This window comes from Haliotis cracherodii, unplaced genomic scaffold, assembly GCF_022045235.1.
Source record: "Haliotis cracherodii isolate W230 unplaced genomic scaffold, xgHalCrac1.p SCAF_7, whole genome shotgun sequence".
Lineage (NCBI taxonomy): Eukaryota > Metazoa > Mollusca > Gastropoda > Lepetellida > Haliotidae > Haliotis > Haliotis cracherodii.
The window spans coordinates 55,434,655-55,495,602 of NW_027266330.1; the positions used below are offsets into that span (position 1 = coordinate 55,434,655).

Below are 60,948 nucleotides of genomic sequence, written 5' to 3' on the forward strand. Positions count from 1 at the left end.
TCGAATAAATTGGATAACTAAGATTGTCAGTGGCTGTACTTCGAAGGGGGTTGAAGCAGTGTAAAATGATTGTCCCCCGGAGATGGTACGTAAGTCCACGGCATTCACAGTGTATTTATTACTACCATGGTTTTAATTGCAGGATATATGTTCTTTTAATTCGGCTAAATTGACAATAATCCACAACCACTGAAGGGATGGTGTAAATCCTGCTGGGGTCCATGCAGGTAGCAATAGTACTGTAAGTCCCCATGGACCCTAGCGTGGTGATCTACCTTCAGATGTTGGAGATCTATGGCCTGTTTTTAAAATGTAATGTATATGTATAGTGCTATTGATTTTATTATTACATACTAGTTTTAAATTTTATTGATGTGATACGTCTAGTTGTTTTACTGTCCCTCGTTGGCAGGTTTTTACATTCGTTTCATTATATGTATTATATTTAAATTTTGATAGTCACGATATGGCTGAAATATTGCCGATGTGACTTAAAATTTTAACTCACTCACTCACTAATATCTTCTAGGTAGGACTTAGTATCTTGTATAATAAGATACTATGTCCTACGTAGGAGATACAAAGTCCTACGTAGAAGATAGTAAGTCCTACGTAGGATATACTAAGTCCTACGTAGGAGATACTAAGTCCTACGTAGGAGATACTAAGTCCTACTTAGGAGACAAAAAGAATCGCCGTTGCCCTACTACGCTTCTGTATGTTTCAGATTAGTGTGTGGGGTAAGCAGATGCAATGATGGCTAGATAGTTTACTCATTGCTTTTCAAGTCGCCATTCACAGACATTTCACCGTTACCTTTGCCTAATACGCCCGATGGAATCAGTTTCGGCGGATAATGAAGATTTGGATTCTCTGGCGTTGACATTTATATATAAAATATATACCCATAAACGTTTTCCCACACTTTCCAAAATGAACACTTCTTCCTCTATTCTCACTCTTGTTAATGTGATGGACATTGTCGCCATGTTGCTGTAATTTCTGAGAATGGACATGATTTCGAATCCCTGGTTCCGCCCGATTGTGTTTCTTAGCACTATACCCACGTTCGTGTGCTTCACGAAAATCCTAAACGGCTAGGACCGACATCAATTGGTATTATCTCCCTTGAGAGAGAGAGAGCACAATTGACTGTGGCTCGCAATTCTTCATAAATCATCAATGAAAACATCTACAGATCCAAACTTACATAAAAACGTAAGTTAAGGGACTCTGGAAGGCCGCGACGCACAAATCATGAGTATTTCTCTGAATCTCTGGCGATCCCGGATAGGAATATTCAACCTGTCAGGCCGACCCCGCTCACAACATGGCGACCATTGTGACACCTACACGCCTGACACACACTGGACTTCGGGAGTCGATCTCAGCTACCGCATATTCTGTGTGACATTTGTGATCTTTTGTGTGACTATGGTTGGATGTACATTAGTACAATTACATCGGGATGTGTTTTGTGCGACCCAGCTTTGGATATCTCGGACACCAAGCTATCAGTGGACTTTGACCCATCCCAAGGTAAACAATGACTTCTGTCAGTTCTGCCAATTTACGAGTAGCGTCCTTCTATTATTAAGTGGTGATGTTGAGACTAATCCTGGTCCTACATCTGGTGCGGATTCTGATTCATCTAAACTACATCATGAACTTTTGTCACAGTTGAAATCCCTCGCCGAGGATGTGAAAGTGATTAGATCGGAATCAACAAAAATAAATGCTACACTACTTAATATTCAAACTGATATCAGTGACATTAAATCCAGACAAGAAATATTACGTATAGATGTCGATGATATTGCAGATAGACTTGAGGCTCTGGAATACACTGCTGCCTCGGTGAAGGAGAATATTGAGACTGTCTCTGTGATCGATGAAAAAATTGGTGTAATAGAAGATACAATTGATAAACAGGAACAATACAGCAGACGCAATAATGTTATCTTGTATGGTCTGTCTGAAAAACCCCGCGAAACTACCAACGCATGTAAGAATTATGTGTGTGATGTGTTAAATGCCTGTGCGAGTGAAGATGAAAACTCTAATCCTATCGGCGCCGATAGTATTATTGCTGCACACAGATTGGGTAACAAGAGTGGAAAATCGCCCAAACCGATGATAGTTAAGTTCTTATATCCAGAAGACAAAGTATGGGCGCTTGGTCTCCGTTAAAAACTTAAGTCAAGGAAATTTGGCATATCCAGTGACTTGACGAAACGCCAGCGGGGGAAGCTGCAGGAGCTGAAGGACGCCAACAAATTCGGCTACTACAAGTATGGCAAGCTATTCGTTACAGACCGACGTCCCCCTCGTGACGACAGCAACCAGGGAAACGTGGGCTCTGATAATACAGGTAGCAGCATCGACATTGGCAACGACAGAGTGGCTAATCAGGGACGTACTCTCCGTTCACGAGGCAACAAGGGTAAAAAAACATAGGGGTGCGACGACAGCCCAAGCAACAACCGTGTTATTGATCTCAACTTACTATTTTGGAATGTCAACGGATTGCTATCTAAACTCAATGACAATGAATTTCTTAATTACATACGTACATTTACAATTATAGGATTGTGTGAAACCTGGCTAAAAGCTTACGACTTTTCAAAGGAGTTCCCTGAATATGTTTACTTTAATGTTGATGCTTGTCAAATCTCCAAACAAGGTAGGCTATCCGGTGGTATAACATTGTTAATAAAAAACACACTTTCAAAATCCATTTTGTGGTCAAAAATATGTGACAACTGTGTTTTCATTTTGCTAAAGAAATCTGTATTTAATAATGCTAAGGACAATCTTATAGGTTGTGTATACATCAATCCAGAGAATTCAAATTGGTATGTCAATAAAGCCAACAAGTGCGGCGTATCTATACTCCAGGATGCGTTAATAGATGTACTACAACAAGTGGGGGACGTCTCTATCCTCCTCGGGGGCGACTTCAACGCCCGCACTGGGACAGATTTTGATTTTGTTGAGGACGATATAATGAGAGCTCTGCACATTGACAAGTGTCATTTTCTCTGTGAGGGTATTTGCACACAGCGATTTTCATCCGATAAGACACTGAACAAATTTGGGCGAATTTTGCTTAATATGTGTGCTTCTCTTAACTTGTCTATACTTAATGGTCGATGTGGATCTGATGCCAGTGTGGGAAATTTTACGTTTGTGTCCCCTACAGGCGCAAGCGTTATTGACTATGCTATCACAACGAGGGATTTGTTTACATTGTGTAAGAATTTTAACATGGGATCTCGGATCGAGTCTCCGCACGCGCCAATCAATTGTACCTTTCAGTCACGTAACACTGAAATTGACAATGCTATGTCGGGTGAGAATGTGAAGCCCGAAGTTTGTAATAAGTATACTTGGCGTGATAACTTTGGTGATCGGTTAAGAGAAAATGTCTCATGTGATGAAAGTAAGCAATTGTTTGATGATTGTATTACGTTAGCATTAACAGACATAAATGCAGCAATTAGTAAATTTACAGAAGCTTTGTTGAAGGCAGCAGATTTTACAAAGCGTATGATTGTTCAGCGTCATGGACGCGACAAGCCGTGGTTTGATAAAGAATGTGGTTATCACAGAAGAGAAGCCTTCCGACTACTAGATGTTTTTAATAGGAAAAAGGATAATGTTTCGTTACAAGCCTATTCACTGCAGCGTAAAACATATATGGATATCGTAAGGTGTAAGAAAAGAGCTTTTAATGATGTGATTCGTGACAGACTTTCATCCAATATCAATAATTGCAAAACATTCTGGGAAATGTTAAGAAAATACACTGGTGTTGAAAAAAGGGAATTGTCTATCCCCATTAGTGACTGGTTTTCGCATTTTAAAAATTTATTCCAAGATATGCATACCGATTTCTCTCGTGATATTACGAAAGATGGTGTAGATTATCCTTTTGATGATGTCACATGTTCTATCCTTGACAGCCGTATAACTGAAGACGAGGTGTTGCAAGCTATCAATCAATTAAAAAGCTGCAAGTCGCCAGGAAATGACTCTCTTATTTCTGAATTTTTCAAAGCATCAAGTGATTTAATAGTACCATACCTAACAACCTTGTTTAACATTTTATTTGAAAATGGTTCGTTTCCCGAGTCGTGGTGTACTGGTGTTATTATACCTCTGCATAAGAAGGGCGATTACTCAAACCCCAATAACTACCGTGGTATCTCCTTGCTCAGCACTTTTTGTAAACTTTATGTATCTGTACTTAATTCAAGACTTACGTTCTGGTCTGATGCGTATGATAAAATTTGTGACTCTCAAGCTGGTTTTAGGAAAGGTTATAGTACTATTGATAATGTATTTATTCTGCAGTCTGTAATCCAGCATTATCTGTCTAAGAAGCGTGGTAAATTATATGTTCTTTTCGTTGACTTTAAAAAGGCTTTCGATTTTGTAAATAGATCTAAACTTTGGCTAGTTCTTAAATCCAGAGGTGTGTCCCCAAAAATGTTAATTGCATTAGAATCTATCTATTCCTGTGTTAAAAGCTGTGTTAAGATCAGAAATTGTTTTACAGAATGTTTTGATTGCCCTCTAGGACTTCGGCAAGGCTGCGTAATGAGCCCATTCTTATTTTCTATTTTTATAAACGACTTAGCTTTGTATATAGAATCAACATGCACTCCAGGTGTGCAGCTACACCCTGACACTGTACAGATGTTTCTATTGTTGTTTGCTGATGATGTTGCATTTATTGCTGATACTGTGTATGGCCTTCAAAAACGCCTAAAAGCTCTGGAAAGTTTTTGTAGTAACTATCATCTAACAGTCAACTTGGATAAAACTAAGGTAGTGGTATTTAAAAACGGGGGTATTTTATCAAAATATGAAATGTGGTATTTCAAAGGTCAAAAACTTCAGTGTGTAAGTTCTTATAAATATCTCGGTACCATTCTTTCAAAAACTCTCTCCTGGTCTTTGCATGTTAACAGTGCTGCTTTACAAGCTAAAAAGGTCCTATTTGGTGTCATTAAATCTCTAAAAATGCTTCAACCTCTTCCTTATGACTTGTTTTTCAAAATTTTTGATTCTAAAATATCTCCAATTCTTTTATACGGTGCCGAGATTTGGGGTGTAGATACCTACAAAGAATTAGAGCAAATCCAGATACTAGCATGTAAACGCTTTCTTGGGGTTAAACAATCTTCATCAAATCATGTGGTTCGGGGGGAATGCGGAAGGTACCCTATGTACATATGTGCTTATAAGCGTGTAGTTACTTATTGGTACAGAATTTTACATTTGCCTGAAAATAGATTAGTTAAGAAATGTTATAGATTATTATTACTTGATGTTAATAATGGTAAGATCAACTGGGTCTCTAAAATCAAACACATTCTCTGTTCGTTTGGTTTTGGCTACATATGGGAGATGCAATTTAGTAATAATAGTAGAAGCTTTATCTTGGAATTTGTAAACCGTTTAAAAGCCTCGTCTGAGCAAGATTGGCATGCAGCTGTTTCATCTAGCACTAAATCCAAGAGTTGCTCTCTTTACAAAATTTCATTTGGCTTAGAAAGCTATATCAAGGTAGTAAATGTTTCAAAATTCAGAGCGGCTCTTGCTCAGTTGAGATGCTCCTCCCATCGGCTGCGAATTGAGACCGGTCGATATATTAAGGAAATTAGAGAACAGAGACTGTGTTTGATGTGTAACCAGAATTTTATTGAGGACGAATATCATTTTGTGCTTGTATGCAATGCTTATAATAATTTAAGAGCTGAATACATTCCTCCTAAATATTTTACAACCCCTTCTAAAAATAAATTTAATGCTCTTATGTCATCCACTAACTCTATAATCATACGAAATCTAGCAGTCTACGTTTACAAAGCTTTTCGACTTCGTTCATTACATACAGTCTAAATATTTATTTGTGTATATGCATGTGTATGAATGTGTATGGATATGGATGTATATGTAAACTAGTGGTAATTCTTTTTTCTCCCTCTCTCTGTAAATACTTCTGTGTAATAGGCCTACGGCCTAACACTTTTTGTGAATAAACAATAATAATACTCGACATCAAGTCGGACTTTACCTACTACGAACACACAGATTTTGGTTGGTTTGTTGTTTAACGCCGCACTCAGCAATATTCCAGCTATATGACGGCGGTCTGTAAATAATCTAGTCTGGACCAGACAATCCAGTGATTAATATCATGAGCATCGATCCAAGCAATTGGGATCAATGACATGCATTAACAAAGTCAGCGAGCCTGACCTACCGATCCCGTTACTCGCCTTTTACGACAAGCATAGTCATCTTTTACGGCAAGCATGGGTTGCTGAAGACCTATTCTACCCCGGAATCTTCACGTGTCCGAACAGATACCCAGTGGTGCACACAACATTTGTTACAGCCATTTACTGGTATCATGAATCATTTCGATCTGATTTTTTTGTTTGTTTGTTGTTTAACGCCGCACTCAGCAATATTCCAGCTATATGACGGCTGTCAGTAAATATACGAGTCTGGACCAGACAGTCCAGTGATTAATATTGTGAGCCTCGATCCACGCAATTGGGGTCGATGACATGCTTTAACCAAGTCAGCGAGCCTGACCACCCAATCCCATTAGTCGCATCTTACGACAAACATTGTTATGGTGGCCGAGAGGAGACATCGCTTTCTAGCTTTCTGTCTCCATCGCTTTCTCGCGGTAGAGCAATATTCCCTCTTGGCCACTATATGGGTCGCATGTGTTATGTGTATCTAAACGATAAAAAGTATATACGTAAAACAACAGTAATGCATTGTTAAACCTGACCTCAGCGGGCGAAGGCTGAAGTGGATTTCAATCATAAAAGAGACCTGAGATTTTTCCAGTCACATTCCAAATTTTACATATGGAGGGAATGTTGAAATTTTCTCACTCTCTACTTTAACATAATTTAACAGTACAGACGTAGGTGCTTTTATAACAATCCAGGGATTTCGGCGTAAAATAATTGATTGATTTATGGCCCCATTTAGGAGTTTTATTAGATCCTCCGCCCCAAGGCCAAGTTAACAAAAATAACAGCAAATAACACCGGTCATTAGCACTAAGTTGTACATACTTCCTTAAAAGCAATAGCGTTTTCCTTTAAACAACACTCAGGTTATATCAATGTTTATTCTGTTTGCGGAGTAGATGTCATCAAAGTGGAAGTCCTCACCCAAGCAATGGTAATACTACCGGATGTCCATTATGTAATTTCTATTTTTTGGATGACATATTGTTCTCGGAAACCGTAATGTGGAAATAGAAGTTTATTGGTTTTATATTCAAGCTGGCATTTACGCTATTCAAAGTGTGCAGTGAGGCCATCTTATCAACAGTCATTTCTGAGACATATATGCAAATTTTAATTAATTAAGTCTACTCTCATTTTTTGCATTTATGATTAACTCTAACGTTAATTTCAAGATTTACAGTACATACTTTTCAAAAGAAGTTAAAGAAAATTGTTTCATATGACTATGGTTCGTCATTAGAGAAAACGATACTTGAGCGAGAAAGTGAGAGAGCGAGAATGCGATAGAGAGAAAGCGATAGAGCAAGGAAGCGATATTTCCCATAACGCCGTACATTAACGGTTTTTTGCTGATATTTAGTTATCAATTCCTGTAACTCTCACCGCTATTTGGCCTCTTATAATTATATTCTTTTAACATCTTGTAGTAGATAAATATGTTACAAATACATAGATATATTTTCTCGTTTAGCTTGTATAAACACACGTGTTTATTTTCCTGTAGTGTAGTAAATAAGCAAGATTCACAGACTACAACAGAATAGTCACTGTTCATATTTTCATTTTGTTCATAATAAAGGATTACTGTTAAAAGCGACGTGAAACCATTCTCACTCATAGCAGTGTTTATCAAATTACTATATGCAAGAACATATACTAGTAGATTTGCACAAGACAAGAACTACAATTCAAGTTAAACATACATCAAATGTCAAACAGAACATTTACGGACAACCTTATGACACACTGTAACATCATATACTACCGAAACAAGTTATAGAACGCCCACAATTATAAGATTGTATTTTTGCTAAACAATCAGCCATGACTAATTAACCATAGTCTTCTTAACTTCTTTTGAAAAGTCTATATTTAGATTTTAACCTGATTTATTTAGAGCGTATTGCCATGATCTGCCACGCGCTTTCGGCGTGATGGTCACATACAACTGAATATATATAGGGCCGTAAATCAATCAATTACATTTTACGCAAAAGTCTGTGGATTGTTTTAAAATCACCTACGTCTGTACAATTAAATTATGTTTGAAGTAAATAGTGAGAAAAGTTCAACATTGCCTCCCTATTGCAGCAGATATCAAATGCGGACCCTGTAGTGGTCAAGAGGGGATATTGCTCAACCGCGAGAACGCGATAAAGCGATGTCCCCTCTCGGTCACCATACATAATCGCCTTTTGAAGACCTATTCTACCCCGGATCTCCACGGGTCTCAGCGTACTTTTAACATCGTGAGACCTGTCAGTATAATGTCAGGCTGTATCCTCCACAAAGTATTCTAAGCCTGGCCCGGTTTGTGCACTTTCAGCGTGTATACATTCACATGTCTCGCAGGTCGGACGTTATCCTTTACATGCATCAAGTAGAGTAAACATTTCGTTTGAGTAAACATAGACTCTGGTGTTTACTGTGATTATGGAAAGGGTTTTGCTCTATTTTTATATAACCCCATTGAGTAAACCAGGGCCCCACTCGTGTTGATGCAAAGGTTTATGGAAATGTGGTTTATATTGTTTTCTTAAAGCATATGTATCCACAGGTGAAGATGCAGCCAACTCAGGTGACATGTTATGATCAGCTGTGTCAGAAACACCTGTCTTTCTGTAAGCCAATATGTTGTTCAGGGCAACGAAACATTCAGCGAGTTGGAATGTTCCTTTCGAGTAAGTGTCACTGGACGTTTTAATATCCAGTTATGTCATAGCTGCCTGAAAGTTGGTTGGATGGTTGGTTTGTTGTTTAACGCCGCACTCAGCAATATCCAAGCTATATGACGGCGATCTGTAAATAATCGAGTCTGGACCAGACATCCAGTGATTGATATGAGCATCATGCATCAACCAATACAGCGAGCCTGAGTCAGTTGCCTGAGTGAGTATGGTTTTACGCCACTTTTAGCAATATTCCAGCAATATCCTGCGGAGGACACCAGACGTGAGCCTCACACTGCTCGGCATCGAGGGGCTAAAACAAGGACTGGTCGTCGGCTTGGAGTCCGGACTACGCTGAGTTGGGTCATGTTAAAATGCGTCATGCTATCTCAGTGGGCTAGCACCATAAAATCGGCATTCGTCCGGACTAATACAAACAGCCACACATACACACCCTTGCACGTCGCTTATAAGTTCAATGATTTTGGACGCGACGTTAGACCCCATTTCATCTCACAACTCGGTCTCCACCGCCCACTCACAATGATGATGTTGATGAAGCAGGTAGTAACTGCCATGGCATTACGAAATCAATGATTTTGTTAGGTGAGATTAATTCAGGAAACTATCAAATATACTAAGTTCTTTTGTCCAAAATCATAAATATTTCATGATATTAAACGTCATTTTGTTGAGCCTGAGAGGAAGACTTGTGCTTCCTTAGTTCAAATGTTGGGGGAGGGGTGGCCCGGTTGCTAAGGCGCCGCAATTCGCAGTGCAGAGTTGCGTCCAATGTTCACGCCAGAAACCTATGGTTGTGGGTTCAAATGCCGGTTCACCCGATAATGTTTTTAGGTTTGTCAACACGTGCTCGTGGGTTTCAACGAAGGGGTAAACGTCTGAGACCTGCATCACTTCGGGCTTTCCTCCCACTTTAAGCTGAAACGCTATGATATAACTGGAATACTGTTAAAACCAACTCACTCACTCACTCATATGTTCGTTACAGGTTTGAATCTCCAATTCAAGCCAACTCTTCATCTTTGGAGAAAAACAGTAACTGTACTTTATAGATGTTGGGATATTCATGATGTTTGGAGATCGACTTGAATGAAGTTAATTATGAAACAAATCATTTGAATGAATTTGTTTTGCATAACCCGAGCAAACCTTGCAAATAAGACAATGCACATCTCTATCAGAAGTAGGATTTCCTTGTATTTTCGGGTTATTGGTACACGATTCAAATAGGCCTGTTCCAAACAAGATGTCTGTTACATGCTGTTTAAGAAGAGAATCAGTATATTTTGTATTTGTTTGTTTATTTGTTGTTTAACGCCGTACTCGGCAATATTCCAGCTATATGACGGCAGTCTGTAAATAATGGATTCTGGACCAGACAATCCACTGATTGACAGCATGAGCATCGATCCACGCGATTGGGATACGATGACATGCATCGACCAAGTCAGCGGGCCTGACCACCGGATCCCGTCAGTAGCCCCTTACAAGCATAGTCGCCTTTCACGGCAAGCATGGCTTGCTAAAGACCTTTTCTACCCAAGTGCTTCACGGGTAGTATATATTTTGGGATATTTGTGATGTGAAACGTTAAACTTAGTAACCAAAAACTTAACAATTTCTTCATCATTTTCGGATTGAACTGAAAAAAATCTTCTCGATGATAATTATGCAACGTCAATGTCGTATTATTGTGTTACATTTACCGACGATGTTGTGTCATGCTACTGTTCATCCGTAAATGATACCAGAAGACATATTGAGTACGAATGCATCGAATATGTCACATGTTCACAAGCACTGTGCTGTATTATTCATGGCACAACTCTAAATGGCTTCTTTGAGAGGCATTGATGTTGGAGTACTAAGTAAGGATAAGATTTGTGGATGAACAACTTCTTTATTACAATCAGGAGCGACGTTTCGCTTTCAAGCAGGTGATGTACAGAGTACTTACTTATATTGGAGATTTAACGTGCGATTTCCGACTGCAAGCGTATGTCGCACATGGGCCCGGCCACTCATTTAAAGTGAGTTTGTGCAACCCAGGAGGGGGGCTTTAGGGGTTGCTTATATAGTAATTTTGAAATTGGAATGAATGCCAAGAGTGGGTGGAGGACGAACTGTGTGTGTTGGGTGGTTGTTAGATAAGGTAGTTTTGGTTTTAATATTTTATTTGGGGTTTAAATGCGACTAATGAGTCCTGTTTTAATTAGATACGAGTATATGCCTAAGGCTTTGAATTTTTCTAATTCATTTTGTGGATTTAGGATTGATTCTAGTGTAAGTGCGGTTTTAAGATTTAGGATGGTCTGTAGTGTTGTTCGGTGTGTTTGGTAGTGTGTGCAGTGAATGAGTACGTGTTCTGGGGTTTCTTGTTGTTTGCAATGTGGGCAGTTTCCTGTTGTGTGTAGATTAGCTCTTTTACGGTGATTATTTAGTTTGGTGTGGCCTGTTTGTAGTTTAGTAATTATTCTGTCGATTTTTTTGGATGGGTGTAGTATTTTTGGTTTAGTTAGGGTTTTTTGAGTACTTTCCTGATTTGTTTATATGGGTTTTGGTATATATTTTGCCATTTTTTGTTGTCTTTTTGTTAAGTGACACTTTTGATTTCTGATTTTGAGCTGGGTAAGTTTAAGCTAATTTCTGGGAGTTCAAGGGATGATAAAGCTGCATTTTCATTTCCTACGCGGGGGGGGGGGGGGGGGGGGGGTGTTCCAAATGAACTAGGGCTTTGAATTTTTCTATTTTGTTTTGTGGGTTTAGGATTGCTTCTAGAGTAAGAGCCTTATTTAGATTTAGAGTGGTTTGTAGTGTAGTTCGGTGTGTTAGGTAGTGGGTGCAGTGTATGAGTGCGTGTTCTGGGGTTTCTTGTTGTTTGCAATGTTGATTTGGAGATGGGTAGGTTTAAGCTTTTTCCTGTGGTTTTAAGGGATAGTTTAGCTGCTTTATAGGCGTTTTCATTGTCGTATATTCCTACGTGGGCGGGGATCCAAATGAATACTTTATGTTTGCCTGCCTTTGTGAAGTATGGTCTTACTTACTTATATTGGAGATTTTACGTGCGCTTTCTGACTGCAGCGTATTTCGCACACGGGTATATATACAGGTAGGCGACAATGTTTATACAGTAGAGTAGATATTACTGACTTTGCATAACAGGCTTCTCCACGCCTGTGTAACTACATCTGATATCTACTTTACAGTATAAACATGGTGTCCTACCTGTATTCAAGGCATCCGCACACGTCGAGTCTTATGTCCGGAATATTCTGAACAGACAACAGCGTAGTGTTCTTGCAAAGTTGAGTTGTGCGACTTTACCTTTAGAAATTGAGCTCGGTAGATTCCGGCGACCGATTACCCCAATTAATGACCGTATATGTCAGTTCTGTGATGAACATCAAGTTGAAGACGAGACCCATTTCCTGATCAACTGTACCCTCTACTCGGATATCCGCTACGACCTATGGAGGAAAGCCTGCATTGCCAATTCATAGTTTCTGAGTTTCCACCCTTGTGATCAACTTCGCTTCCTTATGCAGTGTGTCAGCTTGTGTAAACCTCTGGCCGCAACAGTGACGTCAATGTTTCTCCGGCGACAACGTGCCGGGCAGTGATGTATATAATGTGGCTGTTTTTGTGAGTGATAGATGAGTATGAGTGATAGTGTTTGTATGTGATGTATGCGCACGTGATATTGAGTGGATGTGGTGAACTGCATGTGTGATTGAAAATGAAATGTGTGTAATATTTATTTAAGTGTGTGTGTGTGTGCGTGCGTGTGTGCGTGCGTGCGTGCGTGTGTGTGTACTTTCGATTATGTTCGTGTATTATTCTTGCCAATTTATATAATGGATAATTTAATGATTTTAAGTGCCTCATAGATCCTTCATGGGTCGGCTGATGTTTTTATAAATCATACGTATGTATACGTGTAATGTTTTTTACTGTTTTTAAACACCAGGTGGCACTATAATGAAATAATATTCTTCTTCTTCTTCTCTTCTTCTATATATACTGTAAATCTTGAAAATAATGCGAGCGTGAATTAAATGCGAAAAATACGAATGGTCATTGTCCGCATTAATGAAATTTCGCATTTATGTCTCCCAAAATCACTATCAACAATGAGACGGACTAACTGCGGAAATACCAACTTGAATAGGTGTCGTGCCTGGTTAGCGAAAATCCAATTTTCCCTAGTATCAGTAAAGCGAAAACCCAAGTTGGGGTATTTGTCCTACGAAAGCGAGAAATGAGTAATTGCTATAAAAACACCGGTTTACAGTAGTTTAGATAAGAATAACGTCGAGGGGTGGAATCACAAACTCAACAAACTTGCCAGGAAGAGCCATCCGAACATTTTTGAAGTTGTTACGCTATTTCAGAGAGAACAATCCAACGTAGAAGTCCAAACCACATAATAAAAATAGCAAACTTCCATACTCAGGTCCCTTAGTTCGCCCCCCAAACCCTCTTGGCATTTTTTCCAAATTTCAAAATTTCCAAAATTCTATATAAGCAACCACTCAACTAAAACACCCCTAACTTTTTTCTCCTTTTCGGAAACACATTAAATGGCCTGGCCGGGCCCGTGTGCGAAATACGCTGCAGTCGGAAAGCGCACTTAAAATCGCCAATACAAGTAAGTAAGTAACGTAGAAGTCGCCATTCAACGAATTGGAGCCCACTGGTCAGCACCACCCAGAAAGAGAAGATACCGGCTGATTGACAACCGTCTTCAGGCTCTGAAAGACAATCTCGTCAACAACGTCATCGGCGACATTGAGTGCACAGATTACGTTGGTGACCTGATCCACTTGGAGTGAATGACTTGAACACAACGTGTATGCCAGTGCAACCGCAAATTTATTATAGAATGTATTTATGTATTTACCATTATATCATACGATATAAGTTATTGTTGTTTTTGTAGAAATTATAATGTACATCTATGAAATATTAAAGTATTAGAGTTATTATATTTGTTAAATGTAAAGTACTTTTGTGCAACTATACTATACTTCAGCATCTAATAAATTACTACTGTGATTACGGTATACGCATTTCTGTGTTTTTCTTGTAATTTGAGAGTCCCGGCATAGCAATATCCCGTGTTTACTGTAGCGTGACCAGTCTTACTGTAGCTTCACGAAAGCGAAGAGATTTTAGAGTTGATTTTGGCTAGGTTTCGCTCTTCCGGCCCAGAACCCTTGAATCTGTACACAAACACGGTTTATTGAGCAGCAGTTGTAACAAGTACAAAACAATGTCATTTACAGAAAAGGACTTACACAATAGGCACCCGGTGAGTTATCACAGCTGTGGTCAACTTCTACCTACTCGCGTCAATCTAGGCATCATTCAGACTCCAATCAGTGAACTGTTGTTGGTTCAAATTTTCTTTGCCTTTGAACTGTCTTAATGCCAGTCAACAGAATAGACATATAAACTGTGATTTTAGGAAAACACTGTATATTGTTATTACGGAAGTTCTTTACTCAGTGCTAATAAGCGATGTTATTTGTGTTTTGATTGGATTAAGTTAGAATATGTATCATTCCACAGGGAATGTAGTGGGGGGAGTCGCATTGATTTTGAGGTGATTTTTTTATTTTTTCAAGGTTTACAGTACTTGTCAAGCATACTCTTTGGTTACAATTTGTGACTCGACTGATTGTGTGTAAAAGTGTCGAATGTCATAGATCACTGCTCATGCTATGGGTCACTGCTGCTCGAGTGGTCATACACATATATGTGTGTTCAAGCGATAGCTATAATTGTGCGAGTGGGTGCATTTTGTTTTACAACAAAGTAAAATCCCAGCTGTGTCACAGAGGTCTGGGGAGGTCGGGTAGTCTAGTGGTTAAAGCGTTCGCTCGTCAGACCAAAGAACCGGGTTCGATTCTCGACAGGGGTACAGTGTTTGAAGCCGTGATATTGTTGGAACATTGCTGAAATATTGCAGCGTAAAACAATATTCACTCACTCACAGAGGTCTGTACATCACTGTCTCTGAGCCAAGAGACCAGTGGTAGCATGAACAATGTATTACCCTACAGGTATACTACTACATGAATTAGTCAGGTCACACATTGTCACTATATAATTCATTTTTATGAACTCTTACTAAAAGCATGGAAACCTGAGGACCAATTCTACCCGGGTATCTCCATCGGGTGTAGTGAGGTAACATAGGGCTTTAAAATGTCGCGTTCAAGAGTAATGCACGTATGTAGCAACACCCCCATATGGGCATGCACGTGTGTGTGTGGCTGCTTGTATTAGTCCGGACAAATGCCGGTTGTATAATGTTAGCCCCGTGAGATACCATGAGATGCATGGATGCCCTCTCAGAGTGAGTGAGTTGGGTTTAACGCCGTTTTCAAAAAGTATTCCAGTTATATCACGGCGTGTCAGCTTAATGTGGGAGGAAAGCCCGAAGTGATGCAGGTCTCAGACGTTTACCACTTCGATGAAACCCACGAGCACGGGTATGGTGCTGACAAACCTAGAAACACAATCGGGGCGAACCGGGATTCGAACCCACAATCATCGGTTTCTGGCGTGCCCAAGGGCCGCCACTCTGCACAGCGAATCACGGCGCCTCAGACGACTGGGGCCCCCGTGCCCCCCTCAGACACAGTGTACTGATTCCGAGCCGACCCATCTCCGGGGAGATGCTCTATCTTAAAGACCACGGAGGTGGTCTATATCTCCACGGGATGATATTTTAAAATAATTAAAACAATATTTCTGTCAAATGCTTTATTATGCAAATGGAAATGATCATTTCTGAAGGAGTAAATGAAATATTTTTGTTTCAACAAGTTCAATGGTTCAATGGGTAATTCATTATTCTTCCAGCTTTAACAAAAGTTAACAAAGCAAATGCTTACATTTATCACAATTATTCATATGTATACAATGAAACGTTGTTTATATATATCATCATGACATTATGACATAACATGTATAACCTAGCGGGAAATAAATTTTAATGTCACAGTCATCAATATCTTGGCTATGAGGTCAACATTGACCAAGCTAATACCAACAATGTGTGCAGTTTGACTTTGAACATTGAGCGTGGATAAGTTGTGTTTACTCTTATGTAAGATTGTGACCTAGGAGCATGGGTATGGGGCTGACAAATCAAGGATCTTGATCAGGATAAATCTGGTACACCCCTGAACATCAGGAAACCATGCAGGTAGCAGTGGTACCGTAAGTCCCCTTGGTCCCCAGTATGGTGACCTTAACCTTGTTGCTGGTGATCTATAGCCCCATTTTTATATTATGTCGTACAACTAGTTTTAAGTCAACCTGTGATATATTGCTAGTTATTATACTGCCCCTCGTCGACAGTTTTATAACTATTGTATAACTTGTTCAAGTCACATTACGGCTGATATATTGGCGACGTGACTTTAATTAAACTCACTCACTCACTCAGTCACGCTGAACATCAGGTTGCAGCATCGCTCTCAGATGCCACTCAAGGAATTTGGATGTCTGAGAACACCTGAACATTCCATGCATCCTCATCTAATGCATCCTGGGCCAACCAATGGTCAATACAGTGAGCATCACTCACATACGGATAATAATCAAGCTGTTTTCATACAATAGACAGCAGAACCTGGTACTGCTCAGAGGCGCAACTCTGCAGGGTTATTTAGGGGACCTAGGAATAAGACCATTGGGCCATCAATACATTCTGTAGGATTGTATCAATATTATGCTGCATTATGGCAATTACATTTTCCCCATGATACTAAAAACTCTCTGATAAAATAAGTAGCATATATTCTGAAGACTCCGTAGATTAATGAGCATGTCATCTCGAAAATCTACAAACATTCATGTCACCTGACCTCAAATGGTGAATGTCTCTCGCGTCATCCTTCTTTATGAGACCCGTGAAGATCCGGGGTAGAATAGGTCTTCAGCAACCCATGCTTGCCGTAAAAGGCGACTATGCTTGCCGTGAAAGGCGACTAACGGGATCGGGTGGTCAGGCTCGCTGACTTGGTTGATGCATGTCATCGATCCCAATTACTGGATTATTTACAGGCCGCCGTCATATAGCTGGAATATTGCTGAGTGCGGCGTAAAACAACAAACAAACAAACCTTCTTTATGAGTTACACACCGCCTTAGAGCAAGTGCATGATACTGCTACTTGTGCTGATAATATTCGTTATCTGTCACTCAAACATTTACCCGAGACATGCTTAGAAACATTGTTACATATATGCACACAATTGAAAGACAGTTGCAGCTTTGTCTAATTCAATCAATGGTTGGTGACAGTGTAACCGGCCTCAAGTTCTATTCTGTCGACAATATATACCCCAGAGTGACCCAGACTTAAATCTAGCAGGCACTCCCATTAAAGTTGTCAAGGAATCCACATTTTTGAGAATAATTCTTCATCAGCCCCTACCTTTTTTGCCACATGTCAAACATCTGAAAGCTAAATGTCTGAGGGCACTTGATTTTAAATTAAAATTTCCGAATGGGGAGGTGATCAGTCGACCCTTCACATCACTTATCCTTTCTAAACTCGACTTTAGTTCAATCAACAATGGCGGAACCCTTAAAAGCAACCTTAGGATATTAAATACTATCCACCATCAAGTTCTAAGACTTTGTCTTGTATCTTTCCGAACTTCTTTTGACAGTCTGTACGCTGAGGCCGATGAGATATCTCTTAAACCCCGCATTAAACTATCTTTACAGCATATCACAAAGTTATATTATAATAAGTCTAACCTGCGTAAAACATTGTGTTTAACCCTCTGAATAATGAAATGTCATCATTTAGTTTTTTGGAATAAAAATTAACCCCTTTAGTTCTACTGCTAATATTAAACTTGATAATATATACATATATATATATATATATATATATATATATATATATATATATATATATATATATATATATATATATATATATATATATATATATATATATACTTTCCGCTTGGTGACTTCTCCGTCTTGGCTAAACTAACCAAATCAGAAACAGTATAAACTAAAATGTAATCAGTTTGAAGTACATTTAATACTTACAAATCGAAATTTACCGATGGGTCCAAGGATGGTGACGCTGTTGCCAACACCACCATCTTTGGATCCAGACGTTTTTCAACCAGATTACCACATAGTTCTTCCCCTTTCACAGTCAAATCAAAAGTCATTTACACAGCTCAAGAATACATCAATAAACAGTCTAAACATAACCAATTCATTATTTCTTCAGACTGTCATGTCTTCAGGCTTTAAGACATAATTTGCGTCAGCATACAGTTTTACTTGACATCATTGAATTACATGACAACCTGGCTACCAGCCAATGCGACATCGTCCTTTGTTGGTTACCTAGCCATGTTGGAATCATTGGTAACTAAATCAGCACTCAACAGATCTAGGACACCACTTCTGATACCATACAGTGATTATAAACCTGTGACTAAAAGTTGTATCATATATCTAATGCAAAAGAAGTGGGACACTCAAGTAGGTATGGATAAATTACTTTAAATTAAATCAACAATCTGCCAAAAGTACTTAGGTTGTCAGTCCAGTCGTCTCAGGCGCCACTATTCGCTGTGCAGTTACGTCCCTTGGGCACGCCAGAAACCTGTTTGTGGGTTCGAATCCAGTTCAGCTCGATTATGTTTCTAGGTTTGTCAGCACCATACCCGTGCTCGTGGGTTTCACCGAAGTGGTAAACTTCTGAGACCTGCATTTACCTGGGGCTTTCCTCCCACATTAAGCTGACACGCCGTGATATAACTGGAATACTGTTAAAAGGGGCGTTAAACCCTCTCACTATAATGATAAGCAGTAAAATAAATCCAGAAACAGTGTAATGAGGCATTCATTAAGTGTCTTCACGTTTCTTTGTGTGAGACATTGCATTATTGCCTGGAAATACAAACAAGACACATACACATTAAAATATGAAAAACAGAACTTCTTTAAAGACATCTGAAATCATGATACAATAAAAGCCAGAACAAAAGAGAATGAATTTACCCTTATTTATAAACAGTTAGATTACATTTTGTAGTATTACATCCACACCTAATCTCCCTCTTATTCTATTCAACCAATTGTAATTCCATAGAGGACCAAGGCTGAACAACTAAAAAATACTAACATACAGTGACATTGAAATATATAACTAATGAATATTCCGTTTTTGATGACCTTGACAATAATGTCCTTGACCTATACATTTGGATTGACCTGTAACAGCTAACATTATCATATACAAGCAATACGCGACATTACGCCTCAGGAATGTTATAATATTGTACCAGGGTAGTGAGCGTAAAGACTGAATGAAGAATACATATATATACTTTAAATTCAGTCTCTTTTAAAGCCATTTCTGGTGTCCCCCGCCTTGATATTGCTGGAATATTGCTAAAAGCAGCGTAAAACCAAACTCACTCACTCACTCTTTTAAAGCACATGCACATTTTTCCTTATATTTTGCACCGACGAAAACGTGTACATGTAATACAATACTACTCAACTTTATGAAGATTTATTTGTATTATTCATGTATTCACAATTGAAATATCAAACCCCTGTACGTGTAAATGAGTGACTTTCAAGAAACACATGATGTCATCAAAAGTTATAACAACATTGTGTCCATAAAACAATTATGCCTCATGACAGCTCTTCAGTGTAACTGACAATGACATATAAATGACGCCACTCTGATGACGCAGCAAAGATGTGGTGTATGTTAGATGTTTGGAATGAAAAGTTGGAGTCACTGTACACAAACAGCAGATTAGAGACCCCAATGTTCGATGCTTAAGTGTCAGCAAACACATTGATGATTGCGGAAACGGGAAATATAGTATTTTTCCGTTTTATAAATTGTATACAAATAACAAGCAGCAGAGACTGGAAAAAGAACTAGTGTTTATTCAATCGATGAAACCCAAATTGAACTCTAGAATGTATTAAAAGATTTGTCATTTCAAACGTAAATGTAACACTGCTAGTTACACTGAAAAGCTGTACCTCATTTACCTCATTTTTGTATATACCAAATTCTAAGTCAAAAGACTTCTAACTGTTTCAAAAATTAGTGGACCAAAACTATCATACTTCATGCAAATAAACACATAATGTCTTCACTTGATACCAAGTTTGAATGAACTACAATGAATCTCTGAAAGGAGTTGAAATGACAAGGTCCATTAATTATATATATATATATATATATATATATATATATATATGTACTCCTCCCTGAGTGTCCACATTCTGAATCATGCGATTCGCATATAAATAACCGCTTAGACCTTTCCTCATTTCCCCGACAATATTCATATACGTAAGTTAGGGAATATGAACCAATCTGCAGTACTTGCAGGCCACGAGGTTGGAGAACGCAACGCCCCTTCGTCATTCCGTCTCTGTTTGCGTATCTTCCGAGTTTTATATTGCTAAAAAGAGGATGGCCAAAGCATCGTTTACAAAACGGTGGATAACTCTTACTCGGCATTACGTCATCCGGAAATTGCCGATTTCGGAAGCATCGGCAAATGTCGTAGTTTTTACCGTAACTCTCCCATTATACAAGGAATACCTAAATGGATTTAACAATGAACGCAGGGGACGCTGTTGTTATACTATCGCTGTCTTGATCTGACTAAAGGTATAATCATGTAAACTATTATCACTGCTATCCAGTGTGTCAGGTCAGCATTTTTAGATACTAGGAGATCAAACACACTTTGATGTCCTTTGAAGGCTGCCATCATCACAGGAGTCCACCCCTCCTGTCCTCGAGTATTGACATTTGAAGGGGACACAAGATTTTGTACTATGGCGGTGTTTCCGCCATTGCAGGCAAGATGAAGTAAACTATTGCTGTCGTTGTCCACCAGTGTCAGGTCAGCATTTTTAGACACAAGGAGTTCAAACACACTTTGATGTCCATTGACGGCTGCCATCATTACAGGAGTCCACCCGTTCTGTCCTCTAGTATTGATATTTGAAGGGGACACAAGATATTGTACTATGGCGGTGTTACCACCACAGCAGGCAAGATGAAGTAAACTATCCCCTTTCTTGCTCACCAGTGTCAGGTCAGCATGTTTAGATACTAGGAGGTCAAACACACTTTGATGTCCTTCCATGACTGCCATCATTACAGGAGTCCACCCGTTCTCTCCTCGAGTATTGACATTTGAAGGGGACACAAGATATTGTACTGTAGCGGTGTTACCACCATAACAGGCAAGATGAAGTAAGCTATTACCTTTCTTGCCCACCAGTGTCAGGTCAGCATGTTTAGATACTAGGAGGTCAAACGCACTTTGATGTCCTTTGAAGGCTGCCATCATTACAGGAGTCCACCCGTTCTGTCCTCTAGTATTGACATTTGAAGGGGACACAAGATATTGTACTGTAGCGGTGTTACCACCATAACATGCAAGATGAAGTAAACTATTGCTGTCCTTGTCCACCAGTGTCAGGTCAGCATCTTTAGATACAAGGAGGTCAAACACACTTTGATGTCCTTCCATGACTGCCATCATTACAGGAGTCCACCCGTTCTGTCCTCTAGTATTGATATTTGAAGGAGACACAAGATATTGTACTATGGCGGTGTTACCGCATTTGCAGGCAATACAAAATAAACTATCACGATTGTTGTCCACCAGTGTCAGGTCAGCATGTTTAGATACCAGGAGGTCAAACACACTTTGATGTCCTTTGAAGGCTGCCACCATTACAGGAGTCCACCCGTTCTGTCCTCTAGTATTGACATTTGAAGGGGACACAAGATATTGTACTATAGCGGTGTTACCACCATAACAGGCAAGATGAAGTAAGCTATTACCATTCTTGTCCACCAGAGTCAGGTCAGCATTTTTAGATACCAGGAGGTCAAACACACTTTGATGTCCTTCCATGACTGCCATCATTACAGGAGTCCACCCGTTCTGTCCTCGAGTATTGATATTTGAAGGGGACATAAGATATTGTACTATGGCGGTGTTACCGCATTTGCAGGCAATACAAAATAAACTATCACGATTGTTGTCCACCAGTGTCAGGTCAGCATCTTTAGATACCAGGAGGTCAAACACACTTTGATGTCCTTTGAAGGCTGCCACCATTACAGGAGTCCACCCGTTCTGTCCTCTAGTATTGACATTTGAAGGGGACACAAGACATTGTACTATAGCGGTGTTACCACCATAACAGGCAAGATGAAGTAAGCTATTACCATTCTTGTCCACCAGAGTCAGGTCAGCATTTTTAGATACCAGGAGGTCAAACACACTTTGATGTCCTTCCATGACTGCCATCATTACAGGAGTCCACCCGTTCTGTCCTCGAGTATTGACATTTGACGGGGACACAAGATATTGTACAATGGCGGTGTTACCACCATAACAGGCAAGATGAAGTAAACTATTGCCGTCCTTGTCCACCAGTGTCAGGTCAGCATGTTTAGATACTAGGAGGTCAAACGCACTTTGATGTCCTTTGAAAGCTGCCATCATTACAGGAGTCCACCCGTTCTGTCCTCTAGTATTGATATTTGAAGGGGACACAAAATATTGTACTGTAGCGGTGTTACCACCATAACAGGCAAGATGAAGTAAGCTATTACTATTCTTGTCCACCAGTGTCAGGTCAGCATCTTTAGATACCAGGAGGTCTAACACACTTTGGTGTCCTTCCATGACTGCCATCATTAAAGGCGTCCTACCCTTCTGTCCTCGAGTATTGACATTTGACGGGGACACAAGATATTGTACAATGGCGGTGTTACCACCATAACAGGCAAGATGAAGTAAACTATTGCCGTCCTTGTCCACCAGGGTCGGGACAGCATTTTTAGATACTAGGAGGTCAAACACACTTTGATGTCCTTTGAAGGCTGCCATCATTACAGGAGTCCACCCGTTCTGTCCTCGAGAATTGACATTTGAAGGAGACACAGCATATTGTACTATGGCGGTGTTACCACCATAACAGGCAAGATGAAGTAAACTATCACCGTTGTTGTCCACCAGTGTCAGGTCAGCATTTTTAGATACAAGGAGGTCAAACACTCTTTGATGTCCTTCCATGACTGCCATCATTACAGGAGTCCACCCGTTCTGTCCTCGAGAATTGACATTTGAAGGAGACACAGCATATTGTACTATGGCGGTGTTACCACCATAACAGGCAAGATGAAGTAAACTATCACCGTTGTTGTCCACCAGTGTCAGGTCAGCATTTTTAGATACAAGGAGGTCAAACACACTTTGATGTCCTTTGAAGGCTGCCATCATTACAGGAGTCCACCCGTTCTGTCCTCGAGTATTGATATTTGAAGGGGACATAAGATATTGTACTATGGCGGTGTTACCGCCTTTGCAGGCAAAAAGAAGTAAACTATCACCTTTCTTGTTCACCAGTGTCAGGTCAGCATTTTTAGATACAAGGAGATCAAACACACTTTGATGTCCAGTGAAGGCTGCCATCATTACAGGAGTCAACCCGTTCTGTCCTCGAGTATTGATATTTGAAGGGGACACAACATATTGTACTATGGCGGTGTTACCGCCTGTGCAGGCAATATGAAGTAAACTATCACCGTTGTTGTCCACCAGTGTCAGGTCAGCATTTTTATATACAAGGAGGTCAAACACACTTTGATATCCTTTGAAGGCTGCAATCATTACAGGAGTCCACCCGGACTGTCCTCTAGTATTGACATTTGAAGGGGACACAAGATATAGTACTATGGCGGTGTTACCACCATAACAGGCAAGATGAAGTAAACTAACACCTCCCTTGTCCACCAGTGTCAGGTCAGCATCTTTAGATACCAGGAGGTCAAACACACTTTGATGTCCTTTGAAGGCTGCAATCATTACAGGAGTCCACCCGGACTGTCCTCGAGTATTGACATTTGAAGGGGACACACGATGTTGTACTATAGCAGTGTTACCGCCATAACAGGCAAGATGAAGTAAACTATCACGATTGTTGTCCACCAGTGTCAGGTCAGAATTTTTAGATACAAGGAGGTCAAACACACTTTGATGTCCTTTGAAGGCTGCCATCATTACAGGAGTCCACCCGTTCTGTCCTCTAGTATTGATATTTGAAGGGGACACAAGATGTTGTACTATAGCAGTGTTACCGCCATTACAGGCAAGATGAAGTAAACTATCACCGTTGTTGTCCACCAGTGTCAGGTCAGCATCTTTAGAAACCAGGAGGTCAAACGCACTTTGATGTCCTTTCAAGGCTGCTATCATTACAGGAGTCCACCCGTTCTGTCCTCTAGTATTGACATTTGAAGGGGACACAAGATGTTGTACTATAGCGAGGTTACCGCCTTTGTAGGCAAGATGAAGTAAGCTATCACCATTGTTGTCCACCAGTGTCAGGTCAGCATTTTTAGATACTAGGAGGTCAAACACACTTTGATGCCCATTAAAGGCTGCCATCATTACAGGAGTCCACCCGTTCTGTCCTCTAGTATTGATATTTGAAGGGGACACAAGATGTTGTACTATAGCCTCGTTACCACCCTTACAGGCTAGGTGAACTATGTCATCTCCATTGTAGTCTTTGGTTTTCTTGTTTGATATTGATTGCAATACCCGATAACACACATTAGATCCTGTGAGTGCTGCAACCATGAGAGGAGTCCTTCCTTCATTATCTGTAGAGTTCATTACTTTATCCTTCAACTCATCAGTAAACAGTTTGATGTCGTGTTCCTTTAGTACCGTTAGTGTCTTCTCATGTCCTGCCATGCATGCTAGGTGTATGATGGTTTTCTTGTCTGCATCAGTACTTAATACATTGGCACCATTTTCTATGAGATAAACAAGTATTTCCGAACTCCCAGTTAAAGCTGCCAGCAAAAGTAAACTGTTAATACCAATGTCTGGACTTTCACTTCTGGAGAAAAGCCACTTTAATGCGGTCAGGTTATTTTTGAACACACAACCAAACATTGCTTCACTGATCTCTGTTTGAGTAAATTCTTCTCGGGTTATGTTTTCTATTTTAAAGACAAAATTGTTATTATGTCCAAGAACTGCCCAAAACAAAAAGCAATTCTCATTTTCTCTCTTGTGGACCCAGCATTCGTCCATGGATCCATCATGTTTTAGTTTCTCAAGTAATTGAAGAGCTACTTGTTCTTGTTGGAGAATGGGGTGTGTCACTGATTTTGAAAACTGACCATTCTTTATTGACTCAGCAAATCGTGTAGTTAGGATATCATGATATGCTTCTGAGACATAGATCAGGTGGAGATGATCATCAATTATGGTTTCTGGCACTGGCTGTGATTGCACACGCTCATATATAAAATTGTCACTGCAATGAGTCAGCACAAATTCTGGACTAATGTCAAACAGCGAACAAGCGCAGGCGTCAGATATCGAGGAATGGGCAAATCCAACAACATCACCACGGGTAAAGAATGTTCCTCTAAAGGTTGTTGCCGCTTCGTGCATTCCTAAACGTGAAGCTTTTGGCCGTAACTCTAAAACAGTTCTGACCATGATGTCCAGTTTCTGGTCCTTGCCGTCTGCTTGCAACTTGGCCAAATCTAACTTATCCTCACACAGTAGCATTAGAATTAATATGGCAGATCGATCAGTCTTGGACTGCAGTAAATTTTCAAGTTCTAGCTTGAGATAAAATAGAGGTTCCTTGAAAAAGTTCCTTGCATTTCGGGTAAAAGATGAAAATTCAAAAAAAAGTTTACAAGTAAGAGGAATTCCAAAAATATTTGAATCTGTGTCCAAGTCTTCATAATCAGGTAGATCTTCACAATCTTCATCAGAAGATTTTCTGTGTCGATTCCTATGGTGTTCATATATAGCCTTTTTCTCTGCTTGAGTATACCGGTGTTGCTTCTGAGTTGTTAAATCCATTACTGTTTGACTCTTGAACAGTGAGAATCTCTCATACTGCAGCTGGGCAAGTCCAGCATGGAAGTTATATGTCTTGGAAGTGAAGATAATACGAATATCCTTTGTGGGATGTTCTTTTGGGTCAGAAACTCCACTCGTTTTACTTTCATCTTTACCTTCTTTCTTAGTTTGCTGCTTTCGTTTCTCAGATTCTCTTTTGCAGTGTTGTAAGTGTTGATAAAGTGTATTGAGAATTGTTGTAAGCTGTGAAACATCTGCAGATAATCCAACAGTACCAAACATATCATCTACGATCAGAAATACTCTAGGTGATGAGCTCAAGAAGCTATCCAAGTCAAACTGTTCAATTCTGTTCACAAATGCAAGTTTGTACCCCTTTTGTCTGTACTGTGAACCCAGCACGAGAGCTGCTGTAGTTTTACCTTCCCCTGAAGCACCACAGATGGTGACATGACCAAAAGCCTTCAGTTTCCTTTTTACATTCCTGAAGCTCTCCGTTTCAACAAATATTTCTTTGGCATCATCTATACGGAGATCAAGGGTAGCTACAAACAAAAACAATCTTGTTCATGTCATTTATAATGAAATAAAATTATTATTAAGAATGCTTATGCTGTGGTTTTCTAATCCCTGTTTTGAATAGCTGACAGTTGTCTCGACTCATGATTCCCAAATTCTAGTCCCTCTCTCTACCCAGGAAATCACAGTCTAGTTAGTTTTAAAAAAATAGTTGTGAAATTGTTCAATTTGTTAACAGTATTTGAAAACAAAATAACTTACTTGCAAGCAACAGAAACAATCTTTTTTCCAGAATAGAGTTAATTGTTTTAAATATTGAACATGAGTAGTTTATATGTGATGCCGTGAAATGCATGTATCCGCAACATTGTTGGCGGTAGCATCAAACATCATTCACTCACTCGCTCTGATTTGTGAGAGATATCAATATGTGAAACATCTTCTACTTTTGTAGGCAACCCTATTGGGCCATATGCAATCTCCAGCAGTGTCCTAACTTTTTAGTTTCCTTCAAACCTGTCAAGGTGGTTGGACCTACCTTCACCAACTGTCCCTGTCGGCCCAATAAATATGTTCTGTGTCCCGACGAAAGTGGTGATGGTATGAGGGACATCGCCTGTCAACACCAATCAATGACACAAGAGTATAACGCTGAATAACATTTTAGAAACACACATGACCTGTCTAGCTCACCTTCTACGGGAGCACATGTGCATTACGTTTTGAATACTGATACTATCCTTCAGTTTTTTGTAAAGGCATCAAATCAAATTTTATGGTAACCATTTTACTATCATACCATATTAAACAAGAAGACAGTGCCATCCACATACCCCACAATCCTTGCAAGCTTACAATTATAGAGAAATAATCTTAGAGTTCTTTGAAAATGATAAGCACCCATCCTATTAACCAGCCTAATACATTTTCTAAGTTTCATTTGAACATGTTGCCTAGGAATGCAAACACAAACACAGAACATCAAAACGCACCAGTTCAAGTTGCCGGATGTGTGCATGTCTATCAAATTTCTTTTGATCTATGCTATTGAAATGCACTATACCCTTATTTGAGCAAACGCAAAATACATTTATAACAAGGGCCATAACTTTGTCAAAAAAAGAACATTAATAACAAGGGACTGTTCGAAGCCAGAATACCCACATGATGAAAACTGTACATTCAGAGTTTCACCAAGAGTTACTGAATGGTTTATGAGCCATACTCTGCTTTGCCATGGAAACCCAAAATATAGAGTTTTCAATCATTCCTAATTAACTAAAGGCACCATGTATACAATGTTCCACAAATAAAATTTGAACTTAAGTGTGAGGTGAGGGGAAGTGGGGTGTAACGTCGCATTCAAGACTATTGCACTAAGACACCGTGTGTGTGTGTGTGTGTGTGTGTGTGTGTGTGTGTGTGTGTGTGTGTGTGTGTGTGTGTGTGTGTGTGTGTGCATGTGCGTGCGTGCGTGCGTGCGTGTGTGTGGGCGTGCGTGCATGACTGCTTGTACTAGTTCTAACTAATGCCGATTTTATAGTGCTATCACACTGAGGTATCATGCCGCGGTTTAACACGACTACCCTACTCATACTGACGACAAGCCGACCAGTCCTTATATGAGCCCCTTAATGCCGGGCGCCAGGCAGGGAAACAACAAGTACCATGTTTTAATGTCTTTTGGTATGACGCGGCCTGGGATCGAACCCCGGACGCTCTACCATTAGACCATGGAGGCGGTCTTTGAACGTGAGTGTTGAAAGTGTGTACTATGTAAATAAACATGTCACGAATCTGCAAAAGAAACGACACCCAATGCCTCATATTGGAGACGAAGTGCAAACTGGTATCCATGGAAACAGAACAAATACATTTACTGATGAAACCATGATAGTAAAAGGCACAACTACAGTTGATGGTGAATGTGTTTACCAGGTGTTGTACAGGTCACCCTTTTAGTGTTCGAGTTCTGTTACGGAAACACGCGGTAGGAACTCGTCGTTTCAATATTACAGAAGGAAATATTACATCCTATTAATCATATTATACAATTATCACATCAAAGACGACTGTCATATATGTTTCCTTATAGTGTGGATACCTTTTGAATGGGTAAATATAAATCAAATTTAATTACTGGACTGGTGTAACTGAGTGTTCAGTTCAGCAAAGCTGAAACAATCCTTATACAATCCTGAAATGCAAGCGTTCTCCTTCCACACAAGACAAACACACTTTTGTCCCAGTGTTTTCGTCCATCATTTTAGAGTCCACGTTGGATTTTTTAATCTAGTCTCCTGTTACAATGTTAAATAATCACCTCATGAAGATAAGCTTGGTTTTGGTTATAATTTCCACATAAATCAACTATACATGGAATGGGGCCACACATCTGCCTTTGACAGTACAGTACTTAACCGTTGATTTCAGGTGATTTTGTCACTTTATGTTTTAAAATGATTTCTTGGTTGAACTAGGTAATTATACTCGGCAGATTTAATTGTGAAATAGAAATGCCAACAGACCTGAGTTGATTGTCTGTGGAATACCTTCTGGGGTGATAAGCTCCATCGTCTCAAGGTCATCCTGTGTTGGCAACACAATTGTGAGGTCATCTGAACTGGCCATCTCAGGTGTAGTTGTTTACATTACTACAGCATGCAGGGAAGAAGTTGCCGCTGCCATGTCTATCTACCTGAACAAACAAACAACCATATCCCATAATTCATAACACATTTTATTAATGCTGAGCAGTGGCAGATTGTCCAAACCTCATTGCAACTTGTGAAGAAATATTTACAGCAGCTAACAATAGCAATATTACAATCATGATCTTATGATTGATTACGTAATGGATAAAAGACTCAAAGTCTGTATTGATTAACCCTTGCAGATGTAGTCAGTCATTTATGTTGTCTGTCTTTGAGTGCACATGTTGTATATACATGTAAGTCTGTATTAACCCTTCTAGATGTGGTCAGTCATATACCTTGTATGTGTATATATATATATATATATATAACCGTTCTCATAATAACACCCATTTTCAATTCAATATAGTAGTTTTCAGTTAAACAGATTATAGACCATAAATTACATATTACTTTCTTTGTTGACAGGCTTCACTCGTTGATGCGAAATGGTTATGTGTTATTTGTGCTATTGTCATGTGAGATGTCTTCACCAAATTGAAGAAGTACGAGAAATGTCTCACAAATCTCACCATACCTTGGCAGGACTACAAGAAGTAGAACGTTTTTCATCCTAATGAGGGGATATGACCTAACCCCGCATAGGTACAATACCCCACATGGGTACAATGCCCAACATGGGTACAATACCCCACATGGGTACAATGCTCCACATGGGTACAATACCCCACGTGAGTACAATGCCCTACATGGGTACAATGCCCATCATGGGTACAATGTCCCACATGGGTACAATACCCCACATGGGTACAATGTCCCATCATGGGTACAATGCCCCACATGGGTACAATACCCCACATGAGAACAATGCCCCACGGTGGAACAATCCCCATCATGGGAACAATGCTCCACATGGGTTCAATGCCCATCATGGGCACAATACCCCACGTGGGTACAATGTGCCACAAGGGTACAATACCCTACATGGGTAAAATTCCCCACATGGGTACAATGCTCCACATGGGTAAAATGCACATCATGGGTACAATGCCCCACGTGAGTACAATGCCCCACATGGGTACAATGCCCCTCATGGGTACAATGTCCCACATGGGTACAATACCCCACATAGGTAGAATGTCCCATCATTGGTACAATGCCCCACATGGGTACAATACCCCACATGGGTACAATACCCCACATGAGAACAATGCCCCACATGGGAACAATGCCCATCATGGGAACAATGCCACTCATGGGTACAATGCCCATCATTAACACAATACCCCACGTGGGTACAATGTCCCACAAGGGTACACTACCCCCTATGGGTAAAATTCCCCACATGGGTAAAATGCCCCACATGGGTACAATACCCTACATGGGTACAACGCCCCACATGAGTACAATACCCCACATGAGTACAATGCCCCACATGCCAATACCCCACATGGATACAATGCCCCACAGGGGTACAATACCCTACATGGGTACAATGCCCCACATGGGTACAATGCCCATCATGGGAACAGTGCCCCACATGGGTACAATGCCAATCATTGGCACAATACCCCACGTGGGTACAATGTCCCACAAGGGTACAATGCCCCCTATAGGTAAAATTTCCCACATGGGTACAATACCCCACATTGGTACAATACCCCACATGGGTACAATGCCCCTCATGGGTACAATACCCTACATGGGTACAATGCCCCACATTGGTACATTACCCCACATGGGTACAATGCCCCACATGGGTACATTACCCCACATTGGTACAATGCCCATCATGGGTACAATGCCCCACATGGGTACAATACCCTACATGGGTACAATGCCCCACATGGGTACAATACCCTACATGGGTACAATGCCCCACATGGGTACAATACCCGACATGGGTACAATGCCCCACATGGGTACATTACCCAACATGGGTACAATGCCCCACATGGGTACAATGCCCCTCATGGGTACAATGTCCCACATGCGTACAATACCCCACATAGGTACAATGTCCCATCATTGGTACAATGCCCCACATGGGTACAATACCCCACATGAGTACAATACCCCACATGAGAACAATGCCCCACATGGGAACAATGCCCATCATGGGAACAATGCCCCACATGGGTACAATGCCCATCATTGGTACAATACCCCACGTGGGTACAATGTCCCACAAGGGTACACTACCCCCTATGGGTAAAATTCCCCACATGGGTACAATACCCTACATGGGTACAATGTCCCACATGAGTACAATACCCCACATGAGTACAATGCCCCACATGCCAATACCCCACATGGATACAATGCCCCACAGGGGTACAATACCCTACATGGGTACAATGCCCCACATGGGTACAATGCCCACCATGGGAACAATGCCCCACATGGGGACAATGCCCATCATTGGCACAATACCCCACGTGGGTACAATGTCCCACAAGGGTACAATGCCCCCTATAGGTAAAATTCCCCACATGGGTACAAAACCCACATTGGTACAATACCCCACATGGGTACAATGCCCCTCATGGGTACAATACCCTACATGGGTACAATGCCCCACATGGGTACATTACCCCACATGGGTACAATGCCCCACATGGGTACATTACCCCACATGTGTACAATGCCCCACATGGGTACAATGCCCCACATGGGTACAATACCCTACATGGGTACAATGCCCCACATGGGTACAATAACCTACATGGGTACAATGCCCCACATGGGTACAATACCCTACATGGGTACAATGCCCCACATGGGTACACTACCCCCTATGGGTAAAATTCCCCACATGGGTACAATACCCCACATTGGTACATTACCCCACATGGGTACAATACCCCACATTGGTACAATACCCCACATGCCAATACCCCATCAGCCATTACCCGACTCCTAGTAGGACAATACCCGACACCCAAATATTTTATTTAATTAGGTTGGTAAGGAGAGGGAGAACAATTTATTCAATGACACTGGTATTGTTGTGTTTTTAACACGTCAGTGTGGTCGTGGTCTTGTGTTTGGAGGGTGGGATAAATTGCTAAGTTTATACTTTAATGACGGATGCAACACTTCAGGATGATGTCGGATGTTTTTTTCTAGCAATTTAAACTAATTCATTGAGAATTGTTCTATAAATTACCATAGGAGACACAGGAAACAGATAGTTCCTGATTTAGACAATATATCACTTTGAGCTGACCATACCGAGAAACTGACGAAAGTTAACAATGAATGAAAACTAACAAATTTAAAGTATAAATATGTTATGATTTATAATAGTTCCCAGGAAAAAGGTAGTTTCTTTTCAAATGCATTTTGAGAATAGTCTTCTTATTACAAGAAATAAAGATGTATATAAATAAACATTACTCGTCTTTGCTTACACAGCTACCCAAAACACCTGTCCCATTAAGCAACACATCCTTAAAATAAACAAACACATCAAATAATCAGACCCCTCAAAACCAGCAACCATATACGAGTCATACAATACGTCATAACTCCAGGCGAAGAATTCCAACATCTCTCAGAAGAATCTCTGAATCAGCAGTTAGCTCCTGCAATGGTCTCCAAGCAAATGGGTATGAGCTTAAGGCACTTATCGCTCTAAACCAACTCAAACCACTTATCATAGTACTCCAAGAAATCCGCATATCCTCGCAAAATACCTTCATATTTCCAGGCTTCAAATGTTTTCGAATAAGACGGGAGTAGTTGTAGGCCCCCGTATGGTAGCCGCCCGATTTTATGGTAACCGAACGAATTTATGGGAGCCGGAGGTGGTTCTGTGCATGCGCAAGATGGCGGTACTTCCGGTTCCGGGGGAGGGCGCCCTCGTGTGCGCATCACAACAGCCTGAGGTTGATCTGAGGTGAATACTCCCTGACTCATGTTCTTGGAAGAGTTGCCTCTCTTGCCAACTCAATAACGAAAGTAGAAGTCACTGCTGAGGTGGAGAGCGGATACAATCACACATACCTGTCCTTATGACTTTCACTTAACTTTGAAACATTTACCCACTTACATAAATTGTTTGATGAGGAGTAAGCATAAGTGTTGTCAAACATCCTGCTGATAATATATTTACTTTGATCACCCGTTTGTGAACAAATTGATTATGTTTTGTTTCTTGATAGTATTAGCTAAGTTGAATGTAACTGGTGCCATTTTGAATTTCTTTTCTAAATCTATTTGTTTGCAATCGACAGGCTTGACAGACCCATATATCCCCTAAATACATATGCATAAAAGCTATAATATACCTACAGATAACAATGCATTCCATGCAGAGGAAAACGAAATAAACTTGGAAATACATCCCTTCATGTTTTTATCGATTGTTCCAAGAATGATTCAACGATTTTCTTCATAGTGGGGTGATGTAAAGCATATATATAATCACAGCCATTTTGGGGAAAGAGTGCGGAAAATCAATAGGGGTGTTAAGTATTTTCATGTAGCAACATTAAAAACAACACATCAACAAATACAGTATCGTTCTTAAGGAATGTATAGTCTATGTATTTGTTTATGATATTATTACAGATGTGTTTTTGACAGACCCGCATATTTAATGATTTCTCTTACACATTTGCCCTGTACTCAAAATCGACTTGCCTTGTGCTATTCCCTGGAAGTAATTGATGACACACAGGTTGGCAATGAAACTTGCGCAATGTATCACACGCAAGTAGCAAAGAATTTATGTGATTAAAATATGGAAAAGACGACAAGAGACAGTATACCTGAAAGAGATGGTATATCTCGGGTCTATGTAGGAATCAAATGATGACAGGATACAATGCGATATATTTACGAGGGACTGGTAGAGTAAGTGTGGGGAGTAAGGCACAGGTCGCGTAGTTGGTAGTTTGTGAAGGTCTCAAAAGGGTGATAAATGGTATTGGCCGAGGGAACAAGGTCCAAAACTTGTAGAAGTCACTCAGTGGATGGTCAATTGATCAATCTTGGGCTTAATAAGTAGCGTTACAAGGAGCAGACTGGTACGGGCTAGTATCACATGCGCTCTATGACGTCACTTTAATTAATCTTAGAAGATACTTTAAACATCCGCTGTCCTTATTAATATACCTACGGCAGCCCAATCCCTCGTCACACTCAGTTGCGTCAGACAGAAAAATAAACTCACGGCAGCTGATGAGCTCAAGCAGGCAGTGTCAGACAGCGAGGTACGGGTCAGGACCTAGTGCTCCTTCAAGTGAAACTGTGTTCCCATCGTACAACAGAGTTTATTCTAGTTGTTCCTATCCATAAAATGTAGAAGCTCTTCAGTGATCAAGTCTACACAAACACCTCGGTTACCAGGAGACCAAACAATCAACATAGTCACGTGTTAGACATTGCGCAAGTTTCATTGTCATCCTATATATAATCAATTACTTCCAGGGAATAGCACAAGGCAAGTTGATTTTGAGTACTGGGAAAATAGGAGAGAGAAATCACGAAACATGTGGGTCTGATAAAAATGCATGTGTAATAATATGAATAAAGCTTACATATCGGAGATTTAATATTGATTAAGAACGAACTTGTTTTTGTTGACATGATGCTTTTAATGTTGTTACCTGAAAATATCTGACACCCCCATTGGTTTTTCCCACTCTTTCCCAAGAAGTGGCTGTGGTTCTATTTATGATTTACATCGCCCTATTATGAGGAGCAAGATATAAATTCGAAAATCTGGCCTTGGAACAATCGAGAAGAACATGAAGGGATGTATTACCAAGTTCATTTCATTTTCATATGGAATTCATTGTTATCTAGAGATCAGTAGGTATATTATAGTTTATATGCATATGTCTTTATGGGATATAGGGTACACTTCAATCTGTTGATTCCGAACACATAGATTTCAGTCGATAAGGATCTTCACACGACAGCACATGACCTACGTGGAATGACTGACAGGGATTGGCGTATGGCACAAGCTACAGATACAACTTTACCATCTTAGATACAGGCAGTACGTAACAAGAAGAAGCCAAGGAGACAAGACTTTCCTCATACCCTAGCCAATACCTCCTAGTATCGGAGCTTCCATTCTCTTGTACTTAAACGTGGGATATTGTATCGCCAAATTAAGGTGGGCGGAATTACAAAAGATCAACTTGTGTTACCATCTAACTTCATCAGTGATGTGTTACAAGGCCTCCACAATGATATTGGACACCCTGGACGTGATCGAAACCTTTCATTAGTTCGTCACAGATTTTACTGGCCAGGCATGTAAGCTGATACAATGGACTGGATTAAGAACTGCGACAGATGTCTCAGGAGGAAAACGCCAACTAATATCCGGGCACCTCTAGTTTCCATCACCACGTCACAACCATTGGAGTTAGTCTGCATGGCTTTTCTCACCCTAGAAACTTCAAAGGGAGGATATCAACATGTGCTTGTGATCACAGATCATTTCACGAGGTATGCGTTAGCAGTGCCAACCAAGAATACTACAGACCGGACCACTGCAGAAGCATTCTACAAGAACTTTGTTCTCCACTATGAAATGTCCATGCGAATTCACAGCGACCAAGAAGCCAACTTTATGAGTCAAATGATAAAGGAAGTGTGCAGCATCTTGGGCATATCTCAGTTAAGAACTACAACATACCATCCAATGTGTAATGGGATGACATAACGCTTCAACAGGACTCTGCTCAACATGCTTGGGACACTGAAGCCGGATCAGAAGTAGGACTGGAAAGGATTTGTCCGTCCACTTGTTCATGCATACAATGCAACAAGACACAAATCAACGGGCTACTCCCCATTTTACCTGCTGTTTGGTAGAGAAGCACGACTACCCATCGACCTTGCCTTTGGAATTGAGATTAGTAAGGACAAGCAGACACTGACGTCCTATGTCAAAGCCCTGAAGACAAGGTTGGAACAGAGCTATACGATCGCAACATCTGCATCAAGGGAAGCCCAGAAGAAACAGAAGACGGGGTATGATGTCAAAGCCAGAGGTGCAACAGTCCAGTCTGGAGATCGCGTCCTGGTGAAGATTCTAGCCTTTGAGGGAAAGCACAAGCTTTCTGACAAGTGGGAAGAGGATCCGTACGTAGTTCTTTCTCAGCCAAACTTGGGCATACCAGTGTTTGTTGCGACGAAAGAAAACGGAGAAGTAAGGAACAGAACTTTACATCGTAACCTCCTCTTACCCATAGGATCTTTACCAGTTGAGAGAATTGAAGAAGTGCCAACAGCTCCGACTCCAGGACCAGAGAACCCTAAAGAACCAGAAACAGAGACAGAAACATCAGTGTCGGATCAAGATGAGCGTGGGTCCATCTCAAGCCTGCTTGTTGAACTTCCAACGGAGCCTGATGATACCACTGTCATCAACACAGAATCCTTGGAACGAGATTCTACCTCACAGTTGGAGGGTGACGATCTGACGACTGGAGAGGTAGGCAGCCATTATTCTGGTGGCGACAGCCACATGCCACGGGAATCAGAGAACCCTGGTACAGAAGCGGATGCAAGAGAAGAAGACGCAGCAGATGCTAATGTCAGTGAAGAACAGGACACAGACCCAGTGGTAGGAGCCACAGCTCCTGTCCCATCAGATGACCGACCAAGGCCAAGACCCAAGCCGCCACCAAGGAAATCACTCCAGCAGAGACGGCCACCGGAGTGGCAGCGCTCAGGAGATTATGTGATGAGTCAGACAACATCAGAGGACAGGGATGATCGAACTCAATTAATCGAACAGCTTGCGGCTGCTGGCATCTTTGAGCGAATTGGTGGTGCGATGTCACAGCTCATTGTCACCTTACTTAATAACACCAGCAAATGACAAGGACGTCATTTGGGTGCAGGGAGAAGTATGTGGCAGGCTCAACTATGTACATAACTTTTAATTAAGATTTATTAGTAAGTAGTAAGGTCATATGGTCTTGTTACCATTTTAACTGATAAGTTTATTACGATATTTACATGATAAGAAGATATTATTAGTTATAATATTAGTTATAATATTAGTTATGTTTTATACCTTAGTATTTTATACCTTAAACATTCATTCCATAGCTCTGTAACATTAAGTAAGCTTACTCTCAGTCTAACTTCCACTAATTGTCACACTGCATGCTTTTGACTTACAGCACTCTCTGCCCCGGCCCAGTCTATTGTCTTGTTGATAGGCCAAGCTGGCCATAGCTACAACAATGTTTGTTGTTGAATTTTGCTATTTGTCACCTCAAGGAAATACCATAGACTCAACGAGATTTATTGTCTTATCATGTGGGGATTTGGATTTGAGAAAGGATTTATTCATATTTGAGGTTAGTTGGTTATTTATTTTATGATGTTGTATATATGGATGTTTTCTAATTATTGCGATTAGAAATAAAATATATTGTAGAATGCATTCTTAATTTATTAGAAACATAATGCATCTTGTATATATTTATAGTGCTTGATGAACTTACAGTTCAGTGAGTAATTATTATCTGTATAAAACAGTATTAAACACGAAACCTAAATATATATATAAACTAAGTAATATAAACCCTTCTGGACAGTAATGGAAACTAAATGTATGTCTGTATGCTTGATGTATGTTGGTAAGTGCAAGTGTATGAGTGTTGTATGTCTGAAATGAGTGGCTGATGTACTATATAGTTTTATACACTATTTTACCATAGGATATCACTTGTATATAGTATTCTGCATTTGTATTTCTTTATTATGCAGATTTCTCAGTGGCAACGTTCACCGTACAATCATTGTTACGGTATTACCAGTTCATGTATCACATATCTGGTATGTAATATTCGTTATCACTCTATTATCATATTAATATATTTTGTATCTATGTATTGTACGGAAACGCCAGATGTATTGTGTAATTAAAGTAAATGCTATTCATTTAATTGAAGTGATGTCTATATTTTAGAAATTTAAAGAGTAACTATAACGGATTGTATATATTTATTTCTATGTTATATTTGCTTATGTTGTACGTTTATTGTTTCAGACTGAATTAAGTGCCTCCATTCGCACCTATAATACAATAAACGTCATCACCCCACCCATAATTCAACGATTTTCTCTGCTGCTCCTCATAATAGGGTGATGTAAAGCATATATATAACCACAGCCATTTTTGGGAAAGAGAGCGGAAAATCAATGGGGGTGTAAGGTATTTTCATGTAGCAACATTAAAAACAACACATCAACACAAATACAGTATCGTTCTTAATGAATGTATAGTCTCCGATCTGTAAGCTTTGTTTATGATATTATTACAGATGTATTTTTGACAGACGCGCATATTTAATGATTTCTCTTACATATTTTCCATGTACTCAAAATCGACTTGCCTTGTGCTATTCCCTGGAAGTAATTGATGACACACAGGTTGACAATGAAACTTGTGCAATGTATCACACATTCATTAAGAACGATACTGTATTTGTTGATATGTTGTTTTTAATGTTGTTACCTGTAAATACTGAGCATCTCAATTGGTTTTCCCCATTCTTTAAACACACATTTTAATAATTTCTTGTGTAATATTCAAGCATAAAGGGCAATACTTGAAATACCAATTGCAAAACGTCAACAATGTGAACTGTCGGGAACAGTTAGCAGAACCCAGTGCCTCGCTTCACCATATCAGAAACGGCACCATATACCCGCACCCATTTAGCGGTTTACTACAACAATATAAGACATGTCATTGTTTAGGGGAAAAGATATATTCTCCATACACCACATTTTACGTTACTGATAAAGGCGAAGGATGTACTGGTTTACTGTCTGTACAACATGCGCTATAAGTTTTAAGATTGTACCGGCTTTGTCAGCGTACCTAGCAGGTTAGTTAAGGGAAGATCAGTTGAAAAAGAACGCTGTTACGAGGCAAGGGGAAGCAAAGGCGTTTACCTCAAAACCACTCGCACAATTAAAATAGATTTACAGGTCAATATGACGTCATGATAACACGTACATTTCATTGGTTAATGCGTAAACGGGTGACGTCATGTAAACACCCACCCACGTGGGCCGTTTGACAACAAGGACGCAAGTTTTAATGGTAATATAGATATCTACCAAACGATTCCAAGACTTTTCAACAAACGCGTACATCTTTGGTTTCAAAACCTCCCTGCCATGTCGTCTTCACATCTTCATAAAATGATACCGTGTGAATGTCCACGATTTATCCAACACACAAATTATAGTTTTAGTTCTCTGGACTAGAACGAAATACGTTTGTCGTGATGCATATTAGCAGTGTAAATGAACAAGAAACATAATATGTGTTGGGGCACCAATCGTTATCCTGTGATGTACGGTATATCTGCAGTTTCTAAATAGCATTTCTCACAATATATACGGCAATCGGTGATTTCAACAACGTTTTTCTTCGTTGTGTTCGTCTTGCCTCATCTGGAAACTGGATGACAACGATCGTGTAAAAAAAACCAAGTAATGGTCAAAAATATTTTCAAGTGATCAAAGTAGTTTCTTGTCGTTTTTTCATTGCCCAGTAGCAATGTATTTTGGCAAAGTCTGACTTGTCCAATGAAGCTCCTCATACCGAGGTAACTCGATCCGTGAAACTTGGCGGGTCCCAGTGACCCAGATCCCTGTTGATTGGCATGCCAAGTGTCATTTGCATAAGGCCATCCATATTTTTTGTATGTGTTTCTCCCCTCAAGCCTCAACTAATCAGAGAGCGGGCGGACGAAATAAAATATATGACATCAAAAAATAATTGTGTGATTTATTTTATGACATTTTAAAAAAGGTTCAACACTTGGTTCTAGAATCGATTCGCTTTTTTCGGAAACGAATTTTTAATAAACATGGGAACAAAGATAAAGTTGACCTGGTTCTTTTATGACGGTGACATTGTAGATCTAGTAGTATTTCTTTTATTAGATCGGTGCACAATTTAAAATTTCCATAGCGGCAGCAAAATTGAGACACGAAGACATTATATTATTTCACGTCGGAATGGAGATAAAAATATTCAAATACGGACAGCCTCACAGACTTCGAAACGATGTTCAGATAAATATTTGTTCACATTAATTCTGTCAAGTGCGTGAAAATGGGTTTCAATATTACTTTCATCAAGCTCACATTCAGGTCGCTGGCTACTTCGGCAGTAGTGTTTTGTCTCGAAGCTCAAAGCAACAATGTTTCTCTCAGATACATTTTTCTCTCCATCCATGACGAACATCTGTCATAATGTCAATGCCTCAACAATCTTCCTGAGCAGTTGAATTCAACAATGTTATACACACGACCTCATTCACGGCGTCATCGCAAAGATTCCTTCCAAATACCCACCACGTGATCAGGGTTACGACCTTGTGATAAATTAATAAATTATTTTGCATTTTTAGAAAAGATTTTTTCGTGAATATTATTATTAGAAAAATATCCTGTACATGGTACTTTTCCATTGTACTGGGTATTTCTTTTATTACTTTCTAAAACTTTATTTTCGCCTTTCTGAACACGCGATCTCGCCCCATGAGCGCATCGAGTTGCTGCTTACAACTGTCAAGAACTTTGCAATTTCGCTTGTCTTCAATATGAGCAACAGAACATTTTCATGTGAAGCTTAATTTGACGAAGAATTGTTTGAGATAATCAGAGAGCCTTAGGTCATTTCGATTATGACATTGGTGACTTTATCGTGGAGAAAGTTCCAGTTCAAGATGACATCATTCCGATTCACAACTCGAATCGACAAGATGGCGCCTCTCTTCCCGCCTTTGCAAGTGCATCAGAAACTTTGATAAATTCAGTGCCGATTCTTGATATTAGTGAATCAGTGTCACAGCTAGATTCCATTGTGGAACTAGATGAAGGCGAATATTTATGTTCACACTTTTTTTGTCAACCATGCGTGACACGGCACAGGCAATCGCAGTTAGGGAATGGTGCAGCCACCATGTTGCAGAAATTCGTCGATTCGAACACATTGTTTCTGGACTGAGCTAAATAAACGAAGTGTTTGGAGAGATCGTAGATACTTGGACTTGTAGAAACGGAATTAAACGTTGCAGCAAATGAAGGATTGGTGTGGACAAAACGGGAAAGGGATCCCAAATTGCATTGTAAAACTTGTGCGCGAAGTGTATCCAAATACCCCGAACAAAAAATACATGGGACAAGTGTGGATCTAATGATCAAACTCAGTTCTGTGTGTGAAAATTCTGTGAAAGAAAAGGAAATTCATAATTAAAGTTGTCTTGGAATATGTGTATTGGAGTTTTCGTTTATCGTAAGTACATTATTATCTGGAGGCCAAAACATCAAGTATATTTCGTTACTTATTTACCAATTGCTTATGTGCATTGTTATGTTGATACACGTGACATATTCATCTATTGTAGTCAAGCTGAGAAATATTGGCGCAACTTCTGGTGCTTCAAGTTAGGCCTAGGCCCCTTCCTAAACACTAGTTGAAAAATCTTTGAATAATTTACGTTTTATGAATATAAACTGTTTATTGTGTGGCACAAATCTAACTGTTGAATGCAAATAACCAAAACTAAACAAATATCTGTAATTTTCGGATTGAACTGAAAGAATCGCGTCGTCAATTTCGTATTTAAGAATCGTTACTGTTACATTAACCGAAACTGATGTTCTGCTACTGTTCTGCCGTAAAAATATACAACACAATACACTTTGACCACAAATATATTAAATGTGCCACATGTACACATGACCATGTGCTTTTCTATTTATAGCGCAATCGTAAATAAGCTCCGCCCACTTTGATCGATGCAGACGTCAAACACGATCGATTCGATTTTGAGAATAAAACTACAGAAAATTTATTGACTTATATCTTGATATAGAGGCATTTGTTGTATCCATGGTTTGTCATTCATGTTGATACGAAGTTTGACGGTCAATGGTAATCTCGTTCCCGTATGGTTTTCAAAAAACGTCTCCCGACACTCGGTTGTGTTTACATTGTCAGTCATTGTTCGAAACTGAAACACCGCCACCTTGCGGGCTATTTATAGTCAGGGTGGGGCTTTAAGAAGAATGTATTAATACCACAATACAAATAATTCATTACGACAATATGGCATTATTAATATGCAAAGTCATAATCACAAGTCGTATGATTCTCCAAATCCACATCAGACATCGTTATTTCAAAATGGTACTGTAACCTGGGGTTACACTCCCGGTTTTTATTTTATGTCATTAATAAATAATTGATAAAGAATGTTATAATTTTAAAAAAAAGGTAAATTGGACATGTAAACTTGTTTTACTTAGTGTATATGAATGTACTCGAGCTGTGTCAAACTAGGAGCGCAAGTAGCAAAGTATTTGCTGTGATTAAAATATGGAAAAGACGACAAGGGACAGTATACCTGAAAGAGATGTTATATCTCGGGTCTATTTTGGAATCAAATGATGACAGGATACAATGCGATTTATTTACGAGAGACTGGTAGAGTAAGTGTGGGTGTAAGGCACGGGTGGCGTAGTTGGTAGTTTGGGAAGGTCTCAAAAGGGGGATAAATGGTATTGGCTGAGGGAACAAGATCCAATTCTTCTAGAAGTCACTCAGTGGATGGTTAATTAATCAATATTGGGCTTGATAAGTAGCGTTACAAGGAGCAGACTGGTACGGGCCAGTGTAACTAGCGCTTTATGACGTCACGTTAATTAATCTTAGAAGATACTTTAAACATCCGCTGCCTTTATTAATATTCCTACGGTAGCCCAATCCCTCCTCACACTCAGTTGTGTCAGACAGAAAAATAAACTCACGGCAGCTGATGATCTCAAGCAGGCAGTGTCAGACAGCGATGTAGGCCTACAAGTCAGGACCTAGTGCTCCTTCAAGTGAAACTGTGTTCCCATCGTACAAAAGAGTATGTTCTAGTTGTTCCTATCCACAAAATGTAGAAGCTCGTTGGTGATCAAGTCTACACAAACACTTCGGTTACCAGGACACTAACCAATCAATATAGTCACGTGTGATACATTGCGCAAGTTTCATTGTCAACTTGTGCATAATCAATTACTTCCAGGGAATAGCACAAGGCAAGTCGATGATTTTGAGTACAGGGAAAATATGTAAGTGAAATCATTAAATATGCGGGTCTGTCAAAAATACATCTGTAATAATATCATAAACAAAGCTAACAGATCGGAGACTATACATTCATTAAGAACAAAACTGTATTTGTTGATATGTTGTTTTTAATGATGTTACCTGTAAATACCGAGCATCTCAATTGGTTTTCCCCATTCTTTAAACACACAATTAAAATATTTGCTTGTGTAATATTCAAGCATCAATGGCAAGATTGCAAATCGTCAACAATGTCAACTGTCGGGAACAATTAACAGAACCCAGTGCCTCGCTTCACCATATCAGAAACGGCACCATGTACCCGCACCCATTTAGTGGTTTACTATAACAATATAAGACATGTCATTGTTTAGGGGAAAAGATATATTCTCCATACACCACATTTTACGTTACTGATAAAGGCGAAGGATGTTCTGGTTGACTGTCTGCACGACATGCGCTATAAGTTTTAAGATTGTACCGGCTTTGTCAGCGTACCTAGCAGGTTAGTTAAGGGAAGATCAGTTGAAAAAGAACGCTATTAAGAGGCAAGGTGAAACAAAGGCGTTTACCTCAAAACCACTCGCACAATTAAAATGGATTTACTAAACAATCTAACTGCGGTTAAGAAGAATGTATTAATACCACAATACAAATAATTCATTACGACAATATGGCATTATTAATATGCAAAGTTATAATCAGAAGTTGAATGATTCTCCAAATCCACACCAGACATCGTTACTCAAAATGGTACTGTAACCTGGGGTTACACTCCCGGTGTTTATTTTATGTCATTAATAAATAATTGATAGAGAATGTTAGAATGTTTAAAAGAAACGTAATTGGACATGTAAACTTGCTTTACTTAGAGTACATGAATGTACTCGAGCTGTGTCAAACTAGGAGCGCAAGTAGCAAAGTATTTACTGTGATAAAAATATGGAAAAGACGACAAGGGACAGTATACCTGAAAGAGATGGTATATCTCTGGTCTATGTAGGAATCAAAAGATGACAAGATACAATGCGATATATTTACGAGGGACTGGTAGAGTAAGTGTGGGGGTAAGGCACGGGTTGTGTAGTTGGTAGTTTGGGAAGGTCTCAAAAGGGAGATAAATGGTATCAATCAGATCACAAGCTGTACATTCATTTTCATAACAAGCAATTCATCCAACTTAAATCACCTTACCTCAAGTCAAGTCTAATTTCACCTTATATCCTGGTCAACATATAAAAGTATACACCCTATACTTGAACATACTTTAAACATCCGCTGTCTTTATTAATATACCTACGGCAGCCCAATCCCTCGTCACACTCAGTTGCGTCAGACAGAAAAATAAACTCACGGCAGCTGATGAGCTTAATCAGGCAGTGTCAGACAGCGAGGTAGGCCTACAAGTCAGGACCTAGTGCTCCTTCAAATTTAACTCTGTTCCCATCGTACAACAGAGTATATTCTAGTTGTTCCTATCCACAAAATGTAGAAGCTCGTTGGTGATCAAGTCTACACAAACACCTCGGTTACCAGGACACTAACCGATCAATATAGTCACGTGTGATACATTGCGCAAGTTTCATTGTCAACCTGTGCATAATCAATTACTTCCAGGGAATAGCACAAGGCAAGTCGATGATTTTGTGTACAGGAAAAATATGTAAGAGAAATCATTAAATATGCGGGTCTGTCAAAAATACATCTGATATTATTTTTTTCGTTTGAGGTACGAATAAGAAAGAAATTACTTTCTCCTACCGTAGGAAAATACAACATGGTGTTGTGTAATAGTAGAGGGCGCTTATAAGGGGCTATATAAGGTCAAGCATGTATAGAGTGGTCATTCTCGCTTGCTGTGCGCCACTGAAAACTTTACTTTTGTTATGGAAGCCCAAACACCTATCAACGACAAGTTAGACATGCTGGTTTGACTTCTCGCATGGGAGACGACATTGTCCACTCGCCAACGGCCAGACCCAGCCCAAGCTCAACTCGGACAAACAATCAACGAGGTGAAGGTCATTACGAAGAAGCCGGGACAAAAGTTAAGTTTTAGTTTTTAATCTTCTTCACTCAATAATGATACATTTAGAATTACAACCGATTATTATGAGTATGAGCAGGGTCAGGCTGAGATTTGCGTGAAGAATAGACTTAAAGAGAATGTTTCTTTTTGGAAGTATATCGGAGCAACAGATTTTGTGTTAGACATTATTTAAACCGGGTAATAGATCCCGTTTTACTCGACTCTTCCAATGATGGATGAGAGAAATAACAGATCTGCTATTAAACAACAGTGACTTTGTTGATTCAGCCATTCAAGATTTAGTACATAAAGGTCTCGTAGATGTTTGTGACGTAAAACCTCAAATAGTGAGCCCTCTATCAGTCGCTACACAATCGTTATGGAGGAAATGACTTATTCTAGACTTATCTATTATAAATAAACATGTTTGGAAAGCTTCAGTGAAGTATGAAGATTGGAGATCAGCTTTGATGTATATTGAAAAAGGAGATTGGTTATCAAAATTTGACATTCATTCTGCCTATCATCATATAGACATTTATCCTGCACATACTGACTTTTTAGGATTTGCGTGGGGAGAAGGTCAGAATCGCATGTTCTACAAATTTCTAGTTTTGCCCTTTGGCTTAACAACCGCCCCGTATGTTTTCACGAAAGTTGCAAGGCAATTGGTTAAATACTGGCGGTTTCAAGGTCATAAGGTTGTAACGTTTTTGGATGATGGAATTGTGTCTGATAAAACGAAAGATTGTGTAGTGTCTACAAGTGGTTCTATAAAGAATGACTTAATCAAATCAGGATTTCTTCCGAAAGTAGAAAAATCTTTGTGGGAGCCTCAACAATGCATTGAGTGGTTGGGTCTTATCATTGAAACTAAAAGTATGTCTTTGACAGTTCCGGCCAGAAGATTGGAAAAAGTTCTGAAAATGATAGATCGTTTGTTAGACATAGGCGTTCGAAGCAAGGTTTCTGTGAGAGATATTGCATCAGTGATTGGTCAAATTATTTCTATGAAAATGGCTACAGGCTCAGTGTGTCAACTGATGACTCAGTTTATGAGTATGCAAACATTAGATGTATCATCATGGAATGAAAGTATCAGATTGAATGAAGTTAGTTTGCGCCAGTTAGAGTTTTGGAAAAGTAACATTCATAAGCATTCACAATGTACTTTATCAGAAACACAAGGTGTGACTCCTGTTGTATATAGAGATGCAAGTGCTTCGGGATATGGTGGTTACTGTGGTCAATATGGAAACCAGAGGGCTCAAGGTCAATGGTCACGTGACGAGGCAGAACAAAGTTCAACTTGGAGAGAATTAACAGCGGTTAAGTTTGTATTACATGCTTTATCCAGATTTCTAACATCCCAGAGGGTAAAATGGTTTACCGATAACAGCATTGTGGAATCCATAGTGTCTAAAGGAAGTATGAAAGCAGATTTGCAGGAAATTGCTTTAGAGATATTTGATTTACGTGTGTCACATGCTATTCATATGGAGATTCAATGGATACCCAGATCAGAGAATCAGAAGGCAGATGATATCAGTAGGATTGTAGATTATGATGATTGGGGTATAGCTACCCACATTGTCAATGAGCTCGAACAAAAATTGGATAAATGTGACATCGATAGATTTGCCACGCATTACAACTGTAAAGCTGTCAGATTCTGTTCAAGGTTTTGGAATCCTGGGTGTGAATACATCGATGCGTTCACACAAAGTTGGGATAGTGTAACTAACTGGGTAGTTCCCCCTGTGTACCTCGTGAGTAGAGTGTTGAAACACATGAAATGGTCAAAAGCGAAAGGTACTTTGATAGTTCCGGCATGGTATTCTGCAAATTACTGGCCATTATTGTGTCCTAATCTTCAAACCACAAGTGTTGGATCTCTGTTATCTACCGAGAGAAAGAGAGGCTAACGTGCCAGGTAGATGTCAAGGGGGAATATTTAGTATTGAGCATTTGCATTTTAACATGTTGGCGTTGAAAATGCTGACCAGATTCCAGACTTGTTAAATTGTGCTCGAGCTGATTCTACTAGCAGGAGGTACCATTACGGATTTAAAGCGTGGCAAAGGTGGGGTAATTCAAACAGCATATGTATAGGCGTTCCTGTTCAGCCTTTGCATTGTACTATTTATCTTGTTGTTGTAATGCAGCGTAATGATTCGTTTTCATCAGTTCAGACTGCGTTTTATAGCATACGCCATGTGCATATTTTGTTGGGACTGCCAAGTCCGACAGATATTTCTCTTGTTCGAAATGTTCTTGAGGCTGCTAAGAGAAAGCTTTCAAAACCCAAATGTAAAAAATATCCAATTACAGTAGATATTTTAGCGCAATTGGTTGATGTAAAGCAACACAGCAATTTTTTGCTTGAAGGATATTCGCATTGTTGCTATGAGTTTTGTTGCTTATGCCGGCTTTTTGAGATCTGCTGAGCTTCTCAATTTGAAGAATGTGATATTATTTTTTACGAATCTTATATGACAGTGTTTATTGACAAATCGAAAACTGATATGTATCGAGCTGGTGCCTGGTTATTAATAAGCAGAACAAGAGGGAAGCTATGCCCCGTTTCTTGGTTAGAAAAATATGTTGAAGCGGCTTGTATTGATAATGAGTCACAAGAGTATCTTTTGAGAAACTTATCAAAGTGTAAGACATCTTACGTCTTAAGAAAACAAAATTCAAGTATGTCATATACTCGTTTGAGGGAAGAGTTTATTGAAGCTTACAGATCGGAGACTAAACATTCATTAAGAACGATACTGTATTTGTTGATATGTTGTGTTTAATGTTGTTACCTGTAAATACCGAACATCTCAATTGGTTTTCCCCATTCTTTAAACACACAATTAAAATATTTTCTTGTGTAATATTCAAGCATAAAGGGCAATACTTGAAATACCAATTGCAAAACGTCAACAATGTGAACTGTAGGGGACAATTAGCAGAACCCAGTGCCTCACTTCACCATATCAGAAACGGCACCATATACCCGCACCAATTTAGTGGTTTACTATAACAATACACCACATTTTACGTTACTGATAAAGGCGAAGGATGTACTGGTTTACTGTCTGTACAACATACGCTATAAGTTTTAAGATTGTACCGGCTTTGTCAGCGTTAGCAGATTAGTTAAGGGAAGATCAGTTGAAAAAGAACACTGTTAAGAGGCAAGGGGAAGCAAAGGCGTTTACCTCAAAACCACTCGCACAATTAAAATGGACATACTAAACAATCTAACTGCAGTTAAGAAGAATGTATTAATACCACAATACAAATAATTCATTACGACAATATGGCATTATTAATATGCAAAGTCATAATCACAAGTTGGCTTTATAAGTTGAGTTACAAGGAGCAGACTGGTACGGGCCAGTGTAATTAAGGCGTATATGACGTCACGTTAATTATTCGTGGAAGATGGGAGAGGATAGGTTGAGAATATAACGGGATGGGAAATCGGATATCGGACACAACGGTTTGCGGGACAGAAAAAGACAGGTCGGAGGTCATTGTGCTTCCAGTTGCAGATGTCATCATATCCCAATTGCTGTGATCGATGCTCATGATGTCAATCACAGGCTTGTATGGACTAGACTCGATTATTTACAGACCACCGTCATATAGGTGGAATATGCTGAGTGCAGCGTTAAACAACAAACACACAGACAAACATTATAGATAAAACAGGGAGAGGCAACTCTCGAGGCTGTGTCACATCACTTTACAAACACCACTGTCCTTCTACAATAATCACACGTGTTTTAAAATGTTTTGTCGATAAGCTACCTACTTTAACTGAAAACAGCTACTCCCTTGAATCAATCAGATCACAAGCTGTACATTCATTTACATAACAAGCAATTCACCCAACTGAAATCCCCTTACCTCAAGTCAAGTCTAATTGCACCTTATATCCTGATCAACAGATAAAAGTATATACCCAATACATAAACATACATTAAACACCCGCTGTCCTAATTAATATACCTACGGTAGCCCAATCCCTCGTCACACTCATGATCAGTTGCGTCAGACAAAACATAAACTCACGGCAGCTGATGATCTCTAGCAGGCAGTGTCAGACAGCGAGGTACAGGTCAGGACCCACAGTGCTCCTTCAACTGTTCCCATCGAACAACAGAGTTTATTCTAGATCTTCCTATCCTCATAATGTAGAAGCTCGTCGGTGATCAAGTCTACACAAACACCTCGGTTACCAGGAGACCAAACAATCCATATAGTCACGTGTGATACATTGCGCAAGTTTCATTGTCATCCTATATATAATCGATAACTTCCAGGGAATTGCACAAGGCAAGTCGATTTTGAGTACTGGGAAAATAGGAGAGAAATCACGAAACATGTGGGTCTGATAAAAATACATGTGTAATAATATGAATAAAGCTTACAGATCGGAGATTATATATTAATAAAGAACGAACTTGTTTTTGTTGACATGATGTTTTTAATGTTGGTACCTGAAAATACCTGACACCCCCATTGGTTTTTCCCACTCTTTCCCAGGAAATGGCTGTGGTTCTATTTATGATTTACATCACCCTATTATGAGGAGCAAGATAGAAAATCGAAAATCTAGCCTTGGAACAATCGATAAGAACATGAAGGGACGTATTACCAGGCTTATTTCATTTTCAAATGGAATTCATTGTCATCTAGAGATCAGTAGGTATATTATAGTTTATATGCATATGTCTTTATGGGTTATAGGGTACACTTCAATCTGTTGATTCCGAACACATAGATCTAGAAAATATTTTCAAAATGGTACCCTTTACATTCAACGTACATGATAGTATTAAGAGTGAGTGAGTTGGGTTTAACGCCGCTTTTAACAGTATTCCAGTTATATCACAGCATACCACTTCGGTGAAACCTACGAGCACAGGTATGGTGCTGACCGGGATTCGAACCCACAATCATAGGTTTCTTGCGTGCCCAAAGGACGCAACTCTGCACAGCGAATCGCTGCGCCTCTCACGATTGGGCCACCCGTGCTCCTTCTTTAATTAGTAACAATTAGGAACAACCAAAGTTCCTGAGAATATCCGCAATTTATACACAAATGTGAATACGTCACTGGAATGAGTGAGAACCACATTTCGAATGGAACTCGAGTCTGTGGCATGCTCAGCCAACACTTTACTGCAAGAACACCTTTGGCAAAAAACAACAACAACGCCACTGATTACAAAAGTTTGTTGTTTGAGACATCCAATGGACATGACCGTTGATACATGTCATCGATCCCAATTGCGTCCATCGATGCTCATCATATTAATCACTGGATTGTCTGGTCCAGATTCGATTATTTTACAGACCGCTGTCATATAGCTGGAATATTGCTGAGTGCGGCGTTAAACAACAAATCAATCAAATCAACCAAATAATTATATGTGTTCCAGTGGTACATGTTAATATCGAATATTCTGGAGTGAATCCAATGTTATAGAGTGAAACACAATGATCATCAGCTTCTCGTTGTCAATGGGCCACTGTGGTTTGGCTTTACAAATGTATTCCAGATGAATAAATTATATCGTCAACTTGAACGTTGATGTGCAGTGAACAAACACCACCACTTACATGTTAGCCGCAAAATATGTTTTGTTGTGACAACGATAGTCTCATGGTTCGTTGGTGTCTGTTGCTACGTTTCAACTGTATACACATTTCATAATATTGACTGTGAATAACCATGAACACAACACCGGAAAATATCAGGAAAGAATTATTATACATCATTCCGCTGCTGAACTGTACAAGGGGTGGTCGGGTAGCCTAGTGGTTAAAGCTTTCGCTCGTCACGCCGAAGACCGTGGTTCGATTCCCGACATGGGTACAATGTGTGAAGCCCATTTCTGGTGCCCCCCACCGTGATATTGTTGGAATATTGCTAAAAGCGGCATAAAACCATACTCACTCACTTATGAGGATATACTTTTAGCGTGTTCGCTAGTACACACTTGAATCAATGGAATAAAACTTAAGCATGTTATTTTCATGTAGGCAGAGTCCAATTAATGGAAGTATATTGATTTACTTACTGCAAAATATATCATCTGTTCAAGCTACAAAGATGTTTCAGAACAGGGAGGGGAAAAGTCCCATATAAACTTCATACCCCCCCAAAAAAAACTCAAATGTACAGCGCGTGTGTTTTGTGCATTAAAACATTTTGGACTGTGTAGCTCCAAAAACTGTCAGTAAAAGAAGTCCGATAGCTTTGATTACAGGACATTCTAGAAATTCTTGTCTTGAGCCATGTGGTAAACACTTGACAGGAATGATAAATGGGACTTATTATCTTTCAATGTTGACCCAAACACCAAATGGAAAGTTCACAATTCTACTAACACAATGCAGCAGAGATTGTCCAACTGGCATACCCTCATCCTGGTTCCTGTTCATCCATGGCAATATAGAAAGAAAAAGAGGATTGAGGGAAAGTAAGTTCTCTGAACTGGTGAACATTATCCGTAGGTACTGTCAAGCGAACAGTTATCACACTCTGTTTTGAGTATTGAAGAATAGGATGAAATTGCATACTGCATCAGGAACCATCATGAGAACACTGTTCAATGTGCGATATACTATAGGCATATGAATAAAAGAAATTGATAATTTGTCGTGCTTATGTTTCATTTGCCAGCTGTGTAAATGGGGATGTTTCATGATTTTGCCTCAGTTTAATAGCCACACTTATCTTATGAAACTATGCATTGCTTGGGCATCTCAGGAATATATAACACTTGTTTCCTTAGCTCTGAGAACGTCTGATGACACATTGATCTGTTATGTCAAAGTCACAACCAGACAAAATGTTTGTTTGTGGTCTAACTCTTCCTTTGGGCAGGGGTCGAAGTTGGAAAAAAGGTCGTGCGTGACCTATATATACTACATTTTCCCCTAAATTGCCTTTTCTGCAGAAATCTTGGGAACTTTTATGCATATACTGGTTATATTATTTTCATATTTTTGTCAATGATATGTTGAATTCTACCAAAGGACTGCATGTTTGGTTTTTGTGCTGGATTGCTCTTTGAAATGTTTTTAAAATAGCCACACTGATATTGAAGGTCAAATTCACACTCAAAAGTGATAACTCATGAAGAGTTGAAGTGTAAGAACAAGGCAGTGGTTACAACTCCAGTGTCAAATTAACTCTCAATCTCTTTTAAAAAACGAATTCACAGTAACTGAGGAAGAGCTCACTGTAGTACCATAACACTAGGGTGAGATAAATTTCAATGAAGTTAGCATTTTTGATATAACAAGTACATGTACCGTTACAAATAGTCGCATTATCATCTCACTAGGACCAAAGGCCCAAGTGAGCACATTGTCAATGACTTTTTCTTTTTCTCAGTACAAACTGGAAGTCTGGACACGAAATTTAAGGATATCATTATACGAGAACTGATGTTTGTTCATTAAATACCATTAACATCTGAAAAGAACAATATATGAAATTGAACAATTGTCTTCTCCAAAAATGTTTTAGGAGAATATTTACCATTAAAGTAACACAGAATATTACAACAGCTATCTGTTATGCACAGGCTAACATTATTTACCAGAAACAAGACATGAAGAAAATTTGCATCCGGATACTTGCCGGAAACCTTCCGGAAACCTACCAGATGCCTTTAGCAACCTTCAAATTTCTTGGTATTTTCAATATAGTTTTTTTATGTGTTTCACACTTAAGTAAACAAAATGCACCCCCCAACTTTTGACATTTTCTTGGGAAGGTTTCCGGAAGGTATCCGGGCCGGATCCAAAATGGGTAGGTATCCGGAAGGTTTCCGGAAGACGGAAACCTACACTTTTTTGGCTGTGGTCATTCTCGCTTGCAGTGCGCGACTGAAAACTTTACTTTTATTTATGATTGTTTCTAAGTTGCAGTATGTGCGGTTAACGGTGTTAACCATGATGGTCTGTCGCCCACGACGAGGTATGTCGCAAAAGATGGAGGCTTGTCGCCGTGAGAATATCGCAAACATGGAGGCTTGTCGCGCTGAGAAATTGATTCCTGTCGCATGTAAACAGTAGCTCGTTGCTCATGATATTTTATTACCACTGATTATGGCTTGTTGCCTTTTGTAGGGCTCGTTGCAACGTATATTTGAAGCTCGTCGCGTTAATCGAGACTCGTCGTCAGTATTTGTATGTTGTCAATTTATTCAATGTCATATGTTAGATATTGTGTATATCATGGATGTGAAATGACTGAGATATATGTAAATGTGATATTAATGTTGATTTAAACGGTGTGGTGTGGTGCACTGCATAGCAATCAAGAGAGTGTTGCGTTATTTGTTGTATTGGAAGGTGATATAAAGGAGAAAAATAATATCATAAACAAAGCTTACAGATCGGAGACTATACATTCATTAAGAACGATACTGTATTTGTTGATATGTTGTTTTTAATGTTGTTACCTGTAAATACCGAGCATCTCAATTGGTTTTCCCCATTCTTTAAACACACAATTTAAAATAATTTCTTGTGTAATATTCAAGCATAAAGGGCAATACTTGAAATACCAATTGCAAAACGTCAACAATGTGAACTGTCGGGAACAATTAGCAGAACCCAGTGCCTTGCTTCACCATATTAGAAACAGCACCATATACCCGCACCAATTTAGTGGTTTACTATAACAATATAAGACATGTCATTGTTTAGGTGAAAAGATATATTCTCCATACACCACATTTTACGTTACTGATAAAGGAGAAGGATGTACTGGTTTACTGTCTGTACAACATGCGCTATAAGTTTTAAGATTGTACCGGCTTTGTCAGCGTACCTAGCAGGTTAGTTAAGGGAAGATCAGTTGAAAAAGAACGCTGTTAAGAGACAACGTGAAGCAAAGGCGTTTACCTCAAAACCACTCGCACAATTAAAATGGATTTACTAAACAATCTAACTGCAGTTAAGAAGAATGTATTTATACCACAATAAAAATAATTCATTACGACAATATTGCATTATTAATATGCCAAGTCATAATCAGAAGTTGAATGATTCTCCAAATCCACATCAGACATCGTTACTCAAAATGGTACTGTGACCTGGGGTTACACTCCAGGTTTTTATTTTATGTCATTAATAAATAATTGATAGAGAATGTTAGAATTTTTAAAAGAAACGTAATTGGACATGTAAACTTGTTTTACTTAGTGTATATGAATGTACTCGAGCTGTGTCAAACTAGGAGCGCAAGTAGCAAAGAATTTACTGTGATTAAAATATGGAAAAGACGACAAGGGACAGTATACCTGAAAGGGATGGTATATCTCGGGTCTCTGTTGGAATCAAAAGATGACAGGATACAATGCGATATATTTACGAGGGACTGGTAGAGTAAGTGTGGGGGTAAGGCACGGGTCGCGTAGTTGGTAGTTTGTGAAGGTCTCAAAAGGGGGGATAAATGGTATTAGCCGAGGGAATCAGGTCCCAACCTTGTAGAAGTCACTAAGTGGATGGTTAATTAATCAATCTTGGGCTTGATAAGTTGAGTTACAAGGAGCAGACTGGTATTTATTTACGAGGGACTGGTAGAGTAAGTGTGGGAAGTAAGGCACGGGTGGCGTAGCTGGTAGTTTGGGAAGTGTTCAAAGGGGGGATAAATGGTATTGGCTGAGGGAACAAGGTCCAAACTGTGTAGAAGTCACTAAGCGGATGGTTAGTTAATCAATTTTGGGCTTGATAAGTTGAGTTACAAGGAGCAGACTGGTACGGGCCAGTGTAACTAGCGCTCTATGACGTCACGTTAATTAATCTTGGAGATGGGAGAGGAAAGGTTGAGAATATAACGGGATAGAAAATCGGATATCGGACACAACGGTTTGCGGGACAGAAATAGACAGGTCGGAGGTCATTGCGCTCCCAGTTACAGATGTCATCATATCCCAATTGCTGTGATCGATGCTCATGATGTCAATCACATGATTGTATGGACCAGACTTGATTATTTACAGACCACCGTCATATAGGTGGAATATTGCTGAGTGCAGCGTTAAACAACAAACAAACAGACACACATTACAGATAAAACAGGGAGAGGCAACACTCGAGGCTGTGTCGCATCAACTTACAAACACCACTGCCCTTCTACAACAATCACAAGTGTTTTAAAATGATTAGCCGATAAGCTACCTACTTTAACTGAAAACAGCTACTCACTTGAATCAATCAGATCACAAGCTGTACATTCATTTACATAACAAGCAATTCACCCAACTGAAATCCTCTTACCTCAAGTCAAGTCTAATTTCACCTTATATCTTGGTCAACATATAAAAGTACACACCCTATACTTGAACATACTTTAAACATCCGCTTTCCTTATTAATTTACCTACGGTAGCCCAATCCCTCATCACACTCAGTTGCGTCAGACAGAAAAATAAACTCACGGTAGCTGATGATCTCACGCAGGCAGTTTACAGACAGCGAGGTAGGCCTACATGTCAGGACCTAGTGCTCCTTCAAGTGAAACAGTATGTTCTAGTTGTTCCTATCCACAAAATGTAGAAGCTCGTTGGTGATCAAGTCTACACAAACACTTTGGTTACCAGGAAACCAAACAATCAATATAGACACGTGTGATACAATGCGCAAGTTTCATTGTCAACCTGTGCATAATCAATTACTTCCAGGGAATAGCAGAAGGCAAATCGATGATTTTGAGTACACGGAAAATATGTAAGTGAAATCATTAAATATGCGGGTCTGTCAAAAATACATCTGTAATAATATCATAAACAAAGCTTACAGATCGGAGACTATACATTCATTAAGAACGATACTGTATTTGTTGATATGTTGTTTTTAATGTTGTTACCTGTAAATACCGAGCATCTCAATTGGTTTTCCCCATTCTTAAAACACACAATTAAAATATTTTCTTGTGTAATATTCAAGCATAAAGGGCAATACTTGAAATACCAATTGCAAAACGTCAACAATGTGAACTGTCGGGAACAATTAGCAGAACCTAGTGCCTCGCTTCACCATATCAGAAACGGCACCATATACCCGCACCAATTTAGTGGTTTACTATAACAATATAAGACATGTCATTGTTTAGGTGAAAAGATATATTCTCCATACACCACATTTTACATTACTGACAAAGGCGAAGAATGTACTGGTTTACTGTCAATGCCCATCATGGGTAGAATACCCCAAATGGGTACAATACCCCACAGGGGTACAATACCCTACATGGGTACAATACCCTACATGGGTACAATGCCCCACATGGGTACAATACCCCACATGCCAATACCCCATCAGCCATTACCCGACTCCTAGTAGGACAATACCCGACACCCAAATATTTTATTTAATTAGGTTGGTAAGGAGAGGGAGAACAATTTATTCAATGACACTGGTATTGTTGTGTTTTTTAACACGTCAGTGTGGTCGTGGTCTTGTGTTTGGAGGGTGGGATAAATTGCTAAGTGTATACTTTAATGACGGATGCAACACTTCAGGATGATGTCGGATGTTTTCTTCAAGCAATTTAAACTAATTCATTGAGAATTGTTCTATAAATTACCATAGGAGACACAGGAAACAGATAGTTCCTGATTTAGACAATATATCACTTTGAGCTGACCATACCGAGCAACTGACGAAAGTTAATTATGAATGAAAACTAACAAATTCAAAGTATAAATATGTGATGATTTATTTTCAATAGTTCCCAGGAAAAAAGTAGTTTCTTTTCAAATGCATTTGGAGAATAGTCTTCTTATTACAAGAAATATAGATATATATAAATAAACATTACACGTCTTTGCTTACACAGCTACCAAAAACACCTGTCCAATTAAACAACACGTCCTTAAAATAAACAAACACATCAAACAATCACACCCCTCAAAACCAGCACCCACATAACACAGTACGTCATAAGAAGAATTCCAACCTCTCACAGAAGAATCCCTGAATCAGCAGTTAGCTCCTGCAATTGCCTCTCTTGCCAACTCAATAACGAAAGTAGAAGTCACTGCTGAGGTGGAGAGCGGATACAATCACACATACCTGTCCTTATGACTTTCACTTAACTTTGAAACATTTACCCACTTACATAAATTGTTTGATGAGGAGTAAGCATAAGTGTTGTCAAACATCCTGCTGATAATATATTTACTTTGATCACCCGTTTGTGAACAAATCGATTATGTTTTGTTTCTTTATAGTATTAGCTAAGTTGAATGTATCTGGTGCCATTTTCAATATTTTTTCTAAATCTGTTTGTTTGCAATCGACAGACTTGACAGACCCATACATCCCCTAAATAGATATGCATAAAAACTATAATATACCTACAGATCTCTCAAAAACAATGCATTCCATGCATAGGAAAGCGAAATAAACTTGGTAATACATCCCTTCATGTTTTTATCGATTGTTCCAAGAATAATTCAACGATTTTCTCTGCCGCTCCTCATAATTGGGTGATGTAAAGCATATAACCACAGCCATTTCTTGGGAAAGAGTGCGGAAAATCAATAGGGGTGTTAGGTATTTCCGTGTAGCAACATTAAAAACAACAAATCAACAAATACAGTATCGTTCTTAATTAATGTATAGTCTCCGATCTGTGAGCTTTGTTTATGATATTATTACAGATGTATTTTTGACAGACGCGCATATTTAATGATTTCTCTTACATATTTTCCATGTACTCAAAATCATCGACTTGCCTTGTGCTATTCCCTGGAAGTAATTGATTATGCACAGGTTGACAATGAAACTTGCGTAATGTATCACACGCGACTATATTGATAAGTTAGTGTCCTGGTAACCGAGGTGTTTGTGTAGACTTTGACACAATCCTTACAGTGCATGTTGTATAGACAGTTAACCATTACATCTTTCACCTTTATCAGTAAGGTAAAGTGTGGTGTATGGACAGTACATCTTTTAGTCTAAAATATGACATGTCTAGTGTCAAGTCCTGACATCAGTGATGCTTACATTGTTTTAGTAAACCTCTTGATGAGTGCGGGTATATGGTGCCCTTTCTGATAACGTCACACGTGCCATCTGAAGCGAGGCAGTGGGATCAGCTGATTGCTCCCATCAGTTCACGTTGTTGACGTTTCGTAATCAGTATTAAAATGGTTGCCGTTGATGCTTGAATATTACACATGAAATATATTTTAGTTGTTTGTGTTTGACAAACGTCTGGTATGGAGATATCATTTGGCCTTTTACGTGTGTGTTGAAATAAGTCTACACCAACACCTCGGTTACCAGGAAACCAAACAATCAATATAGTCACGTGTGATACATTGCGCAAGTTTCCTTGTCAACCATGTGTCATCAATATCTTCGAAGGGAATAGCACAAGGAAAGTCGATTTTGAGTACAGGGAAAACATGTAAGAGAAATCATTAAATATGCGCGTCTGTCGAAAATACATGACATTGTGTAATGATATTATGAACAAAGCATACAGATCGGAGAATATATTTTCATTTGGAACGATATTGTATTTCTTGATATGTTGTTTTTATTGTTGCTACATGAAAATACCTAACACCCCCATTGTCAGCGTACTTAGCAGGTTAGTTAAGGGAAGATAAGCTGAAAGAGAACGCTGTTAAGAGGCAAGGTGAAGCAAAGGTGTTTACCTCAAAACCACTCGCACAATTAAAATGGATTTACTAAACGATCAAACTGCAGTTAAGAAGAATGTATTAATACCACAATACAAACAATTCATTACGACAATATGGCATTATTAATATGCAAAGTCATAATCACAAGTCGTATGATTCTCCAAATCCACATCAGTGATCGTTATTTCAAAATGGTACTGTAACCTGGGGTTACACACTCGGTTTTTATTTTATGTCATTAATTAATAATTATTAGAGAATGCTATAATTTTTAAAAGAAACGTAAATTCGACATGCAAAAACTTGTTTTACTTAGTGTATATGAAAGTAATCGAGCTGTGTCAAACTAGGAGCGCAAGTAGCAAAGAATTTATGTGATTAAAATATGGAAAAGACGACAAGGGACAGTATACCTGAAAAGGATGGTATATCTCGGGTCTCTGTTGGAATCAAAAGATGACAGGATACAATGCGATATATTTACGAGGGACTGGTAGAGTAAGTGTGGGGGTAAGGCACGGGTCGCGTAGTTGGTAGTTTGTGAAGGTCTCAAAAGGGGGGATAAATGGTATTAGCCGAGGGAATCAGGTCCCAACCTTGTAGAAGTCACTAAGTGGATGGTTAATTAATCAATCTTGGGCTTGATAAGTTGAGTTACAAGGAGCAGACTGGTACGGGCCAGTGTAACTAGCGCTCTATGACGTCACGTTAATTAATCTTGGAGATGGGAGAGGAAAGGTTGAGAATATAACGGGATAGAAAATCGGATATCGGACACAACGGTTTGCGAGACAAAAATAGACAGGTCGAAGGTCATTGTGCTCCCAGTTGCAGATGTCATCATATCCCAATTGCTGTAATCGATGCTCATGATGTCAATCACATGATTGTATGGACCAGACTTGATTATTTACAGACCACAGTCATATACGTGGAATATTGCTGAGAGCAGCGTTAAACAACAAACAAATAGACACACATTACAGATAAAACAGGGAGAGGCAACACTCGAGGCTGTGTCGCATCAACTTACAAACACTACTGCCCTTCTACAACAATCACAAGTGTTTTAAAATGCTTTGCCGATAAGCTACCTACTTTCACTGAAAACAGCTACTCACTTGAATCAATCAGATCACAAGCTGTACATTCATTTACATAACAAGCAATTCACCCAACTGAAATCACCTTACCTCAAGTCAAGTCTAATTTCACTTTTATTCTGGTCAACATATAAAAGTATACACCCTATACTTGAACATACTCTAGAAGAAATACTAAACCCACAAAATAAACTAGAAAACTTCAAGGCCTTAGGCGTATTCTTAATAAAAACGGAACTAATAAAACGCATCTAAAAACACAATAACCTACCAAATCAAAATCACATAAACAAACAAACATCCACCATACCCAGCTCCCTTAGTTCTCCTCCCCAATCCCATCGGCATCTATTCCAAATCTCAAAATTCCCAAATTCTATATAAGCAACCCCTAAAACCCCCCTCTTGGGTTGCACAGACCACCTTCGCCCCTTTCGGAAACACATTAAATGGCCTGGCCGGGCCCGTGTGCGAAATACGCATCAGTCGGAAAGCGCACGTTAAATCTCCAAAGTAAGTAAGTAAGTAAGTACTTGAACATACTTTAAACATCCGCTGTCCTTATTAATATACCTACGGTAGCCCAATCCCTCCCCACACTCAGTTGTGTCAGACAGAAAAATAAACTCACGGCAGCTGATGATCTCAAGCAGGCAGTGTCAGACACCGGGGTAGGCCTACAAGTCAGGACCTAGTGCTCCTTCAAGTGAAACTGTGTTCCCATCGTACAAAAGAGTATGTTCTAGTTGTTCCTATCATCAAAATGTAGAAGCTCATTGGTGATCAAGTCTACACAAACACTTCGGTTACCAGGACACTAACCAAGCAATACAGTCACGTGTGATACATTGCGCAAGTTTCATTGTCAACCTGTGCATAATCAATTACTTCCAGGG

At 39.4% G+C, this 60,948-nt stretch overlaps 1 protein-coding gene and 1 pseudogene across 5 annotated transcripts; one reads left to right on the forward strand and one right to left on the reverse strand.

Annotated features, from left to right (window-relative positions):
- Nucleotides 1–20,238: 20,238 nt before the first annotated feature.
- LOC139447218 (ankyrin repeat and KH domain-containing protein 1-like) lies at nucleotides 20,239–60,730 on the reverse strand. Of its 5 annotated transcripts, none has more exons than XM_071228447.1 (4): nucleotides 60,684–60,730; nucleotides 28,980–29,149; nucleotides 26,990–27,067; nucleotides 20,239–26,477 (listed from the first exon to the last, which is right to left on the reverse strand). In XM_071228447.1, the coding sequence occupies exons 2-4, from the start codon at nucleotides 29,080–29,082 to the stop codon at nucleotides 20,653–20,655; spliced, it is 6,006 nt and encodes a 2,001-aa protein (XP_071084548.1). In that variant the 5' UTR covers nucleotides 29,083–29,149; nucleotides 60,684–60,730; the 3' UTR covers nucleotides 20,239–20,652. The 5 variants fall into 5 exon arrangements, with proteins under 5 accessions (XP_071084548.1, XP_071084546.1, XP_071084545.1 ...); XM_071228445.1 differs by lacking the exon at nucleotides 60,684–60,730 and adding an exon at nucleotides 55,728–55,815; XM_071228444.1 differs by lacking the exon at nucleotides 60,684–60,730 and adding an exon at nucleotides 49,334–49,404.
- On the forward strand, nucleotides 45,733–47,284 carry LOC139449020 (uncharacterized; annotated as a pseudogene).
- Nucleotides 60,731–60,948: the final 218 nt, after the last annotated feature.

Coding starts and splice junctions, on each gene's coding strand:
- LOC139447218 (XM_071228447.1), bottom strand. CDS start 29,082: ATGGCCAGTTCAGATGACCTCACAATTGTGTTGCCAACACAGGATGAC. Junction 27,068..28,979: donor TCCACAGACAATCAACTCAG/GTCTGTTGGCAT, acceptor TGGTGTTGACAG/GCGATGTCCCTCATACCATC. Junction 26,478..26,989: donor GACAGGGACAGTTGGTGAAG/GTAGGTCCAACC, acceptor TTTTGTTTGTAG/CTACCCTTGATCTCCGTATA.